Source organism: Nicotiana tabacum, chromosome 9 (genome assembly GCF_000715075.1).
Source record: "Nicotiana tabacum cultivar K326 chromosome 9, ASM71507v2, whole genome shotgun sequence".
NCBI lineage: Eukaryota > Viridiplantae > Streptophyta > Magnoliopsida > Solanales > Solanaceae > Nicotiana > Nicotiana tabacum.
The window spans coordinates 4,451,713-4,523,801 of NC_134088.1; the positions used below are offsets into that span (position 1 = coordinate 4,451,713).

The window sequence follows — 72,089 nt, forward strand, 5'->3', positions numbered from 1 at the left end:
AATTAAGGATAATTCAGTCAAAATATATTTTTGTTCTAGGAGTCAGTATTTTCTTAAGGGGTACATCAAAGATTAAAAAGTCATTTATTATGGACGAGAGAGAATATGTATAAAAAGTAATCAACTCTAAATTTGAGGCCTTCAAATACTTTTTGTTTTCTTGTCAAATATTTTGAAACTAATTCAGTTTGCCATCCTAATACTCATATTATATTTTTGATCGAAGGGAGTAAAAACATTTGAAGTTGACTGTTGATACCACACTCAGTGGCGGAGCTATAATCAGAGAAGGATAGTCGTCGAAAAATTATATTGTATATATAAATCAAATAATATTTTTTTAAACATATTTATTAAATCTTGAACTGTACTATTAATGAAATTCTTGAGTTGAAAATTCGTTCAAATAGGAGAAATTGAGGTGTTGAATTACTTCACATATTACTACTATATAACTAACTTCAGCATCTTTAATATTAGAACATAGGACAATGTTATGTAATAGAATAGTGCGCTGGTTAAAAATAATAAATAGAAATGGAAAAGGTTGGAAAAGAAAGAAATGGGTATGTTTTTCATGCCAAAATCAATTTTTTTTTTTTTTAAAACAAACAATTTTCTTGTCTGTAATTTTAGTTGGTGCTTCTACTCAAATAGGATCACAGACTTCTTTCCTTTTCCTTTGAGTCGTCGAATTATATTCACGAGAGTTTATTTATATAGGAGAAAATGAGTTTTTCCATTATCATTTACAATTTGAACAAAATAAAATAACCTATAAACATTTTATGTGTTTTATTTACAGACCGTATATGTAATTTTTTTAAATCTTTTTTTCTGAAAAATATCATACAACTAAACGAACATTTTTAATGATCATAAAAACGATCTCCCAATTGTGCACATGACTGTTTCGAACAATTGGAAGTGTAATTAATTTTTTATTATTTTTGGTCATGGCTAGAATTGACCTAATATATCAAAGTTATTTATCGTTTAATTAGTTTCTGTCTCGAAATATTTTTCACATAGCAGAGGGAGAAATTCAAAAATAGCCAGATTTACAAGTAATCATTTAAAAATAGCCACAGTTTCAAGAGTAATCGAAATTTAGCCATTTTTTATATAAAGATAAATCTGAACGAAAACACTATTCAAAATCCAGAAAAATACTCTTATATAATATACTGAAATTTCAATATAATATACTAGAACTCCACTATATTATACTGGAATTCCAGTATAATATACCGGTCCAGCATAATATACTAGAGATTGGAGATAGTATATTATACCGGAACTTTCCGCGTGTTGGGATTTCATCATAATATGCTGGAAGTTCATATACAGGTGCACCGATCTCCAGTATATTATGCTGGAACTTTCCGTGTTACAGCAAAATAGTGGCTATTTTTCAATGACTTTGCAAACGCTGACTATTTTTGAATGACTAGTCTCAAAACTGGCTAGGCCGTGCTATTTTTACACAAGCAGTTGGTGAATTTGTCTTGACCCAACTAAGGAGATCATGAGGCCCATGATTGACATTTGGTGGGGCCACCTTGGCTTGCGAACGTCTAATATAAAAAAATGGAATTTTTATATTTCTATACACTATATGAAACTATATTACTCTCCCTACTTAAGTTTTACTATAATTATATTTTATATACCTAATTACCATTTATGTACATTTTAAGGGAATTAGTGATAATAATTAGTGTCCTAAAATTACTCTACATATCTTCCACTCTAGGGCTGTTCAAAACCGATCCGAAACCGAAAATCGATCCGAACCGAAGCCTAATGGCTTACTGGTAACGGCTTAACGGCTTAACGGACGGGGAACGGATTAAATTTTTTTTATTAACGGCTTATCAGTTTGGGGGCGGATTATTCAATTTTCTTAACGGATAATCCGTTAACCCGTTAAGAATATAAATATATATATATTTTTATATAAAACAAACCCATATTAGATATATAAAAAAAAGTTGAACTTGAATAATAAAAAAACAAACCCATGTGGCCATGTATACTAAATTACTAACCCATGTATTCTAACTTCTAAGACTAAAACAGTAAAACTATTAAACTAACGCACTCCTCCTAATTCCTATCCTAATCCAAAGAAACCAGCAGTCCAGGCGTCCAGCAGTCTCATTCTCATTTCTCAACCCTAACGCCTAAGTCCTAACGACAGTCGACAAAAATCAAAATCACAGATCAACTATTAATACTTACTTACTGCATATCAACTGAAGTTTGATATGCAGTAACTAGTGGGGCTTATAGCAAAATTTGGCTAAGCTGAACTTGACCAACTCTGGCAAAGCAAATTGAATGCATCATATTGCCTCTGAATTTTTTTTTTTTTATGGCAATTCATTATTTCTAAGACGAGGAGAATGGGAGATATTTAGTGAATATGTATGTTAGCCGTTAGGCCGATAAACTGTCCGATAAGAGCTAAACCGATATCAATCCGTCCGATATCTTATCGGGTGGCTAACGGATTAATACATTTAAAAGCCGAAAACCGTTAAGCCAAACCGTTAGGAGTAAAAAGCCGCCCAATCCGTCCGATAAACATCCCTATATCCACTCCCTCATGTTTCTCTCTCCACATTCCACCCCCTTCCCCCACTTATCTTGCATCACCCACGATTCCACCATTGACAACTATTAAAAAGCTTTAAAGCTTTGAATTCGAATTTGATTTTTCAAAAAATATTATTTGTTTGAATTGGATGTTGTTGCAAAGAATTGGAAATTCTCTCTATGTCTCTCTCTATCTCTCATTCCCTAATTTCATTAATGTAAAGCAAAGGAAAAGAGAGCATCAATTCTACCATTGACAACCATTAAAAAGTTATGAAGCTTTGAATTCAAATTTGGGTTTTCAAAAATCATTATTTGTTTGGATTGGGTATTGTTGCAAACAATTGGGAATATGATTTGGAGTTTATATCTCAATTTTGAGGGGTTTTGGTGAAGACTAGACTTGATTTTGGCTGAATTTCAGATTGAAACTCGAAGAAGAAGAAGAAGAAGAAGAAGAAGAAGAAGAAGAAGAAGAAGAAGAAGACATGATATACATTATATTTGCGGAATTGTAGTAAAATTGTAGAAAAGTTATATTCTGTTGTTTATATATATTTCTTTTATTTATTTAACTATTATATGAAAGTTGAACAACATTGTATAAAAATTATATTTAAGTTGTATGATATTGTAGTTAGTATATAACTGAGTAGAAATAATGTATGAAAATTGTAGATAAGTTGTATAATATATAATTAGTTGTATGAAATTTATTTTTACTGTGTATAAATCAGATACAAAATATACAAAAGACATATTGTATAAATTTTGTTTAAAATTTGTATTCAAGTTGTATGTTATTATATTTATAGTTAATTGGGTAGAAATAATGTGTGAAAGTTGTAGATGTTTTGGTTGCTCCTTTGGCACTTTTAGAAAATCTGTTGCTATTTCCATGTAATGGACATGTGGGATTACAAGAGGTTTTCGATCTTGCATGCATGTGATATAGGAGAGTACTATATTATGGACAGTATTTCCTTTGAGAGTTATTTCAAGAGAGAAACAAAGTAGCAGGCAAGAAAGATATTGAGATATTAGTTAAATTAATGAAAGAGAAAACAACGGTAAAAGGAAAACTTGATTAGATTTGTAAAAAAATAAAAAGAGAAGGAGAAAGAGAGCTGGCCACTTGCATAGACGTTAGCTTCACTAGAACTTGAACGTCAAATCTACCAATTGTCACTACACCATACACTAGCTTGACTATGTTCCAAGGCCAACTTTGTTGATCACTACTAGAAATTCGGTAATTAGCAATCACAAAAATCGATCAATGTTGGTTGGTTTTGGCAAATTACCGACCAAAACGCGTCCAAACACGCTTGGTCGCTATTTTGGTGGTCATTTTAGTATACCGACCAAGGTTGGTCGCTAATTACCGACCAAGATTGATCGGTCAATTAAAAGGACCAAGGTTGGTCGCAAAAAAAAAACGATCAAAGTTGGTCGGTATTTTAATTATGTAATCAAAAGATTCACCATTTGGGAATCGAACCGGGGTGTGTACTGTGGCAGGATACTATTTTACCACTAGACCATTGGTGCATTTTGTTTTAAGATTGTCTTATTTTTTATTTATACTGTTTAATTGTATTTTTGCACAAAAATAACCGGCCAAAGTTGATCGGTTTATTAAAATGAACAGCCGAATTTACCGACCAAAGTTGGTCGGTTTCTTGAAAAATAAATTTAGCGGGAATCAAAAATAGTTTCCCGCATTTTTGCGCCAAAGAAAACCAACCAAAGTTGATCGGTTTCGTAAAAAAAATTAATATATTTTAAAAAACCAACCAACTTTGGTCAATTTTTGGCTGGTTTTTTGACCGATCAAAGTTGGTCGGTTTTTCTTGATCGGTTTTTGCCGAATATCTAGTAGTGGATCTTGTTTGCAGTCTAATATACAGAGCTTTGTTTAAGAATCACCTTATAAGCAGCATAGATTGCGATAGAATCCTTCCATCATTATTCATCAAGCTTCTAAAATGAATGGAGCAGTAGTTTTGGATTATCGAGAGTGAGTTACTAGATTTTAAGTTTCTTTTGAACTTAGGAATAAACTCACCTGAAAATTAAGAACTAAGAACCAAAGTGCATTTCACTGTAAAAATATAGCACTGTTGCTAAAGGGAACACAAATACGAGATTATGAGTTCAAATTCTATCGATTTCCCAAGTTAGAAACTTCCTATAGGATTGGAATAGTTTGGATCAAGTGGTATCATTTAAAAAGAAAGGGGTAACTAAATCCCTTGATTGAAGGCACAAATAATGGATTTGAGAGCATTTTAAGGTGGATTGTATATATTCTGTAAACAAAACTTGGTTATACCGGGTAATTAACTAAACATGGACATTAAAGATAATAAACTTTCAAATAGTGTATAGGTATGAAAAAATCCCTGAAAATATTAATCTAAATAGTCGTCTATCCAAAAAATAACAAGTATATATATGATCATACAAAATTAATGTATAATCTATTTATATCAACAAGGCTGTTAGTATTTGCTGTTAATATTTTTAACAGAACGACCAAATATGTAACTTTCCCATATAAAAATGCTCAATTAATTGCCATCATCGAGCAATTCGACAACAAACTTCAAAGTGTCACGATCCGGATGTCCCATCCTAGGGAGTCGTGATGACTCTTACTAGTGAAAGCTAGGCAAGCCTACCGTTTGAATAATTTACCTTTTTCCCATTTTTAATTTTTTAACAATTATGAACCAACAATTTATAAACAGCGGAAGAAACAAATAAAACCATTTAAATATTTTCAATACAATTTCTTAAACAAAGACTACCCAGAATTGGTGTCACAACTTCACAGACAGTCTAGGAAAACTACAGACAAGGTCCGAAAAATAAATACAACACTGTTTCTGAATACATAAATGAAACAGGATGAAAGGATAGAGGGAGACGTCAGGGCTTGCGGACGCCTGCAGGACTACCTTGGATCTTCGAAGGGACTGAAGGCAGCAATCCAAAGCTATGGTCCGTATGCTCCAGTACCGGGATCTGCACACAGTGCAGAGTATAGTATCAGCACAATCGACCCCATGTGTTGGTAAGTGCCTAGCCTAACCTCGGTGAAGTAGTTACGAGGCTAGGACCAGACTACCAAATAAACCTGTGCAGTTAAATCATATACAACAGAAAATAAAAGCAGGAACGTACAATTAAGAAGGGGGGGGTCACGACCCAAAATCCCAACTCGGTCATGATGGCGTCTCTCGTGAGGACAAGGCCACCCAATCAACAAAACAGTACATCTCTTTATAATTACTTAGCAGGAATAAGTCTAAATCATGGGCAATATAATCTTAAATGCGAAATAAACGTGATAGAACAAGGAAAACCCTCCCAACTCAGCCCGAAATCGGGGTGTCACAAGTTATGAGCTACTACAGAGTTTACTAATATTTTACAAAGTCTAGAATTATCATAAATAACAAAGATAAGGGAGAAAACGGGGCTGCGGACGTCAACAGCTACCTCGTTACTCCTAGTCACCGCCTGGTCTGGAAAGAATCAGCGCTCAGGAGCGAACTCAGCTCTGCCTGTATCTGCACACATGGTGCAGGGAGTAATGTGAGTACTCCGACCCAGTGAGTAATAAAAATAAATAATGACTGAAAACATGAAATCTCATAACGACACAATATAGCGCTATCCCAAGCAGTAAAATCAGTTTTACAGTAAAATAGTGAGTATCAAATAATTCTTCTTTTAAAACAGTAAAGACAAATAATTTCCACAGAAAGGATAAATCAAAAGCTTGCCCCTCGGGCTCAATATGTAAATCTCAGTATAGTATCAGCCCCTCGGGCTCACTCCCAACTCACCAGCACACAACATCAGCCCCTCGGGCTCACTCCCAACTCACCACACACAAGCAACGGCCTCTCGGGCCTACTCCCAACTCACCTGGGTACCCTGCGCTCACTGGAGGTGTGTATAGACTCCGGAGGGGCTCCTACAGCCCAAGCGCAATATCAATAGGCCTGAAAGCCTTCACACATCACACACGAGGCCTGAAAGCCTCCTCATATAACACTCGAGGCCTGAAAGCCTCCTCACATCACTCAACATATCCTCACGTATGGCCCTCGGCCTCAATCAGTCCAGAAAATAATCATAAGCCTCTTGGACATCAGTAAAACAATAGTACTCAGCTCAACAGCATTATAAATATCATTAAATCTCGAGTTGAGTATAAATGTAGCTGAGTTCACAAAATAATATAATTCAATTGGACTGAGTTCAAATAATATTTCAATTCGTGAGGAAAATAGTGATGTAAATTCACAAAAGATTTCAGATAATTGGCACGAAGCCCAAATATGGCAATAAGCCCAATCATAGTGAAAAACAATAAATCTTTATCAGTTACGCGGTAAAAATATCAACTGGGATGGACCAAGTCACAATCACCAATAGTAAATGACCTCGCGTTCGTCATACAACGCGTGTCTCATCTCAACATAGCAGTATGTTGTGCAATCCGGGGTTTCAAACCCTCAGTGTATCATTTAAAATCATTACTCACCTCGAACCGGTGAAATCTATAGCTTGCGATGCCTTTGTCCCTCAAATCGGCCTCCACGCGCGTCGAATCTAACTAAAATCAGAGCGAATACATTACAATATGCTAAGGGAACAATAACCAATCGAAAATACTCGAAAAATGCTAAAAATCACGAAGTTGGCAAAACCCGAGCCCCGGGCTCACTTCTCGAAAAATTACGAAAGTCACATCACTGGATTCCTCATCTCGCCACGAGTCCGTACATATAAAATTTACCAAAATCGGAGTTCAAATGACCCCTCAAATCTTCAATTCTTATTTTCAAATCCCTAGGTCCAAAATCTCCAATTTATACCTCAAAAACATGTAATCTAGTCGGATTATTCGATGATAATTCAATATTATGGAGTAGAAATAATCACAAGTGACTTACCTCAAGATTTCTCATGATTTCTTGCTCAAAAATCGCCCCAAACCGTGTTATTTCGCAAGAAAATAGGTAAAAAAAACGAGCAGAAACGCAGCAGCTTTTAATAAGCAAATCTGGTCGCTAAAGACCCAAATCTAGTCGCTAAAGGTGCTAATATGGTCGCTAAAAGTGCCACACCAGACCTGATGCACCAGCACTCTTTAATTTCACTAAAAAGGCTCTAACTCCTTCATACGAACTCGAAATTAGACGATTCTTGTTCCTATGAGTCACAAATAATAATACGAACACAACCCTTCAATCGAAACTCAATTCAGAGCTCATTTGCCCAGTACGATATCCATTTCGCTCGTTAAACAATTACTCATGTTTCGCGTCAAAAACCCAATCGCGACTTGATGAAATTAGACCAAAATTTCCAGATCAGTCGTATAATTCATCATCAAAATTCCAGAAGTCTCGGAATCAAATTTGGATCTCTAGAACTAAAAATGAACATTTAGATCATTACATTTATGCTCAAAACGGCAAAAATCTTCTAAAAACTCTTCCAAAATTTGTCTGAGCCTCATGGGGTCCCAACAAAGTATACTAACAAGTCCCATAATATGACACAAACTTAGTTGTTTCTTCGAATCACCAAAAACAACGCAAAAATACTAAATTCACCTCGGATTCAAGCCTATGAACTTTAAAACTTCTAATTTTCACATCCGATGTCGAAACATGTCAAAACTAGTCCGAATGATCTCAAATTTTGCAGACAAGTCCAAAATGACATAACGAAGCTACAAAAATTCTCGGAATTCCATTCCGACCGTCGGATCAAAATGTCACCTATCAACCGGAAATCGCCAAAATACTAACTTCGCCAAAATGAGCTAATTTCTTCACCGGACCTCCAAAATTAATTCCGATTGCCCTCCTAGGCCTTAAATCATCCCCCGAAACTAACCGAATCATCGGAATTCAATTCCGAGCCCTCTAACTCACAAATCAACGTCCGGTTGACTTTTCCAAACTAATTCTTCCTTAAAGAGACTAATTGTCCCATTTCATACCAAACTCGATCCGAATTGACTCAAATTCACCAAGTACACATATTGAAACATGAATAAGCATTTAATGGGGAATACGGGACAAAAATACAGGAAACGATGGTTCGGGTCATTACAGGGGGGAACATGCTGCGGGGAAACATCAAATGATAATAGAAGGACAACGGGTAAATACAAGGAATACTATAACTCAATTATCAACAAGAATCAGAAATCAAACAAGTGCACGGTATCACCCTTTGTGCTTTTACTCTCGTCCTCACCACAAGAATCAATATAATCTACACGGCATCACCCTTCGTGCTTTTACTCTCGTCCTCACCATAAAATCAATATAATCGGCATGGAATTGTACATCGTGTAGCACGGCATCACCCTTCGTGCTTTTACACTCTTCCTCACAAAATCATATACGGCATCACCCTTCGTGTTTTAACACTCTCTCACCAAAACAATGCACGGCATCACCCTTTGTGCTTTAACACTCTTCATCACCCAAAAAAATAGTACAACAATTAAATTCCGGCAAGGGAACAATATAAAAAAAATATCAACATCCCGGTAAGGGAGATCGCATTAAAAGCAATAACATCCCGGCAAGGGAGACAATATAATAATCCTCTTCTCTTTTTTACATTACTTCACAACTCACTACACCTTGATCCAATGCTCTATAAGGTTCAATTACCAATTTTACTTCCACAATTTATTTTACAACTTGAGCCAACACTCTTCAATACTCAATTACCAATATTACTTCCACAAGCTTTGCTCAAATAGAATCATCACATAAGGCATGAACAATACGAACAGAGTCATAATAATCATAATATAAGACTCATGGGCATGCTTGACACCAACGTATAGATACTCCTCAACATGCCTATACACCGTACTCAACAAATAACACATAGCAAATAGGACACAACTCCTAATCCCTCCAGCTAAGGTTAGACCAAACACTTACCTCAAACTTCCACGGCTAACTCAAGTCTCAAACACCGCTTTTCCTTTAGAATTCGCCTCCAAATAACTCGTATCTAGTCGAAATTGATTTAACAATATTAATAAATGCTAAAGAATTCATACCCAATGCTTAATTATAAGTTTTCTATCATTTTCCCCAAAAAGTCAAAAATCGACCCCAGACCTGCTTGGTTGAAACTCGAGGTTCGGATCTAAACCCAATCACCCATTCATCCACGAGCTCGAATATGCAATTAGTTTCAAAATCCGACCCCAAAACGAGGTCTAAATTTCAATTATTCAAAAAGTCCTAACTCTACCCAAATTCCTAATTTCTTCCATAAAAGTTCTTAGTTTTTGCTTTAAAAGTGATGAAAAACAGTAAGGAATTGAAAGAACAATGATTAGCTATGATTTGGGGATGATAATTATTGAAGAAAATCGTTCTTATGGCTATAAATCTCGAAAATATGGTGAAGAAGAAGGTTTGCCCGTTTTTAAAAGAGTATTTATATTAGCTGGGCAACAGACATATGTGTTCACACTCAAAAGCATGCGTTCGCATAGGGTAAGGGAAACTGGGCAGTGCGCTCGCGAGGGGGGTGCGATCGCATAGAGTACTGGTCCTCCCCTCCCCCATGCCTGTTTTAATTATATGCGTTCGCACAGAAGGGAGTGCGTTCGCACAGCTTGCCCAAACGAAGCTTCGCGATCGCACACTGAATGCTACGTTCGCACAATACACAAAATAGGCCCCCCTGAGACTACACTATGCAATCACGAACCTATCTATGCGATCGCATAGCACAAAAACCTAGACACTAGCAAACAGCAAAAATACCAGATTTTCTAAGTCCAAAAACACTCCGACGACTATATGAAACTCACCCAACCCCTCGGGGCTCCAAACCAAACATGTACGCTACCTCAAAAATATCCTACGGACTTACTCGTGCGATCAAATCGCCAAAATAACATCTTAAACAACGAATTTAGCATAGAAATCTAAGAAAAATCTCAAAACTTTCAAAGTTTCAAACTTCACAAATACGGGTCCAAATCACATCAAACGACCTCCGTTTCTTACCAAATTTTACACGCACCACTCAAACATCATATTGAACCTGTACCGGGCTCCGGAACCAAAATACGGGCCTGATACCATAAAGTTCAAATATAATCAAATTTCCAAAAACTCTTATATTTTCAGTAAAATAATTTCTTTCAAAAATTCATTTCTCGGTCTTGGGACCTCGGAATTCGATTCCGAACATATGCCCAAGTCCCATACTACGGACCCTCCGAGACAGCATAGGTCTGGGTCCGTTTACCCAAAATGTTGACCGAAGTCAACTTAAATTCAATTTTAAAGGTTAAATTAATATTTTCATCACATTTCCATATAAAAGCGTTCCGGATATACGCCCGGACTGCGCACGCAAATCGAGGTAAGGAAAAAGGAGGCTTCTAAGGCCTCGAAACACAGAATTTACTCGTAAATCAAGTGATGATCTTTTGGGTCATCACACAAAGGGAAACAACTCCATTCATTTTACATGATTCTGTTCGATTTAAGCATGGACGTTAAGAAAGAAAGAAAAAATAATAGAATTTATGATCTTAAACAAGCTAAGTCATGTCATTTGTATGGTTATAAATCATATTTATTAAGGGTAAATGAACAGCTTAAAATTAAATCATTTTCAAATATTGCGACATGTCATTTTTTCGAAACAAAGAAAAAAAAGGTATTGTCACATATATAACTATACTTTAGCTAATACTAAATGAATGAAGATTTGATGTATCTGTCAAAGGTGTTAGTATGAATAAGAGTGTGGTAATTGAAACTTTAAATTTTTTTTTTAAAGAAAAACTTAAGCAGTTGGAGATGATTAAGAATAATATAACGAATTAATTCAGACTTTTAAATAGTTTGAGAACCTATACTACCTTTTGCCTTAAAATAAGTTCAAATTAGCCAGTCAAAATAATGGGGCTAAGAGATAAAGTATTGACGGTATATATATTAGACACATAGGGGCTAAGAGATAAAGTATTGACGGTATATATATTAGACACATAGCTTTGACAATTTTATTCAAGTACTTTGTACTGAATAAAATGAAAAGACCATAAGTTATAAGAACCAAGACAAAAATGAACGTAAATCACATGATTTTCACTACTAGAAATTAATAGTTGTAGCACATGTGACGCCCAAAGGATGGGCATATTGCTAGACTGGCAAGCTTTTGAATTAGAGGTATATATGACATTTTAGGCAATCTTAGGCATATGGACGCGCGATTTGGACACTATAATGGTATATACCAAGAAACAAATTTTCTAGGTCTGTTAGGTCGAGCAAACAATAGGTGTCATGAGCTTGAATTGTCATTGTATGCTTGGCCTAACAGACCTCACAGATGTGTCCGTCGGGCTACACCTTTATTAAGTCTAGAACGTGTGTATCATATAACCTTGTGTTCTGTCTTACATTTCATTTTTCTTTCATTTTTGGATGTGAAAATTGCCGAAAGTGTTATTATATGTACCTTATTCATGAGCTTACCAACCTAAATGCTTGTCAGTCCTTTTCTTTGATCTGCCCTTATCAGCTGCCCGATCCGTTATGAGAGTCACATCTCCTACTTTTTTTTGGGACCAAGTTCTAAAATTATTACAAAGCTAAAGAATTAGAAATTAAGTAACGAGATATGAATGAGAAACAATATAATATTCATATTTGAAGATAGTTATCAACATCACTAGTGATATATTGTTGTTAGCAAGAACAAACCTAAATGCTTTTGAATTTAGACATTTGCCACAAGCTAACAACTTTTGCAGTAGAATCATATGTATTCATTCATCCTTAATCAGAGGGTCTAGGGTTCGAGCATTAGATATGAAGTTACCTTTGATAGAAAATGCTACATATACTCCCAAATGAGATTTTTCGACACCAATTCAGATTAATAGGATTCCAAAGCAATTAATACCGAATACCAATTAAAAAACCAACCAAAAAAATAAAGAAGTTTGACATTTGCCACTAGAGCAAGGACTCATTGGCTTATTCCTCCTTAAGATCCAGAAATAAAAAGTAAAATCAAGAGATAAATTACCTATCAATTTAATTCCTTTTGGCTCATTTATTACTTTTTTATCCATCTCTTTTGATGTCAATTAGCCTCAACCATTGGTTCCTTTGACAGCATAATTCTACCAAATATATCCTACAACAATATTGAAATATAATCCTCTAAGTTGTAACACCTAAAATAAGATTTGAAATTAGATTAAGGTCTTATTTGTTTTGTTTTTTTTTAAGATTAAAACATCTGAATCTGAATACACATCTGAACATACTAAGATGTGTATTAAGATCTGAATACTAATTAATTAAGACTATTTGATTTTTAACATCTGAATGTATAAAATTTATCTTTATTTAAAAATTAATAAACATAAAATTCAAATAAAATATTAACTAATTTAATATTCTATCAATAAAGTATATAATTTTTTAAAATATGATAGTTGTTGGTGGTGATGGCTAACAGGTGAATACCAACTAGAGGCGGTAATTGGTGGTAGTTTTGGTTGATGATGGTGGTTCATGATAGTAGCTAATAGTGATTGGTAGCGGTGACGATTATGATTGAGGATGGCGGTGGTGGGTGGTGATAGTTAATAATGGCAGGTAGTGATAGTAGTTGTGACTGAGGAAGGTGGTGGGTGGGTGGGTGGGTGGTAGTAGGCTATAATGATGGCCAGTGCCGGCTATGGTTGTTGATGGCGATGGGGTGGTCAGTTGTGGTAGTTGAGGTGGATGACTGTTGATTGTGGGTGAGAATGATGGTGGTCGGAGTGGTGGGTAGGGATGTACAAACCGAACCGGAAAACCGCATCAAATCGAAAAGTCAAACCGAACCGATTAAAAAATCCGACTAGGTTTGGTTTGATTTGGTTTGGTATTGAGTAAAAAAAAAATCTGAACCAAACAGACATATAAATATATAATTTTTATATATACTTTTAAGATTTTATATAGAATTTTCTTTAAAAAAATGTCTAGAATATTTGCGATTCTCTTGCGGGATATAATATTTAATAGTATATGAAGTGCTCCATATTTATTAACCTTAAATAAAGGGTTGTACGATCATTTTCTCATCAAGTATTATTGAAATGAGTCAATCTCTTTGTTCTTCCATATTCATATCATATGTTAAGATCTATTAAATCATTATATCTTTTCGGATGTGAAGTGATTATTATGATTTAGGTATCATATTGATTTTTATGTTTAATTACTAAATTCGGTTAACTTTGAAAGTGTGCATCAACGAAACATTATTGTCGGACGACTAAAAAAATAACTATTATGTGTTACTAAGAAAAATCTCTCATAAGAATATTTTAATAGATAATATATTTGTCAATTTTTTTTATATTTTTACTAAACATATATTTACTTATCAAAAATTTAACAAAGTAAGATTGAAATAATATTTAAGTAACAAAAAACCCGAAAACCCCGAAAAATCCGCCAAAATCGAACCAATCCAAACCGATATAGTTGGTTTGGTTTGGTTTTGATAAAATTCCGAACCAACCCAGTCCATGTACAACCCTAGTGGTGGGGATAGTGAGTGGTGATGGTCGATAATGGTGGCGGCTATGATTGAGGATGATGGTGGCGTGGTGGTGGTGGAGGTGGTGGTGGGGGGTGAGGGTGGTGGTGGCATGATGGTAGTTGACAATGGTAGACTGTGATGGCAGTTAATAATGAGTATGTGATAGCATCTTAATGAAATTAAATCTCAGTTATAGATCTTAATCATACAGACCTATTCAGACTCATTAAGTTATTGTGAAGTAAAAAAAAACAAACACACATAATGATTAAAATTTGAATAATTAAGATTCAGACTTAAAAAACAAATACACTTAATGTCTGAGATCTGAATGGTTAAACTTCAGACATTCATTAAGTGCAAACAAATAAGGTGTAAGCATGAAACTCTTATGTTAAAATTCACACCTATCGTTACATATCTATTTTCTCATTTTCAAAATGCAAATGGAAACTCTTAAGTTAAAATTCCGAGAAACGGAAAAATTATAGGTGTAAGCATGCAAAATTTATTGAATTTAAATTCAATAAAATAATTTGGATTATATTGAAATATATTAGTCCAAATAAATATTGTGGGTTAATATAATTGGATTAATTGCTTAAGTCCAATAAATATTGATTGGGCTAGCCCATTTGGTTGGGTTACAAATGATGAACCCACTTTATTAGGCCCAATATATCATCTTCCTAGAGGCCCAGTTTGGTGTCACGTGTCAAATGACGTGGCACGCCAAGTCAAACGGAAGAGCCAATGGGATCATGCCATGTGTCAAAATAACAAGGCATGCCAAGTCACACTAAAAGGCCAATGAAATCGGGCCATGTGTGCAAGTGACATGTTCTGACCAATCAAATGCGGCTATGTCACACTTCAATTTGATTGGTCGGAAAGAGTTTGTTCTTATCACAACTCCTCCCTTCCACAACTCTAAATAGGGGTTTTCATAACTCAAAAAAGAGACCAGAAGTTATAACAAGAAGCAAGAGAGAGCTCGTGGATCAAACACCACAAATTTCTCTACAAGTTTCAAGTTTCAAGCAATCAAGTTCAAGTTCAAGCACAAGAACGAAGAACAAATCAATGTCAAGTAGAAGCAATCAAGCTAAAGCTCAAGAACAAGATCATTGTTCGTGGCGACAACTACATATTCAAGTTCAAGCTCAAAGGCCCTTGAATTTATTTACTATTGAGAAGAAGAATCAGAGGAATCATAGAGATTGTGCACTCAAATATTTGAAATAAAACACTACGATTGTTACGATATTTTTCGGTCTTGATTTTATTTTCTCGACGCAAATTTATTATCTATAATAGGTCTGACAAAAAAAGGAAAACCCCTACTTACTTAGGGTGTGCCATGTTAATTATGTTACTTAATTGCGTGTTAATTCAAATTCTATTTGGCAGTCAAATTTGCCACTATGCTCGAGTGGAATAATTTGTATTAATAGCGAAATCCCCTGTCTCATTTCTTAAATAATGACCAATGAATTAAATTAGTTCAATTTTTATACACTAATAATAGTAATAATTTTTACATCATCAAGTTAAGTTAAATTACAACAAGAGTTAATTTCTTATAACAAGTACAAGAAGATAACTTGAAAGGAGAATAATAATGTGTTATAGCTAGTCAAATTATACTAGTACGTAATAACATAAATTTTTTTATATTATCAATGTTTATAATTTATTTAATTAAAATAAATAAAGAAAAAGGGGAAGAAATGTTGGTGCTGACATGTAAATGCGTCTTGAAACCAAATTATCTTTATATGAACGTGGCATCAGATTAAACCCTTAAAATCTACTATTTCAAAATAAACCTCTTATCCTCTAAACCAAAGCCAAATTGAACTGTTTTTTTTTTTTCAACTTCTTTCCTAAGACATAATTAAGTAAATAAGAATATGTTCTATCAAATAGCTTAAATATTTAATATAATACGAGAGCTGAAGGAATCCTGAGTTCAAATCTTACAACCACTCATTATAAAAAGAAAGTTTCACGCATACTTGACTCATAAAAAAGAATCAACTCCAATCGAAGAAGTCTATTGTGAAAACATAACTAAGTAAATAAAATTTAACTCTTTCTTACGACTTAAAACTTTTAAATAAAATGATCACACACTCTTCCACACTCCTAAAACCTATGTGGAAAAAATTCACTACTAAAAAAAATAGAAATTGACGACTGATAAAATCTGTAACTAAACAGAAAAATCTTGTTAGCGACGGATTAGCGTCACATTATCTAAAAATGTTGTTAGCTACGAGCTTGTTACACAAATAACCGGTCAAATTCATTATTTACTTTTTTAGCCAGTAAACATAGATTATACACAATTACACACACACACACACACACACACACACACACACACACACACACACACATATATATATATATATATATATATATATATATATATATATATATATATATATATATATATATATATATATATATATATATATATATATATATATATATATGAGGAGTGCAGCTATTTGGGCTAATTAGATTATTGATGAATTTTCTAGCTTATTTCAAGTTTTTTAAGTGATTGGTCAAAAAGTTTGAAGATGATAACAAGATTTTTAACATTTTCTTGAGTAATATAGGTGCTTCTAGTCCACTTAATGACAAAAAATAAAACTCCCAAATGGAAAAAAGAGAAGAAGAATGGAAGAGAAATGAGAGGTCTGAAATTGCCAGCCTTACATTCTTGAGTACAAACAAGAAAATATATGCTAAAAGCTCTTAGGCTATGGGTTGGATTGTGTATTACCTTATCCTATCTCCAACAAAAATAAAATAAAACCCCTTCTTCTTATTTTTTTCCTATTTCTCTCTTTTCCTATATCCTCTTAGTTATACTCTCAAGAACAACAAAGTGAAAAGAAAAAAAAAACAATGAATTTTCATTCATAATATCCTTCTTATCTTGCTTCTTTTTAAGTTCTCTTCTACCAATAAAACCCTTCCATTTGCATTTTCTTGATATATATGAAGATGGATTTTCATTATTCTTATTCTTCCTCATGTGAATATATGGGCATTTGAAATTCTTTATTTATTGCTAGTGTTATTCATTTTATTGAAGAAGAATTCGAACACGCCGCGTTTTACTGGGAAGTTTGAGGAAGAGAAATAATGGCTCCCAAAACAGGAAAAGCTAAGCCACACAAAGCTAAGGGGGAGAAGAAGAAGAAAGAAGAGAAAGGTACCTTATCTTTTTCTTATTATCTTGAATATATTTTCATGGCTTTTTCCCTCTGTCTTTTCCAATTTTTCAAAATTTTAATAAATAACTCAAATAAATTATTGTTTAATAAGTTTCTATATTAGTCATGTTTCTAACTTTTTATGTCTTCTCTTTCTGTTTAAATGTAGTTTGCAGTAAAATTGCAACATTTTTAATATATTTGATGTAGGTGGTTCAATAACAACAATTTTCAATTCAATTACACTTGCACTCCTAATTTATGATTATAATAATTTTTAAACTTTTTCCTCGTGTCCACCACGTTAATTTAAAACATTACTCCAATTCAAGTATTCTAATCACTTCAAAAATTTACCTACCATTGTACCACATACCAACTTTTTATAAGAGTTTAGGTTATACGTACTGATTGTGTAAAAATATGTACAAAAATAAGTTTTTTATTACGAATATTTATAATAAACATTAATTAGTACTACGTAAAAATGATAACTCGATTGTTATTACTTGTTAAATTACATTAATCGTAAAACATCTTTATTTTCTGTGTATGTAATTTAATATCGAAAAGAAATCATTGTTTATGCAAAGAATATAGTAGGAATATTTTTTTATTTTTTTTTAGCATTTTATTTTATAACTTGCCTAATGTTAATTTTTGAATTACAGTTCTGCCTAACGTTATAGAGATAACGGTGGGAACACCTGAAGATTCGCAAGTGTTGCTTAAGGTAAAGTTACAGTTACAGTTACCGTTAATTTTTAACGGTAGTTCGTTGAAGAAACGAAAAGAAAATTAACGGTAGTTAGAAGAAATGATATGGTGCATGTATATGACTTTGGTAAATTTTACAATCGTTGACTTTAGGGAATATCAACGGACAAGATTTTAGATGTGAGAAAGCTCTTAGCCGTCAATGTGGAGACATGTCACGTGACCAATTACTCCATGTCACATGAGGTAACATTTATAATTTATTTCCTTTTTTGTACCCTAAAATTAGATATTTCATGTCATTTTCATCTTCCATTCAAAATGTAATTCATTTTTTGAAAAAAATATACAAAAGACAAAAAAGTTACTTTATCATGTGGGCTCTTAGCCATTTAATTGTAAAAACAAGTTTGCCAGAGTTAAATAAAAAAAATTATTTGTATAATTAGCTTCAATTTATTACAAGTTAAAATTAGAAAAAAATGATATATGTAAAAAGATTATTATGAGATAAGTGGTTAAAATGTAATTGTGCTTATTTAAATCGTAATTTTATTCAAATAAAAGGCATGGTATTTAGTTTACTGTTTTAGGTATCAGTACGACTGCAGTATGACTTTCAACAACTGCTTTAATTAGTATATTTGATCATATTTCAAATGGTTAGTATTTGATTATATTATACTACGTTGCTTATCATACTTTCTAAGTAATCAAAACTTTATTAATGTAAATAATTATATCTGTAATTAAGTTTTACTTAATATGATAAATTTTAAAAATTTAAATGGTTAAACTCTTTTTTATATAGATAAATAGAAAATAATGGTGCCATTTTGGAAAGGGACAGGTGCGAGGAACAAGGCTAAAAGATACAGTGGAGATTGTTTCGCTCAAACCGTGCCACCTCAGCCTGGTCGAAGGTACTATTCTCTATGCTTTCGGTCCCACCTGATATGCAGTACTATATATATATATATATATATATATATATATATATATATGATTTTGACCAGGAAGTCACGGGTTCAAGTCTTAGATAACAACATTTTGCATAAATATAGTATAAAACTACATACAATAAACCTTATGATCTCGTTCTTCCTCACGTATAGCGAGAGCTTAATGCACCGATTTGCCCTTCTTTTTTGTTTGATTTATATACACAATATAATTTGTCGACAAGAGTAGTCGCTTCACCTTAGGAATGTTGCAGCCCCTAATAATCTTTTATGAAAAATAAATGTGAATACTCATATTAGTATATCTAATATAATTAGCTGTCTGACTAGCAAATATATAAGTTGCCCAAAAAATATGCGAGCACTTTTTAACATAATGTAACTTTCTCATTTTATATGACATTTCTTTTTATAAATAGTATGACATTATTCACATTTTATATAATTTCATAAATTTCAAAATATTAAAATCTAATTAAATTTTATTTTAATTTATTGTGCAGAGGACTATACAGAAGAACAATCAGTGGCTCATATTAGAAGACTTCTGGACATAGTGGCCTGCACCACTTCTTTCGGCGGTTCATCTTCCTCACCCAAACCAACCGGTCGAACCGGTTCAACTGAACCCGGTCCAGAAAATGTCGAATCAAAATCAAGCAAGCCCAAAAGCCAGGAACCGAAAAAGGCGGCCGGTTCACCTAAGGCCAAGCCGTCGAAGCCAGATGCCACCGCCGTATGCGGCGGCGTAGACGCCGGCGACTCGGCGGAGAAAGGCGATCCAGCAATGATGTGCCCCCCACCCCGGTTGGGACAGTTTTATGACTTTTTCTCTTTTGCTCATCTCACTCCTCCAATCCAATGTGAGTTGTTTTAATATTTATTTATTTATTATTTTTTTGTAACTAAGTTTACTACTTTTCATTATTGGTTTTATGTTATTTATTTCGTTCCTTTTAGTTTATGTGAGATTTTGACTCTTCACATTGTATAAGATTTTTTTTTTTTTTTTTGAAACTTATAGTCTAAAATATGTGATTTTCTCGGATAAAATAAACAGTTCAAAGTTAAATTATTTTTAAATATAGATATATGTTATTCTTTCTATTTGATTAACAAAATAGTCTTCAACTATTCATTACTGTTCAGAATTTTACTTTTTTATTTTATGAAATTGGTGACAATGTAGACTTAAAGGTTACATCTTCAAGTTATTAAAAAGTTTAGAAGAATACCCTTTCAATTGTTTTTGAAATGGTGTGCAAAGAAATAAATAATTCAGTTTATTGGAGCTGGAAATGCACGGGAAAGAATTTTCAGTGGCATTTCATAGCTGCAATTATCTTTTTTTTTTTTCTTTTAAATGATGGCGGTGTCCGAGCCAACTTGCAAGCTGCAAACATCTTGTTTAGTGCTAAAAATTTGTCATAAAGATTTTTTCCTTAACTGGTAATTGTTGTTTGATTTTGCAGATATTAGGAGATCAAGTCGGCCATTCCTCGAGGATAAAACAGAAGATGATTTTTTCCAAATAGATGTGAGCTTTCTTTCTTTTAAATATAATGTGGCGACATCCTCTCTGCCCTCCCAGGGTAGGGGTAAAGTCTGCATACACATTACCCTCCCCAGACCCCACTTGTGGGAACTCGCTGGGTTTTTTGTTGTTGTTGTTGTGGCGAAGTTTGCAAATATTGAGGGGTTCTCGAAATTTTAGAACTCTATCAATGTTTTGAATAATGGTTCTTGAAATACATTACAGGTCCGGATTTGTAGTGGCAAGCCAACAACCATTGTTGCTTCTCGGACAGGTTTCTATCCTGCTGGAAAACGCGCTCTTTTGAGTCACTCTTTGGTTGGATTATTGCAACAATTAAGTCGAGTTTTTGATGCTGTGAGTAAGAATTATTTTGTTAAAACTTTTATTGTCTATCGAACCATAAAGATTCGGTATGTAGTGGCCAGTGACGGAGACAGAATTTTTACCAAGGGGGTCAAAATATAAAGAAGTAAACCCACGCAGAAGCCAAAGGGAGTCAATACATAGTATATATATATATAAAAAGGAATTTTTTACCTAGCTACATAGTGTAACCTTAAATACATGTGGCTCCGCTGCTGATAGTGGCATTGACTATATATGCCAATTCGTCGTTAACTATTTGCTTGTTCCAGGCATACAAGGCTCTCATGAAAGCTTTCACCGAGCACAATAAGGTTAGTGACATTTGAGATTATCTTGGTTTCAAGAATGTTAAAAACAATGATTGCTCAGGAATGGCTACCTTTACTTACAGTTTGGGAACCTTCCTTATGGTTTTCGAGCAAACACATGGGTTGTCCCTCCTTTTGTTGCCGACAATCCGGCTACTTTTCCTCCACTTCCAATGGAAGATGAGAATTGGGGAGGAAATGGAGGTGGACAAGGAAGAGATGGTAAGCATGATCATAGGCCATGGGCGAAGGAATTTGCTATTCTTGCAGCAATGCCTTGTAAAACGGCAGAAGAAAGGCAAATACGAGATAGGAAAGCGTTTCTACTTCACAGTCTATTCGTCGATGTGTCAGTTCTCAAAGCTGTTGCTGCCATAAAGCATCTAGCGGACAACAGCCAAAATGGAACAAATCATTCTAGTTCATACGAGGAAAGAATTGGAGATCTTCTAATCAGTGTGACAAAAGACATTTCAGATGCAAGCAAGAAATTGGACAACAAAAATGACGGGAATCAGGTGCTGAGCATGTCCGCGGAGGAGCTTGCGAAGAGAAATTTGTTAAAAGGCATAACTGCAGATGAGAGTGCTACAGTTCATGTCAGTTTGAATATAAATATGATAATTTGTCATTTATCTGCAAGTAGATTTTGTTTATCTTATGATGTTGTTTTTGTTTGTAGGATACTTCTACCTTGGGTGTAGTGGTGGTTAGACACTGCGGCTACACAGCTATCATAAAAGTTGCAGCTGAGGTGAACTGGGGTCCTAATCCCATTCCTCAGGACATTGAAATAGATGACCAGGCGGAGGGAGGTGCCAATGCATTAAACGTTAACAGGTCAGTAGAGTTAACCAGAATCAGATACCAATAAGATTAGATTGATTAGATTAGATCGATTGATTAGATGATTGGATTGAGGGAAAACTACATAGTATAGCCACTTCCAAACATAATAGCCGGCAAAATGTGGATTTTTTGTATATTAATGTATAATATGCGTACAGTTTACATATTTTAGACATGTTTATACATATTGTATATTTGGCTAGCGGATGTAATTATTTTTGGCTGATTGGCCAAATGTGTAACTTGCCCGAAGATTAAGTATGTACCTTAGTCAATTGTTTTTGATTTTCATGAAATATTCTACTAACTGTATTCTTCATCTTGGGGCAGCTTGAGAATGCTATTGCACAAGTCATCAACACCTCAGTCATCTAGCCAAGTACATAAATTACATGGTGCAGATGTCGAAGACGTTGTGGCTGCTAAGCCTTTAGTAAGACAGGTGCTCAGTGAAAGCTTGCACAAGTTACAGGAAGAAGAAAGCAAACAAGTGAAATCTATTAGATGGGAGTTGGGTGCATGTTGGGTGCAACATTTGCAAAATCAGGCCTCCACGAAAGCTGAAGCAAAAAAAACCAATGAAGCTAAAGTAGAGCCGGCGGTAAAGGGTCTCGGGAAACATGGTGGCCTACTGAAGGATATTAAGAAGAAATCAGATGACAAGAGTTCAGGAAAGGAAGTTTCTTCAAGTGAAACTAACAAGAAGGAAATAGAGAAACAAGACGTGGAAACACAGATTCTTTGGAAAAAGGTGCTACCTGAAGCAGCATATTTGCGCCTAAAAGAATCAGAAGCTGGTCTTCACCTTAAGGTGTGTTGCAATTTTTGTTGTTACAAGTAACTTTTGCAAGAGGTGATCGTATCCAGTTCTTAAACCAAGTTCTGGTTCTGTTTATTTTGTCAGTCACCTGATGAGTTGATTGATATGGCACATAAATACTATGCTGATACTGCCCTTCCAAAACTGGTTAGTGTGCCTCTATATACTTTGCATGTCTATCCTGCTTCGAAATTGAACTAACGCTTGCTGGTTGCAATATTTGAACTTCTGAAAGGTTGCTGATTTCGGGTCGCTGGAGCTTTCACCTGTCGATGGAAGGACACTGACAGATTTCATGCACACCAGGGGTTTGCAAATGTGCTCCTTGGGGCGCGTGGTAATTGCTTCAGGCCCCTACATTTAGCGCAATAAATCTATGAATGAATGTCATTTCCAACTTTATTAGTGCAGTCCCCAGCCCCTAATTTTTCCTATATTCTATAGTAAGGCTAGTACAACAAACAACAACAAACATACCCAGTATTATCTCACACCGTGGGGTCTGGGGAGGATATAGATTTCTATTAACTACAACTTAGGAGTTCTCTAAATCTATGTTGCTCGGACTCTCCGAAAATGTCGCCGGGTGCGCGTAGGATCCTCCAAAAGTAGTGTATTTTTGGAAGATCCGACACGGGGGTGGCAGCATTTGAAGAGTTCGCCCAACATAGCTGTAAATCGGACACTTATTCTTGCATTGACAAATAAGTATTGAATTAGACTAGAAAGGACCCTAGATAAATATTAGGATCTAATATTAGTGGAGCAACAGTACTACGCATTATTCCCAGCTAGTTGATATCACCTATATGGATCATTATATTTTGTCTTTCTCTAAGTTCGCGGATTTGATTGGTCTTTTGAGACAACTTCCCTCCATATGATTAACCTTCCTCATAACAGCAATAGCAATACTTTAAAACTCTCTCGTTAGCAGAGTCAGAAACTCTGACCTGTCTAGCTTTTATCCTTTTGGAGAGTCTTCTGTGAATAAGAGTTGGCTTCAAGAGAGATTTAATCAAGTTTTCCTCGAAAAAGAGATACTATTACCAAGTTTCTTTACTCCATGTTTCAGCTTAAATTCTTTTCTATTGGCTTTTTTAAATCCGTAGATAGGCTCTTTGAGATTCCTGTTCTATAGAATATTGAACAGTGACAGAGGAGTTGAGGGAAGGGAAAGTGGGGACTGTTATGCTCTTTGATGTCTTCTTGGTAGAAATATTCCTTCCAACCTCTAAGTTTTATTTTAATTTCTAGGGTTGATATTTAGCATTACTTTCTTTTACTAACTTTTTTGCTTCTGATGTTAGGTGGAACTTGCAGACAAGCTTCCTCATGTGCAATCTCTTTGTATTCACGAGATGGTCGTTAGAGCTTACAAACACATACTGCAGGCTGTTGTGGCAGCAGTTGATAATATTGCTAATGTGGCTGCATCAATAGCTTCTTGTTTAAATGTATTGCTCGGGACGCCATCTGCAGAAAATGGTGATTCAGATGATGACTTGAAATGGAAATGGATTGAAACTTTTCTTTCGAAGAGGTTTGGGTGGCAGTGGAAGGATGAAAGTCGGCAGGACCTTAGAAAATTTGCCATTCTTCGAGGTCTTTGCCATAAGGTATACAAATTCGAATGCTAAGAAATCGGTGTCCTGTCTTTAGTAAGTCTTACTCTCCTCATCCGTACTAACAAATGCTATTACAGGTAGGACTTGAGCTTGTTCCCAAAGATTATGATGTGGACTCTCCATTTCCTTTCAAGAAGTCGGATATCATAAGCATGGTCCCCGTGTACAAGGTATGCACTAGTTTCCAATTTTTAGATGTAGAATATGAATTATTAGGAGGACTTCAAGAAGTTTTAACAATGGTATATGTTTCCTTAACAGCATGTTGCGTGCTCGTCAGCGGATGGGCGTACGCTGCTGGAATCATCAAAAACTTCCCTCGACAAAGGCAAGCTGGAGGATGCTGTAAACTATGGAACTAAGGTAACACTCGTTGTGGTTGAGTGGCACGTCTTGATATCATTCAACCTCAAGGTCTTGAACTGAGATTGTTTTTAATTGTGAAGGCACTCTCAAAACTCGTGTCTGTCTGTGGTCCTTACCATCGAATGACAGCTGGTGCATACAGTCTCTTAGCGGTGGTACTCTACCACACCGGAGATTTTAATCAGGTATTAGTTCATAATTAGATTCTCAAATGGCTTCAGAAGCAAAGTGTTCTATAATTAGTCGGTAGAATTCTTTAGAAGCAGAGTGTTCCATTTCAGGAAAAAACTGTAATAGAAATTCAGCGTGCCGCATTATCTGACCATATTTATTTTGCTGGATAGAACAGCAATTTTCTTATACTAGTTTCCTTTAACATGTAGGAATCATGATTTTCTCTCTTATATCTGTAATGTTTCCTCATATCAGGCTACCATTTATCAACAAAAAGCATTGGATATTAATGAAAGAGAACTTGGACTTGACCACCCAGATACAATGAAGAGTTATGGAGATTTGGCAGTTTTCTACTACCGACTTCAACACACAGAGTTGGCATTAAAGTATGTGGACTCTATCTCCCACCACGGAAAACTCTGGTGTTCAAAGTCGTGAATTTTTTTTTTTACAACTAGGACATTGCATCATCTTGTATGAGAACACATCGTTATGTTTAATGACAAAAACTGATACCTGTTTTTCTCTATTCAGGTATGTCAATCGTGCCCTCTATCTTTTGCATCTTACTTGTGGACCTTCACATCCAAATACCGCTGCGACATATATAAACGTAGCAATGATGGAAGAAGGTCTCGGAAATGTCCATGTTGCACTTAGGTATCTTCACGAGGCTCTTAAGTGTAACCAGAGACTTCTTGGAGCGGACCACATTCAAGTAATTTCTCTCTCTTTTCTATCTATCTCCCTCTGTCCCAATTTATGACATTCTTTCCTTTTCATTCAGTCACACAAAAAAAAAGAATAACACATTTCTCTATATTTAGTAACAATGGTGACTAGTAATAATATCTAGTCACACAAATTTCTATGGTTTGTTTTGGACCACAAGCTTCAAAGTCATTCTTTTATTTCTTAAACTCAGTGCCCAGTCAAACACATGAATTGGGAGGGAGGGAATATGTTTGAGTGTCTAGAAAATCAGCCTGTTGGCGTCTTAAATTATTTAACCGAAATGTTTGTTTCCTCCAGACTGCTGCCAGCTATCATGCAATTGCAATTGCTCTTTCTTTAATGGAAGCATATTCCTTGAGCGTTCAGCATGAACAAACTACGCTTCAGATACTACAATCTAAACTTGGACCTGATGATTTACGTACTCAGGTAAAAAGTTAGTTTGTAAGTCTGGTCATTCAGTTTGTTCCCGATGATGATCCTCGTGTCAATCTTATTCAGAATTTTCTGCAGGATGCTGCTGCATGGCTTGAGTATTTCGAGTCCAAAGCTCTCGAGCAGCAAGAAGCTGCACGAAATGGTACCCCAAAGCCCGATGCCTCTATCTCTAGCAAAGGCCATCTAAGGTAATATTCTTTTTTCCTATTCCATACTTCCATTATTTTTCTAGTTACTCTTGGGAAGAACCAGAATAAAGAAATGTGTGACATCTTATATATGCTAATCAAAAATTGTTTTCCTCATTGATATACGTAGTGTCTCGGACTTGTTGGATTACATAGCTCCAGATGCAGAGATGAAGGCTAGAGAAGCCCAAAAGAAGCAAGCTCGCGCAAAGGTTTGAGTTTTGACTTCTGTCGTTTGCATTTCCTAATATACACAACCATTTTCTTTGTAGTTTACATAACTGAAGTATCCTGTCCACATTTCCTCATTTATTGTACAGGTTAAAGGCAAAGCAGGGCAAAATGGGGGAATAGCTACGGATGAATTTGAGAAGGATGAACTTCTTTCTCCAAATAGTCCTGTTGTGGAGAACTCCAGTGATAAAGAGAACAAGTCTGAAATAGACAACAAACAGGAACTACAGATTGTAGACTCCACACCTAAGCAATCTGATCACATTTTGGTAGAACAGACACTAGTGGAGAAAAATGATGACGTGATACAAGAGGATACGTCTGAGGAAGGATGGCAAGAGGCTTTACCCAAAGGCCGTTCAATGATGGGGCGTAAGCTTTCTAGTTCTAGGAGACCTAACCTTGCAAAACTTAACACCAACTTTGCGAATGCTTCCCATTTACCAAGAGCTCGAGGTAAAGCCACTAATTTTACATCTCCAAGATCGAGTCCAAATGAATCTGCAACATCGTCTACGCCATCTCCTGCTTCAAAGAAGTTTGTTAAAAGTGCTGGTTTCAGCCCTAAGGTAAACAGTGCTTCTTCACCAGCTGCTTCTAATCCCAAATCGGCACCCATCAGCCCTGCTCCAACAGAACAAATTGTCAAAACCAATTCGATTGTCAGCTCAATCAGCGTTCAGGCAGCTGGAAAATTATTCTCTTACAAAGAAGTTGCTTTAGCTCCACCCGGTACAATTGTAAAAGCAGTGGCAGAGCAATTGCCAAAGGACAATAGTTCAGAACAAAACAAGGAGACTGTGGCAACAGATTCAACGCTGCCGACAACAGCGAGAAACAGTGATGGAGAGCAGGCTCAGAAAGTCAGTGAAGAGAAGCAACATAATGATTCTGGTGGACAAACCAATCAAGAAGTCAATGACCCTCAACAAAGTAAAGAAGGACTTATATCAGCCAAATCTTCGGAGGGTACAAAAACTGACACTTCTGGAGAGAAGGAAGGAGATGTCGTCACAGCTTCAGAAGTAAAGACTGCTGCTAAAAACAAAGGAGTAGACTCAGCAAATAGCTCTGTCACGGGGATCCAAAATGATGATTCTTCCACTGATGCAAATGTAACTCCCAAAGTCGATATGCCAGAAAGCAAAGCTGATAAAATCCCCGACACCTCTTCTGATTTTGAACCTGCTGCTGATTCGGCAACAGAGAAGGATGCTAGTCTTACAAATGCAGAAGCTGCAGTGGAAGAGAGAAATGATGATGAACCTACCGAAAATGCTAGTACTGTGCCTACTGAATCAGATAAGCAAGGTGATTCTGAGACTGCAAAAGAAACAGCCAAGAAACTTTCGGCCGCTGCACCTCCATTTAATCCATCGACTGTTCCAGTTTTTGGCACTATCCCAGCAGCAGGTTTCAAGGAGCATGGAGGAATATTACCCCCTCCTGTGAATATCCCTCCTCTGCTTACTGTGAATCCTGTTCGTAGATCACCACATCAGTCAGCAACAGCAAGAGTTCCGTATGGCCCACGCTTGTCAGGTGGCTATGGTAGGTCTGGAAATCGAGTTCCACGAAACAAGCCTGTTTTTCTCAATGGTGAACATAATGGAGATGCGAGTCATTTCACTACTCTTCGAATCATGAACCCACATGCAGCCGAGTTTGTCCCTGGTCAACCATGGGTTCCAAATGGCTTTCCGGTCGCTCCAAATGGTTACATGGCTTCCTCAAATGGTATGCCTGTTTCACCAAATGGATATGCCATATCACCAAATAGCATACCAGTGTCGCCAGATGGTTCTCCAGCATCTTTGAACGACATGCCAACAACTCAAAATGACCTTCCAGTTTCTCCGGTTGAGGCAGGAGAATCCCCTTCAGCTGTAATTGTGGAAGGTGCTGCTGAAAACCACGAGATGGCAGAGGCTGATGGGACCGACGTGGAACCCTCCAGTAGTTTGGTAACAGCCGACACAGGAAGTCAGCAGATCACACAGGATCAGGAAGAAGATGGGGCAAAACTGCAATCTGACATGCCTAAAGATGTTGACAAATCACAATGTGAAAATGGAGAAAAGTCTGGAGATACAGCTGCACCATCTGATGAGATTACTGCTTCAAAAGAAACATGCAACACTGTTTCCCCTGAGGAGAAAGCAACCAAGCGTTGGGGAGATTATAGTGATGGTGAAAATGAGGTTGTTGAGGTAGCAAGTTGAAGAGTTACTACATTTGTGTTAAGAGCAGTGACCTGATCTTGGTCTATTAGTTTTGTCTCTTTACTTTACAGCAGACTGGGGAACCCCCTTAAGGACAGGAATTGAATTGAGAGTTACTTCCTGCTTAGGACACACGGTGAAGTTCAAAGTCCGGTAATGCGTCGACTTCCTGGTACAGTTTGAGTTGGTTGAAGCAAGCTTGGTGGAATTTTTTATTAGCTCAACCATAGGTTGCTGCACGGAGATTTATATCGAATCCTAAAGGAACTGAGTCTTTCCATGTATGTGTTAAGTTCCATTTTTCTCTTCAATTTTGTGGGCTCGAACAGAAGAAGCAAAAGATTTGCAACTGTTTCGAGTTTGTCAGGTGATACACTTGAGATAAACAATGGTGCGTTAGAAGCAAATCCTCTTCTAAAATTGAGTTCAAGGTTGTTTGTTTTCTCCTCACATACTTTTGCAATAACCAGGTTTGAATGCTGATTACCATCCTCTAATAAGTGATGCTTTATAGTTTAGTCTATAACTTTTTGTATAGTAAAGACAGCTTCATGGATTTTGTAATTTATCTTACCATCCTCCTTGAGTGCAACTCTTTGGCTTCTCGAAATCTACTCTTGACTTGCTTTTCTGAGCTTTGCATATGCCTTTTAGTTATTACTTTCACAAATATTTTACCTGATCTAATTTATACTATTTATTAAATCCATAATATATAAAAATAAGGCCATTGTTGCATAATAGAGCCATTCTGGAGGTAATATCTAATTGTTGCTAGGAATTATTTGACAATCACTTGTTTAGATAATCAAGTATGAATTTCATAATCCAATACAGTCCTTGAGTTAGTAACTTTTTTCCCCTCCATGGTGTTTGAGAAGATAAAACAGGGGAGCCCGGTGCACTAAGCTCCTGCTATGCACGGGGTCTGTGGAAGGACCGGACCACAAGGGTCTATTGTACGCAGCCTTTTCCTGCATTTCTGCAAGAGGTTGTTTCCACAACTCGAACTCGTGACCTCATGGTCACATGGCAGCAACTTTACCTATTACGCCAAGGCTCCCCTTCAAAGAGAGGAGTTTGAGAAGATAATAGGCAATAAATATGTAAACTTGAATATCATCTCATGAATGTCAGCATTTCAAGAGAGTCATTGGCATACTGGATAATTGAAGGTTCCAACAACATTACAAGGTACAAAAATTAAATTATATACAAATGCTGGAGTATGTGCATTAAAACCAACAAGAATGGTATTCTTCCTAAAATCCTAGTCATGTTAGAACATTGTTGAAGCTCAAATGCCCTTTTGTAGCCATGTCTATTACTGCATACCTGCATTGTAGGGTGGCCATCCTCGACGCCAATCCATAATAAGAAGGGAAGCGACACAATGTGCTAAGGCTGCTGCAACGACGAATACATGGAAGATTTGATGGCTGTGTCCCACTAGGTCAAATGCACCAGGTTTGCATCTTTCCGGAAACCTTGTCATGTAAAATACTGCTCCAGTAGCATATAAAAGTCCCATGACTATCTCATATCCTAGAGCTACAAGTACTTGTGGATGATTAAAATGGAGGAAAAGGGCATGTGTAGCTGGAATCAGACCTGAGAAACCCATAGCAAGAAAGAGAGTAGCCCTAAATGATCTGAAACGACCGGAGAAAAGAGCGGGGGAAAGAAGGGTGATAATGACAAGTATGCCAAATATAGTAATGGTGGATAGGTAAAAGAGACACCAATATGGTTGAGAGCAGAAGATATAGTAAATGGGGCAAAAGAAAGAGCAGACTATCATAATAGAAATACCAGCATAATCTAGACGCCAAAAGAAGAGGCTAAATCTAAGTGAGTGACAAGCAAATAAGTGGGAGACAGTGCTGCAGATTAAGCAACTCATTGCTCCTCCTAAGAAAACAAACCAAGGCCATATGGCAACTTCATAGCCATCTCCACTTACATCTAAAATTGATTTTGAGATATGCTTGGCATAAGAATCCTGCAGTCAAATATCAAACTAGTTGATGTCTTGTTCTTGTATTGCAATCTTCACATAAGCAAAACAAACTTAGTGGTCAAATACTAACACATCAATTAGCACCCTCCCCTTCCACTAAACTATGAAAGATAAAAATCTTAGGCTTCACTCAATCAAAAGACTTTTTTAGTCCCGAGACAGATTTAGGGCGAGTTCCTGGAGTTAAACTAAACTCATTGCTTTCTGCTCGAACTATGTATGCATATACAAACTAAATTTATAATATGTAATCACACTTATTATGAACCTAGTGAATCTAGATCATGGCTTCGCCTCTACTTAAGAAGCCAAGCTATTACGTTGCTAAAGTCATCAAAGCACAATTCTCACAATATCACTAGCTTAAATGACATTATTAGTTCGTTTAGCAACAAAAAAAATGTTAATTAGGGATGTCAAATTTGGCTCTAGCCCAAATTTTAGCCCATCTTGACCCAACTCATCTTAGCCGAAGTAACTTTTGGGCGGGTCAAATTGACTCAACCCACTTTGACCCGCTCAAAATCGGGCCCAACCCCGCACATTTGACACCCCTAATGTTAATACTTCCATTGGATTACGTTACTTTTTCATCTTTATGTATAGGGGTGTCAAAATGGTTAAAAGAAAACAGGTAACCACCCATATTATCCACTAAAATATGGGTTGGATAATGAACTATTTAAAAACGGATCAAATATGGATAAGAACCATATTATCCATTTAGAAAATAGATAACCAATGGATAACTAATGGGTCTAACTTTTATATTTGTAAAGTCTCAAATTGGGAGTTCCTCAAGTTAGAAAAACTAAGAGCCCGTTTGGATGGGCTTGTTTTAAGTGACTTTTAAGCCAAAATAGCTTTTAAGCCATAAGTTAGGAATTCTAACTTTTGGCTTTTGACTTGTTTTTGTCATTTTAGCTTAAAAACAAGTGCTTAAAAGCACTTTTTTACTTTATCCAAACACTACAAAATGGCTTAAAAGCTATTTTGAATTAAAAGCACTTAAAACAAGCCAATCCAAACTGACTCTAAGAATTCTCCCAAAAAGTGATCATATGCAAGAATTCATGGATTTTACCAATATTATCCGCCGGTTAACCCGTTTTTTATCTATATTAAATAGGGGTCGGGTCGGATAATTTATCTGTTTTTTTTCATTACTTGTTTTCGACCCAACCATATCCGATCCAACCCGCCCGTTTGTCATTGCTATACATGTACAATGGGGTTGTCCCCTGCTGCCCGACATTGGTTACTAGGGGCTGTAATTGACATAAATAGTTTCTTTAGGAAATTTATACAATTAAGGAGTTGATTGAAGGACTTATCTCTTCTTCTATTGCTACTTCCGGCCATGTCTTGTAGTCGACCGAATAGCTACCTTAAATTTAGCAAAATCACTAATAAACTCCATCTATATTTTTAAGCTAATTACTCCACAGTCCAACATAGCATGTATTCAATGTAGTCCATTTTATTTGTCGAGGTTACTTCAAATAACTAGTCTAAAATATTTGTCATTTTAGAAAATCAAGATGTAATCAATTATTATCTCTCACTTTGTCCTTAGTATTAATTGTTCTTAAAAGTAAAAAACATTGATTACATAGCATAAAAATCTAAACTTGAAAAGTAAATAAGGGCATAGTAGTAAAAAAGTCTTCTCATTACTTCCTCTCGTCCACAATAAGTAACAATTTTACCTTTGGCATACTCATTAAGGAAATTCGAACTCCTAGAGAGAAAAAATATTCACTAAATTAATTGTTATCTTGACACATTAGAATATATAAATAAGGGTAAATTTTGAAAAAATAAAATTAATTCCTTCTTGATTATGTAAATGAATACTTATTTTGGATCAAAATAAAAAAATAAAATGATCATTTATTGTAGACCGGAGGAAGTAATAATTTTTTAAGGGAGGGATAAAAGAGAAACATAATAACTAAAATGGACTGAAAGCTTCATCTTGCAACACGTGGATATAAATAATTTTTCAATTTTTCCGCCACTATTCGGGGAAGACCCTTATAGAAAACCAGAAAAGAACAATAAAGCACCAAAAGGAAAAATATAGGGCCATTAGCAAACCATGCATGTGAGATACAGCTAGAAGAAGTCCTAAAAATCTCTAGCTGTAAACACTTCAGAATTGCAAATTTGTCAAATAAAATACTCCTACTAAAGGAAATTAATATATAAAATTAAGGACAAAAGGAAATTAGTAATAAAAAATTAATTTAGATACCTATATTTAATATTTCTACTGAAAATCCTATAATAAAACGTTGGACCTACAACACTCCTAACTTTTCGCTGACCGCTGTACCTCTCACGTCTGACACTGTCTCTAATCTCTGGAAAACAAAATACCCTACTAACACCCTGTTTGGCTAAGCTTTTTTTTTTTATCAAAAGTACTTCTTCTTTTTTTGTCAAAATTACTTTTGGCCAAAAATTGAGGTGTTTGGTCAAGCTTTTAGAAGGAAAAAAAGTGCTTTTGAGGAGAAGCAGAAACAGTTTTGGTAAAGCAAGTAGCTTCTCTCCAAAAGCACTTTTTTAAGAAGCACTTTTGAGAAAAATACACTTAGAAGCAGTTTTTTAAAGTTTGGCCAAACACTAATTGCTGCTCAGAAGTGTTTTTCAAACTAATTAGCCAAACACAAACTGCTTCTCACCAAAAGTACTTTTGAGAAAAACAATTTTTTAAAAAAAAAAAACACTTCTCAAAATAAGCTGATTTTTGCAGCTTGGCCAAACAAGCTATAAGATGAAATAGTGTGGTCGTAGTGTGTATACGTAGACCTTTTACCCCTGCCTCGATGGAGTAAAGAGGGTGTTTTCTAAAGACACTTTGCTCAAGAAGAAGAAAAAAGACAATATTAGTATCACCAACAGAAATTATAAGAAAAATAACATCACGAAAACCAGAAAATAGATGCAAAGCAAAAGTGATGGCCATTACATAGACCCGGCACTATAAAAAACTACGTAAACAGGTTTTCTTTGACCATGTTTCCCACTAAGATGAAACATTTACACAAATAAATTATTCACTTATTAATTAGGTCATTACAGGTAAATCTTTTAGTAAATATCACCTATTATCATTAGTTAAGGATTTTACTGATAGTTTAAGAAATTTTTTACTATGTAACTTTAATCAATATTCCCCGGACCCTCCCTTAGGTATATTGTTGCTCTTATAATTTTAATCAAAATATATAATATACATAATGACTTTTAAGTTTTTAATTTTATACTTAATGACAAGTTTTTATAATTACAGAAATATCATAGAGATCACAAAGTATTAAAAAATTCATTCCTTTCTCAAATTTAGTAATATAATCAAACAATGACACACCTTAAAGATGATCGGCAAACTCACCGGAAAAGAATCAGCGGATCCATTTTTCTTCATTGTCATCCACTGTCCGTCACCCGTCGGTCTGTTTATCATTATTTAACCATTTTAAACAGCTGAAATTACAAATCTAGCACAAAACAGTCTGCAAATTACTTCAATCGAACCTGAAAATGCCGGAAAATATATTTTCCACCGTCGTCTTCTCCGTCAAGCTCATCGCCGTTAACGTTACAAATATCACAAAACCTCCCAAATGCCTAACAAAAATTTAAATAAAAAAAAAAGGAAAAGAAGAATACTCAACGAAATTCAAATTAAATGCAAATGCAACAAATTCAAATTCAAATTTTTGAATTTATTTTTAAATCTTACGTCCAAATATTGAGAGTTTCATTGTGCCATGAAAATACGCTGAGAGCAATGTCCTTAAGAGGCCATTCACAACGATAATAATCTCTGATAAATTCATTATCTTGAAGATATTCAGGTAATGCCTCGTATTTCACCAATTTTCTTCGATCTAATTTTTGACCATTTTTTGTTACGTTATTGATTCGATCTCCTGAGTCAACTCGTTCGCCATTGCTGAGTTTAGAGATCTTCTTTCCTCCTCTTCGTTTCATGTTAGCTCAATTTCTCCGACGTCGTCGATCTCAGTTTCCGGCGAATTTTCGCCGGAAAACGTTGAATGAATGCGTTTGAGAAAATGCTAATATATCTAACTGTTACCAATGATGTGGAGCTAGTTGAAAGTTGACAGATGCACATAAATATTTATAGTAGTAAACGACGTGCGGCCTTTAATTATTATTTTAATTATAGTTTTTTTTTATAAATCTTTTAATTAATTTTTGGATTAGTTGAATTGTTCTTTTGATTTTCCAGGGTGTTTTTGACTAATAGAAGAGAGACACATGTAAATGAGATTGATTTTGTTGGAGTAAAATTTACCATTATAGGTCTTAATTCACCACAACATAAAAGAAGAATATAAACATAAAAGAAAAATTTAAACAAATAGTGACTTAATTACTACTTTAATCAGATTAGTGCTTATTAAGATATCTATCTATAATTATCACATAAAAGACCTAATTGTCTAAATATATTTTACAAATTTAGTGCATAAAACTTAATGACAACTAACATGTTATAATGCATGGGTTTAAGTTCTAATCACATATAAACAAAATGAATTTATGTTTTATGTACTGATGATGTTAAAAATATCTTACAACATAAAGATTACTTATAAAATACTTACATGTAAATCTTTATGTTAAATATTAATTGATAACATGATGAAAATAATAATTGATTTGCTATAAGCCTATAATAAGTTAAACTTTACTAATCGTGTAAGTACCTTTTATATACTCCTAGTTTATATAACTTAATTTTAACAAAATTTTATTTCCTAATATAGTAGATATTTGCAGTGATTTAATTATAAGTTAGTGAAATTAATGAAACTACTTACCAAATTTACACTTTGTCTATGAATATATCAAGTAAATAGGTGATTTTGTTCCATATTAATATTTTCACAGTGTATCTTTCAATTTATTAAACTAGAATCTAGAATTCAATAATGAACATAGTTTATTTGCATATTATCATTTTCAATTATATGAATCATGAATGTTTATGACAGGATAAATATTTGGAGATAGTCTTGACCAATCTTCTAAAATTAACTTATTTTAAAATATATTTTCTTAAAAGTACTTTTAAAAAATATACGTTTGGTGAAAAGCAGTTTGCGTTTGGATAATCAATTTGAGAAACACTCTTGAGCAACAAGTAAAGTTTGGCCAAATTTTTCTAAGTGTATTTTATCAAAAGTGCTTTTTAAAAAATATTTTTTGAATAAAAGCTACATTTATTCAACTTCTCAAAAAACAGCTTCTGCTTTTACTCAAAACGTATCTTTCAAAAATTTTATAATAAAGAAAAAAAGTCTAATTGCAAGAACACACTTAAACAACTTCCATGTAAAATTTTATGTTTCTTTTTGTGAGTACCCATATTGTTGTTGAGTAGTAAATAAAAATTAAATAATTAAAAATAGTAGTAGTAAACAAGAATGAAATTTCAAAGTTGAGGGAAGGTGAGAAATGGAGAATGAGTGATGGGTTCATTTTTTATTCTTCGGTAAAATGCCTGTGGTAAAATTTTAAAAAAAATATTTATTTTCTTGAGTAATTTTGAGTTTGACTATTAATTGAGTTTTCCTATTTACATTTTTTTTAAATTAAAAAAAAAAAGTACTTTGCTGGCTTTTGCCTAGAATTGGTTGGCGAATAATCCAAATAAGTCCTTTGCTGGCTATTACTTAAGTAAAGATGCCTTAGAGCATCATGCGAAGTAATACATCTCGAAATATATAATAAAGTAAATACTTTAAAAAATCTAATTAGAGTTAAAACAGAATCGTACCTATTAATAAAACGTTAAAAGACCAAATATACTCATGTACTATGAAAAAAATTTAAATATACTCTTCGTTATATTTTGGATTCAAATATACCGCTGCCATAATATTATTGATTTAAATATACTTCTCTTATGTTAAGTTTGTCCAAGGTGGACATCCAGTCTAGGTGACACTGGTATTTGATGAGGTGGATGTAACATGGTATGCCACCTCAGTGCCCCTAATTAATATATAAAAGACAAAAATTTGTATACAATATTTTGATGGTAATGATGGCAATAGTGGTGGAATGGAAGAAAAATTTAGTGGAGGAAAAAAAATAAAAGGGAGGGATAAAATAGGTTATGAGTACTGAGGTGGCAAGTTATGTGGCATCCAGCTCATCAAATGTTAGTGTCACGTAAGATTGGATGTCCATTTTGGACAAACTTAATGGTAAAGGGGTATATTTGAACCAATAATATAACGACAGGGATATATTTGGACCCAAAGTATAATGAGAGATACATTTAAACCTTTTCTGATAGTACAGGGATATATTTGGCCCTTTTCTGTAAATAAAAATATCTTCTTTTTTAAGTAGAACTTGCTCTAAAATCTTTTAATCGTTTTGTTACGATCCTATGGAAGTATTTTCAAAAACATTGGGAGAATATTTTATTATTAGGGGAGACGTTTATTTATTTATCTCCAAATTTCAAAGAGAAGCAAAACAAGGATCACTCCAAAGATTTTTAAAGCAATAAATTTGTCTCTTAAAAGCAACAACTATAATTAATCAATTAGCTTAACCTTGCATTAAGGCCACGTGGCCAATCTTAGAAGTGAAAATTTTTATATGTACACCACACAAACAAATTGGTTAGGGTAAAAGTTAAATATATAGAAATAAACGTAGAGGAAAAGGAAAATTAAAGGAATATAAACATAAAGTTAACTCACCGGAAAAGAAATTAAAATATAACACAAAAAATAATTTGAAGTATTTTGATTCTTTTGTCAATGATTTTTATTTTTATTTTATTTAAGCCATTAACCTCCGACACTGTGTCTTTGGTTATGAGAGATTTGGCTGGACCCCTACCATGTCAAAATATATATATATACAAAGCCAGAGGGAGACATGAACCTTACATCCAAGGCTCCAACTCAAAAGATTGACTAGTTCAATCTTAAAAAAGGAAGAGATAGGGGTGTTCAAAACGAACCGGAAAACCGCACCAAACCGAAAAACCAAATCAAACTGATTAAAAAATCTGATTAAGTTTGGTTTGACTTGGTTTGGTATTGAGTAAAATAACCCGAACCAAACCGACATGTAAATATATAAATTTTATTTATATTTTTAAGACTTTATAATGAATTTTCTTTAGAAAATGTAGAAATATTTGGGATTCTCTCATGTATTAACCTTGAAAACGAAAATTAACAAAAAATTATTGTTAGACGACTAAGAAAATAACTATCATGTGTTACAAAAAAAATTCTCCCATTAGAATATTTTAATAGATCATATGTTTGTAAATTTTTTCCATATTTACTAAACATACTTATCAAAACTTTATTTATAATTTTAACAAAGTAAAGTTGAAATAATATTCATGTAACAAAAAAACTCGAAAACCCGACAAAACCGATATAGTTGATTTGGTTTGGTTTTGATAAAAAACCGAACCAACCCGGTCCATGTACACCCCTAGGAAGAGATACATCCTTGTCATATCTTCTTTTAATATTAGGAAGTTGCCATCTATCTAGTTGAAATGGTCTTTTCGCCTCTTTACAACAAGAACAAGAACAACAACAACAATGGGGTCTGGGGAGGGTAGTGTGTACGCAGACCTTACCCCTACCCTGGGGTAAAGAGGTTGTTTCCAAATAGAAACCTGGCATCCTTCCCTCCAAGAACTTCTCACCTTGCTTTTGGGGAGACTCGAACTCACAACCTCTTGATTAGAAGTGGAGGTTGCTTACCATCAGAGCAACCCCTCTTATCGCCTCTTTACGTAATTGGTTAAAAGAGGTACGAGAAAATACTATTTCCACTTGACGATGCTAACTTAGCTAAGTAGTCAGCCACTTGATTGGCTTTCCTGAAACAACGAAGAATTTGTACATCCACCATTTCAATCATTTGAGCAATGTCTTTAATCATCTTTCTCAGCTTTAAATTGTTGGTGTCTCCATTTCTAATCATGTTGGTGAAGATTAGAGAATCCATGTCCAAGTCATATCGGTTGAACCCATTCTGATTGCACCATCTCAAGCTTCGTTGTTAGAGCAACATTGAGTTTTGACGGAGTAAGTTATGATTAACTCTCCTGTACTATTTTTTTTAACTGTGTCATCAATTCCTGCTTTACTATTCTCAATCAAGAAACTACCATCTATATTGATTTTGACTCTATTGTCAATGATTGTAAGACATTAATAAAGGGTTTTCAATTAGTTCCTGTATTTTTAGTTAGAAAATCGGCGAATCAAGTTACTCACGTTTTAGCTACGGCTTGTTCGATGGAATGGGGTCGGTCCCACCCAAGGGCGGACCCAAGTGGTGAGAAGTGGGTTCAATTGAACCGCTTCGTTAAAAAATAATACTGTGTATATGTATAAATTATGGCTAAAGCAAGATAAATTTTGTATAAAAATTATTTTTGAACTCACTTATACGGCTTATACCGCTTATGTTAGTTATGGACTTCTTCGACTGAACCCGCTGGCACAAAATCCTGGGTCCGCCACTGGTCCCACCATCTTTTATTTCTGATGTACTCGCACGGAGTTTAAGAAAAAAAGGCTTTTAAAACTTATTACTTTAAAAGTTTAAGGGGTAAAAGTTTTGTGGGGCCATAATATTTGTATAGTTATAAAAGTTTCTCATTAATAGTAAAATGAGTAAAATAAAGAGTTTAAAGTTAAATTATTTCCAAATTTAGAAATGTGTCATTTATTTTGGAACGGATAAAAAAGGAAAGCACCTCATCACGACGGAGTAATTGAGAAGACACCTTTTCCAAAATAACAAAAAAAAAAACATAGTTAACAATAGATCAAGAAAAAAGATTTACGCCTTTGTGGCCAGTGGTGGAGTCATATTAGCCGAGGGTGGTCAATTGATTTATTTTTTTTGTCAGAAAATTATATTATATATAAGTGATTTTTTTTCCTTTTTATGGTATATGTCGAATAAACGATGTTCATAAAATGTTTTAGGTCATAAATTTGACCGTTAGCTATGACATTTTAATTTTTTTTTTTTTTTTTTTTTTTGAATTCCCTAGTTTCAAATCCTGCTGCATCCGCTCCTATTTGTAGCACAAGTTGATTAGGTTCTAGAGAAAAGAAAAAAGATATTGTTGAGAGTAAAATTATACATCTAATTTTTAATACCAAATCCAGAAACTTTAAAACATGTCTATCTATGGGATGAGGTGCCTAATATAATCTCTCATTTAAGGCAATCACATGTTATATGTAATAAAATTGTTAGTAAGATGTTTAGCCTACTCAATTTTTTGGCCATAAATGCCCATCCAATCACATGAATATCATATAGTTGATAGGAACAAAAGCTAAAAAAAGACAACAATGGCTTTTCAATTGAATAGTGGTAATTAGATTCATGAGATGAATATATAAACATATTGTTTTATAGAGGAAGATCTTATTTAGTTATATATTTGTAAATTTTTGGCGCGGCGATGTTGGATGACACCTCTTGTAGAAGGGTGCTTTCGCCACGGGACATTCCCACCACCCGATAGAGGCAGAGCTACAATATTTGGCGCAACGATGTTGGATGACACCTACAACCTCTTGTAGAAGGGTGATTCTGCTTCCGCCACAGGACATTCCCACCACCCAATGGGGGCGGAGCCACAATTTGCGGCGCAACGATGTTGGATGACACCTACAATCTCTTGTAGAAGGGTGCTTCTGTCACGGGACATGCCCACAGAGGGGCGGAGCCACAATTTTTTGCGCAACAATGTTGGATGACACCTCTTGTAAAAGGGTTCTTCTACCATGGGATATTCTCACCACCAAATAGGGCGGAGCTATAATTTTTGGCGCAACAATGGCTTTTACTGTTTAGATAGGTAAAAGTTATCTTTTTAAATATATATATTATGTATTGAATTTCCATGACTTGTTTGTATATTTACTTCTTAAAATTTTGACACTCTTTAATGAAAATTCTAACTTCGTTGCTGCATAAAAGAAGCTTTTTCTATAGTAGTAGTAAAAGTGGCTAAAAATTGCTTAAACATACCTACCAGGTACTTCTATGTTAAAAAAAGAATCAACAGTGAGTTTCAAGAGATTCCAAAAAAGAAAGCAAATTAAATTCAAGACTGAGGAAATAGAATAAATTAATTAGAAATATCTGCAAGATTCCTAAGTCAAGCAATTAAAAAGAAGATAGACAAAGGAAAAATCAAGAAATAGTTGATGTAATCTAGACATCAGAGCAAAATCTCTGGGATATAGTTCTTTATTAGTTTAGATTTTTAAAGCTCAACAACCAATTGAACAGGTAGGTAGAGTTGGCAAGTCCTAAGGATCTAAATTAATAAAAGCAAAATGTAAAGAAAAAAAATGTACCATCTACCATTCAAATTTTCTCATCTGCACTTCTCAATGTTTTTGAAAATACAATAGTGTAACGCTCATCTAACATATATAAATTCAATAGTATAATAATCAAATTTACTAATATCAGCATTCAACATAGTGTAACGCTCATATCTATTTTCATCTCTTCTTTTCCTTGAGCCAATAAGCGGATCTTCAGGGAATTAACTATTGTTCATGTTCATATTTTCCTGAAATTGTTTCAGTTGGTAAGTGAAGGGGAGCTTTGGAGCAACGTAAAGTTGTTTTCGTTAGATCTATAGGTCATGGATTCAATCCGTGGAAGCAAGCCATTAATACTTGTATTAGGATAGGCTGTCTACATACACCTTTTGAGATGCGGCTCTTTCTCGAACCCTACGTGAATGCAGATATCTTGTGCACCGAGCTGCCTTTTTTTGTTTCAGTTGGTAAATATTGTGAGAATAGCAACAGGTAAAGTGAGAGCTAAACGAATTTATCAAAATCTGGAGATTTTGGGTTCAGAATTTTTGCTGCCTAAGTTACTAATCATGTAGAATTTCAGAGGCTTGTAAATTAAGTTACTATTCATGCAAATAGTAGCATGCCAAATCTCACTCTATTCAAGAATGAGCATTATATATATGCAGTTATACCTTGATTCATTTTCTTTTTTTGATGACTGAGAAAACTCCAAGGGCCAGTGTTGCACAACTCAAAGCTTGGTGGATCGCGTCCCTACCCTTCCCCACTTAGATACCAGGCTTTTCTTTGCGGCAGCGTTCGAACCCATGACGTGCGCATACTGTATACCTTGACCCATTGCCTGTACGTCCATTTATAGTTTCAGTGCATTAAAAGAAAATCAAGATATAGCATTCATGCAATCACTAAATGGACAAAGCTACATATATATAAATGTAAAAAATGAACAGAATCAGCTAAATTATACTAAAGAAATCACATCAAATGAAATGGTGCATCATTAGCAGTTTGCATGGAACTTCTGGTTGCAACCAAGACTGGTAAATAACAATGCCTTCATTGCAAATTCGATAACCTAGAGAAAGATATTCAAATTAAAAGAAAAGTGGATGGAGAAAGGGGGTTATATATAGAGATCTTGATCAAACGAAATAGTAGTCACCTTAAATCAGCTCATTGACATGGCTGTTGCAATGTGTTGCAATGTTTTGTGAGAATAACTAGCAAACCAACAGATATAGCGTCTGAATGTAAAAACATGTATAATTACAAACAGACATGTTCATCTTGGATTATAAAAAGCCAGTTTTGAAAGCGGAAAAGAGGGATATATTAAATACAGTCAAACCTCTCTATAACAGCCTCAACCTCTCTATAACAACCTCGTTTGTTGCGACATTCTTTGGCTACTATAGTAAGTGTTGTTATAGAGAAAAAAAACTTAGATGTTATAGTAAATTGCTCTTATAGAGGACCATTCAGTCGATTCTTAAAGCATTTTGGTTACCCTGCTCAAGAAACACTGCATAATTTCTCACGTCGGTTAGATACTTTGTGTTCTTAGTGAATGCTCAGAATCTTACATAGCTTGTATATGATGCAATCAGACCCTTGTGGTTCGGCCCTTCCCAGGACCCCGCACATAGCGGGAGCTGAGTGCTCTGGGCTGCCCTACTGTGTTCTCAGGGCATATTCATAGAACTCTTCTTGCAACTAGTTTAATGGTAGGAGCAAGTTCTCTTTGGCATGAAGTTTTCACGTTTATACCAACAAAGCGCTAAGCTGAAATTTAATAAAACTTAAAACAAACGACAAAGAAAACATAAAGCTAAGCTCAAATCCACTAGAAATATAGTCGGGAAAACTATACAGTTGCTTCTCAGGTATGTCCCCTTTTCTTTTCTTTTTGTATTTTCCCAACGAGGACATAATTTTCACTGCTGTTAAAGTCGACGCGCTGTACAAATGAATTTCCCTTATCCAAAAATTGTTGCATAACTAGACAGACAGGACTCCATATGGGGTTTATGTTATTGTTTACAACTTTTGTCTTGCAAATTGGAACAGAACCTCCAGTTTCAACAATCCTAGATATTCTCAAGAAATGATCACTTTTTTGAAAATAAATCCTTGTTTTCCAGGTTGGTACATCACAATGTCATCTCTAGAGAAGGGGCCTAGACATGGAATCGGAAGCGGATAAATGGAGGTTGCAGCAGACTTAGTGTACAAAAACAACAATTACGCCTCAATCCCAAACAAGTTGGGTTGGCTGTATGAATCCTCACTTCTTTCTTTATTAAGTTCAACTCATATCATCGTCAAAATACTTAAGACGTGATCTGTATATATGAAATTTAATGTGTAACGGCTACTAGTACTGTTGCTTTCGTAGAGGAGCTTACAAATTCTCCCAACATCTGTAACTGAGCCTTAAGTTTCATCAAACTGAGTACTAGTATCTGATACAGAGCAGACTTAGGATCCACATCACATACTCATAAGCGTTCCATACCCGGTGATGGAGCTAGAAATTTATATAAGGGATTCAATAAAATACTACAATGTTTCAACCCCTTTACCACTACACTATAAATTTACCTCATGTCGAAGAGATTCAACAGCTTATATATTACAAGAGGAATTCTATATTTACCCATTTTGCATATTTTAAGCCCCTCCCCCATTTGACATGATAACAACAACAACAACCCAGTATAATTCCACAAGTAGGGTCTGGGGAGGGTAGGATGTACGCAACCTTACCCCTCCCCATTTGACATGGCAGATACTAAAATTGCACTGTATATATAATGACTTCCTCTTGCCCATTTCTAAGTAATTAGCCTAAATTTATGTAAGCAAGAACAATTATAAACAGAAGTCCTCCTTTACTTTAATTTCCAACACCATATAAAACACTTTATTCTGTTTAAATAAGAGTAGTAAATAATATGCTCACAACAGTGTCTTACCCAATTTCTTGACATCTATGTTGACAAATCATCTAAAAGAAAAAAAGACCTTTGCAAATTGACCCATACATCTAAGTCCACAATTGCACCCCAAAAGAGAAATTCACACCAAAGCTTAATCGACAATTATATGATAAAGCAAGAAGCTTTTTGTGATTGTAGTGTTTTGATGCATCATTAAACCCCAAGAGACCAGCTCATAGATTAACTATGTAGCAAAATATGTTGCACTGCTATATGTTGAGTTAATGAGACAACTTATGCTAATGAATTGAGAAGATGAAAAGGCCACTATAGCATCACATATGGAAGATAACAAGTCATCAAAGATCAATATCTGAGCAGAAAAAATATTTCTGCATTGAGTATCTTAGCTACAACTCATATCTTTGACTAGATAGCATTTCAGCTTCACATTCACATAGTGACATAACTGATTCAGTAGAGTGGGCCGCAATAAGGGCCCGATGTCATTGTGTAATAAGACATGGCTTGATGGTATGTTAACGATGGTTCACTATAGAAACAAGAGGTTAGAAGTTCAGGGACATGAGAACAACAACAACAACCCAGTATAATCCCACTTAGTGGGTCTGGGGAGGATAGTGTGTATGCAGACCTTACCCCTACCCAGGGGTAAAGAGCCTGTTTTCAAATAGACCCCCGGCATCCTTCCCTCCAAGAACTCCCCACCTTGCTCTTGGGGACTCGAACTCACAACCTCTTGGTTTGAAGTGGAGGTTGCTTACCATCAGAGCAACCCCTCTTGTCTCAGGGACATGAGAATGAAACAAAAAACAAGGAGACTCAACCGTCTCTCAAAAAGAGATGCAGCTATGTTTGAAAGGACAATTATCTCGATTGCAAACGTATCTGAGCGGATTAAACATATGGAAGAATAACCAATATTATATTCATTGTTTATAAGCACAAAGAATATGTGGTCATGTAAGAGTGTATTACCTTAGGGATTCCGACAATTCGTTTGGAACTCCAGAGAGTGTGGAAACACCGCTTTATCCTCCTCCAACTTAAATACACTCTGTCACCTTGATTTTTCCGTCTCTCTGTATATTGTGAGTGCTGTAATTCCAATTCTATTTCATCACTCTTTTTCTACATAAAACTATTATGTAAATGAAAGAGCACACGATAGAAAGGAAAAATCCCATTTTTTTTCTCGTTCAACTTAAATTTCTAAGTCCGAAATCGCATACTGAACAATTAGCTTATTCACGATTCACTCTGAAACCTAAAAATTTCACAATACTCCAACCAATATAGTTAAAGCAAGAAGCTTTTTAACAATCCACAGAGACAAAGAGGGACAATAGATTAAAGAAAACGATGAAGAAAGAAACAGACCTCAGATTCCAACAAAACCCAGAACAAAAATGTGGAAAAAAAAAATTTGGACCATTTCTCGATTTGTGCGTGTCATCCTTGCGCAGGGGCCATGCTAATCTTCTCTGTATCGTTCCAATTTTATCGGATGTCCCCGAAGGGACGAAACCAGATGCTCCTGTGTCAGTATATAAACAGGCAAAAGTTTCTTCTGTTGGCGATGTGGTAAGAACCAGGTGGTTATCTGAAAAAGCCCACTTGAGAAAATGAGCCGGCCCTTTTCACTTTGCTGAATGGGTCCATTTCTTCTTGGGTTTTACATATGTGTGCATCTAGATAGCCACTTCGTACAGAGCCCTATTTAAAACATAGCCAAACGTATGCCTTGTATTAAAATTATACGAGGTACAAGTCTACAAATCCCTCAATAAGTCTATAATAGAGCCACGTGTCCACCTACCAAATCAAATGGTTCAGATTGCAAACCTTTTTTCCTGCACTGTCACCTTGATTTTCCAGTCTTTTTTATATATTGTGAAAGCTGTAATTCCAATACCATTACTCACTCTCATCACTCTTTTTCTCCATAAAAATATTATGTAAAGGAAAGAGCACATGATAAGGAAAAAAAAGGGGATGATAATATTTATCATTCCATATATATGTTTTTCCTGTTTTTTTTTCTTCTCTGTTTTTTGCTTTTGAATTTTATAACAGACCTTTTCCTTCCAGAAAATAGTTTTGCTTCTTTAAGGATCTGTTTTTTTAGCTTTATGTGCATGTTAATAAAGTAAATATTATCATTAAGTTTTATACCTATAAATTATCATGTCATGAGAACTTAACATAATAGTATGTTGTAATACAATTATTATTATTATTTTCCTTTTCTTCACCTCATTCTTTCTTTTCTAGGTCTCCAATTTTCATAAGTAATACTTCTTATGTTCAATTTTATCATTTTATAAACCATGTCATGACATAATGTTTAATACCATAGTTTTAAAAATCTTTTTTTTTTTTTAAATTTTTTATTCCCAATTAAATACAACACGGATAGAGTAAGACTAGGGTTATTAGGGGGTAAAAGACGGAACTGGACGGAACGGGAGAAGGGGGATTGGAACGGGATGGAACAGAGGAAGTGAGGGACTAGGACATGTCGGATTATCTGGGGGACAAGGGGGATAGGATGAGTGTCCCGGCCCGGCCCATATCGATCCCCGCACCTACCTCTATCCCATTCTCTCCTGCCAACATGAAATCGAGCCGAACCGATAGCGGGACCCGATCGGGCTGGTTCGAGATCGGGATAGCTCGGTCCACCTGCCAACTTTAAGTAAGACCAATTGAAGGGCAGCTCGACACACTAAGCTTCCGCTATGTGCGGGGTCCGAGGAAAGACCGAACAATAAGAGTCTATTGTACTATTTTTACGGCTCGAAATCATGATATTTAAGTAAGAGTGATTTAAAAAAAAAAAAAAGAAAAAGAAAAAGGAATCCATCTATCTTTTTCATTGAGAAGGTTTTCATTTTTCTTTTTCCTTCAATTCAAATAGTAATGCAGCAAAAAACACACCAAAACCTCTCTCCCTCCTTTTAACTCACAGTCCACTCTCAGTTAAAACCCTCAAAGCAAAAACCCTCACTCAACAATGGCAGTAATCACCTCTTCTTCTTCTTCTCAACAACTCCAGGTCCATCGTTTCCCTCAAAACAACTACATTGATTCCCTCGGTTTTCTCCCGCAACTCTCCTCTTTTCACCGTCACATCCTCCTCGCCACTTTCAACTCCGACTCCTCTAACTCATCACTCCAACTCCTTAATTTAACACAAAAAACTTCAAATTCAGACTCAAACTCACCAGAAATTACACTTCAGTCCTCACTTACAACACCATCAAGAATCAGCTCATTAAAAACCTCACAAAACCCCAATAAACCCCTAATTGCGGCATCTACATTTTCTGGGGATTTGTTGGTTTATAAAGCTGATTTGGTTAATGGGTCGTTGGATTTTCTCAATTCGGTAAAAGGGTTTCATTCGGGTCGGGTTGCGGGTATTGATGTGAGTGAAAATGGGTCAGAGTTTGTGAGTGTTGGGGAGGATGGGAGGATTAATCTGGTGAGTTTTGTTAATGGGGGGTTGAGTTCTAAGAGAGTTTTTGATGGGAATGGGCTGGTTTCATACGGGGCAGTTAAATGGGCTTCTCCTGTGGAGTTTGTGAGTGGTGGATTGGGATTTGGTCTTCAATGGTGGGATCAACGACGACCCGGTGGACCCGTTTCGCAGTTTAAAGGGAACTGGTAATTGAACTTTTTGTTAATTGTTAATCGTTTCTTGTAATAGGCGATACATACTAGTTGAGAATATGTTTTAGACATTAGCACTTTTATTGTAGGTCTTATGCTTTCTAAGAGTGGTTTAACCTTTCAGAGATTTATACCTTATATACGGAACTTAAGGGCAGCCCGGTGCACAAAGCATCGTGCGTTGGGTTTGGGGAAAGGTCGCACATAAGGGGGTGGGATATAGGCAGCCCATCCTTATGCAAGAATCAGTGGCTGATTCCACAGCTCAAACCCGTGACTTATAGGGCCCGGATACACCTTGACCGTTGCTCCAAGGCTCAATATACAGAACTTCTAATACTTATTATTTGTGGCATAAGATGATTTAAATGGAGTAACGTGGTCAGTGAGGATTCATGTGGCTGATCCTAACTTGTTTAGGACGGAGGCATAGTAGGAATAATTGTTGTTGCTATTTATGTTTTGTAATAGAGCATAATGGAAGAAAAAGATTTATATAGACGATACATGTTAGTTGAGAATATGTTTTAGATGTTAGTACATTTAATGTTGGTTTTATGCATTCTATGAGTGGTTTAACCTTTCAGAGATTTATGCATTTAGAAAATATACGGAACTTCTAATCTTTTTTATTTGTATTTGCATAATATTGGCATGAGATGATTTATATGAAGTAACGTGGTAAGTGAGGACTCATAGCCGGCATAAACTTGTTTGGAATTGAGTCGTATTAGTTGTTGTTGCTATTCATGTTTTGTCTATTTTGATCTCTGAGTTCTGTCCAAGTTTTTTGTTGGTGTAGTTAATGTATATCGATGGTGTATATTTTTGGTTCATTTTTGCATTTCTTTGATTGCTTTTGTTAGACTTCTTACTTGAGGAATAATTGATAGTAACAAGTAGCTGAAATTGATGTGAAGACAAGACACTGACTTCTTACAATGGCACCTCTGCTGTAACCTATAGGTCTAAATCTTAGTTAAGGTAAATAAGTGTGAGCCTGTCTGGAATATAGAAGTTGAGCCAGTATATACTTCACAGATGATATGTGTCAGCATACTAGTTTTTCCTGTGCTATTGTGTTGGAATTGACCCATCGAAAGGAAAAAAATCAAGGAGGAGAAAAATGTAATCTTGGAACCTTTCTCATAGCATGAACTTGCAGTTAGGGCTCGTCTCGTACCGTAAAATGTCAAAATTAGAAAGTGACATGTTTATTCTCATCCTGCAATCCGAATTGAGGACGGGTTTTGGGGTGGACAAGTTGATTAGGCCGAATAATTCCATATGTCCCTTAGTTATAGCATGAAGACTTTTTTTTTTGTGATTCTATAGTCTACATCCTTTAACTGGCCAAGAGTGTTGTTCTGTATTGTTGTAAGTCCTTTTTCTGAAAGTTTATTTACATTGCAGGACTCATGGATCAACTTCTGGCATTGTACATTCAATTGATATTCATCCATCAAGAAAGCATACTTGTCTTGTAAGCTGATATTCCTGCCTTACCTTGAACTCTTGATCGACAACGCTTGTCACCTCTCGTTCCTCAACCTTTTTTTTCCTTTTTGATAACGGTGCTATTTGAGTCAACTTGTGTGCACCTGGTCTAGTCCACCAGGTAACTGTTACCGGCGGAGGTACCAGGAAATCTACTCTTCAAGATTTAGGCAAATGGGAAAAATTTACCTCGATTGCCTTTCCTGTGGCCGAGGTCGTCATCTCAGCTCTTTGACCACTAAGGTCACCCCTCATTCACTACCTTAACAAGCTAGTAGGAGGTGAACTTATGGCTAGAGTTGAACAGAAGTATGAGAAGTGATAATTTAGAGAAGAAAGCTTGTGAGTTGTGACTACCTTGGCTTTCAGTTGCTGATAAAAATGAAACATTGTGCCACTTCAATGTGGTTAAAACATGTAAAGATATTATCAATTACCATTTCTAGAGGAGTGAGGGAATCATTAGTTGCATCGGTGACAAGGAGTTCAGTGCCGTTTGACGTCATAACTAGACTAGAATAATTTCACATCGAGAAACTACAGCTAAATAGCATAACTATACAAATGTCTCAAATGAATATGTTATTTTATTTAACCCATGATAGATCTGAGGGCCTGCCCTTGGAAAACTTCTTAAATTAAAGTTCTTTTCCAAGAAATCAACAGAAGTCCAAAATTCAAAGGACCAATTAAATGAAGTTTCATTTCTTTCTTCTTATATTTCTTCATCTTTTTTGGAGGTTGGGAAGGTATAGTGGGGAGGGGAGTGAATGAAGTTGCAACCAGAGAGTGGCCTGGAAAATTTTAGAAGCAAAAGAACCATGTAACTAGTAATAAGGTCATTTTCTGCGTTATGACTGAGAATGCCTGGATGTTTTCTTGTTCGGCTTGCAAGGTTGTTTCAAGTTTCACGTCTCTAATTCTATTTTGTTTGAAGGCAGGAGGTTCTTCTGGTACTGTGTTTGCATGGGATCTTCGCTGGCAACAGCAGCCTATAATACTTGCTGGCGTGGGAACCAGTGATCTTTCTGCTCTTTCACCATCGGAAAGTGATGTTTGGGAGGTCCACTATGACAACTATACTACTTCATCCAACTACCGCAACATCTCAGAATCACGTGTTCTTCCTGCCATGATTTGCTCAGAAGATGGCATTCTTGCCGTAATTGAACAAGGTATAGTGCGTTCAGACTTCTTCTGCATGTTATTTCGTATGTATTATTTCTGATGGTCTGAGACTGATCTGGTTCTTCTTCATTTGCACAGGTGAAGAACCCGTTGAGCTTCTTGCTGAACCTTGTGCCATCAACAGCTTTGACATTGATCGACAAAACCCATCAGTAAGTGAAACCTTATCTGACAACTTTGATGTGCTAATGTTCTTTAAGAGAATCATTTCGTCTCTGTGTTTTAGTTGACATTTCATTTTCTTAGCAACCTGTTAATGTTATGCATACATTTATAACATCAAGAACGCTACGTTGCAGGACATTGTTTGTAGTTTGGAGTGGGAATCGATAGCCATCTTGACAAGGTCTTAACTGCTGCTTATGAAGCTGAGAACTTTGAAAGACTACTGCCTGTGAAGCTGAGAACTTTAGCTATATGGCGACGAGTTATCTTTGTTTTGTTATATGGTTAAGCACTTATTGGAAACAGCCTCTCTACCTGCATTAGGTAGGGGTAAGGTCTGCGTACAGACCACCCTCCCCAGACCCCACATGTTGGGATCAAACTGGGTTTGTTGTTGTTCTTGTTAAGCACTTCAGTGTTGGTCTTCTGTCAATTATGAGAAAGTGTTGCTGTAAAGGAAAAATGCTGGCAAATGGACCCATAAGTCTTGAATTAAGGAAATGAATCGTTTTCTTCTTCTCGTAAGTTTGAAATTAAGAAAATGACCTTTGTCAACCAAGAAGGAGGTTGATTAGCGACCATAATTAAGAAACAATCAAGAAGTAGGTTGAATCTCTATCGACCAAAAAAGAGGTTGATTAGCGACCATAATTGAGAAACAATTAAAGGAGGAGGTTGATTATTGACAATAGAAATAATCGATAAAGAATAAAATAGATAAAATCGATTACTAGTTAAGTTAATCATAACTAATCAAAACAGGGAAAGAAAAAGACCACTTCTTTTTTTATTTATTTTTTATTTTTTATTTTTTAAATCTAGTTAAAGGGTCATCCATCCAATAAAAAATAACTGTAGGTTATTTTACCCAAGTAAAAATTGCATGGAGCGCTCTATTTGATCGTCCCTTTTTAACTTATACCCATTTTGTTTTTTCGTTTGCATTCGTATCCATTTTTTTGTTAAAAGCATTTTAAAAAGATGATTTTGCGCTTTTTTAATAAAAGACTATTGTCAAATCTATAGACTGCAGCACAAAACTTCAGCATGTTTTGATATGAAGTTTTAGCAAATGAACTAATAACTTTAGCATGCATTAGGAAAAATTCATTAGAAAATTACATACTGCAGGACAAAAACTTAAACATGTTTAGACTGAAGTTTTAGCAAATGAACTAAAGAACTTCAGCTTGTTTAGACTGAAGTTTCGGATAAAAATCAGGACAAAACTATAGACTGTGTTATAAAACTTTAGTATGTTTTAGTATGAAATTTTAGCAAATGAACTAAATAACTTTAGCATGCATTAGCAAAAACTCTTTAGAAAATACATACGGCAAGACAAAAAACTTAAGCATGTTTAGTCTAAAGTTCTAGCAAATGAACTAAATAACTTCAGCATGTTTAGTCTGAAGTTTTAGCAAATGAACTAAATAATTTCAGCATGTTTAGACTAAAGTTTTAGCAAATGAACTAAATAATTTCAGCATGTTTAGACTGAAGTTTCGGATAAAACTCATAAAATTGTAGACTGCAGGATAAATAACTTCAGTATAGCTTTAATGTGAAACAACTTCATGCTGTATTAGCATGAAGTTTTAGCTTCAACATGAAACAACTTCATGCTAATTTGAATTTTTAGCTTCAACATGAAACAACTTCATGCAAGTGTGATTTTGAAGATAAATCTGGACAAGTTTCTCATTTTTTGATAAAGCTACTGAGAGGAGAGGAAGAGATCTTTTTTCACGAATGAGGTTGCAGATCACGCGATTAATATATGATGTTAGGGGTGTAATTGTCATATTATTACGGATTTTTTGTCAGCTGGCTACCAAATTAATAATATTTAAAAATAGGTTACAGGTTAAAAGGTGACACAAATATAGGATACTGCTGCAAATTCTCCTTTACCTAATTGAAGACTTAAAGTATGTCTTTTAATCAATTAAGAAGAATTAACTTAAATAGCCAACCACCCAATCATTAAAATAAAAAATAGTCGGTGAATGTATAGCATACATATAATTCATATGTTATGTATAACAATATAAAATCTATGTATGTCGGCTAGGGGAACTAAACAGTAAATCAAATCGGCTATTTGTGTAAATCTTTAATTAATGGACCATACACCGGGCGAACGACACAAATAGCCACTAAAAGCAGTGGCTTTTATTTTAAAGCCATTGTTTTCAATGTATTTAGACTTTAGTCACTCCTTTAAAAAACTTATACCTGACTGGACGAAAATACCCTTCTGGTATAACTTATACCTACGCTATCAACACAAGCAGCAGTTACACAAAGAGAAGAAGCGAGCAGCAGCAGCAGTTACCACAGTGGCGATCAACTGAGGACGAACCACCATTTCTCTTCCCGATTTCAAAAATTCAGCATTCTAATCCAAAAAATGACATAGATAAACAGTAAGTTGTAATTTCATGTGTTTCTATCAATTTTTATTTCGCTATAGTTATACTTTTTTAGATCTGTATTGATTTGATTATATACTAGATAAGAATTTGATTTTTTTGAATTTCTGGATTGATAAATTTATAGGCATCGCCTCCTATGATAATTCTGTATTCCGGACATAGTGTCTTCATTTTAGAAATTGAATTCAAAAAAATAAGAACACTATGTCCTTAACTTTGATTCTACTGGCCTCATTTTGCAAATTGAATAAAAAAACTTAAGGATAAAATGTCCTTCACTTTGTTGCTGTTCTTCTGTATACAAAGTCCTGTAGCTTGAGTTTCAAATTGTATGTTCTAATTTCCGGTTCAAATGTTAAGGACTGACAATCCTTAACTTTTAAATATATGTTTAAATGTTAAGGACTAACAATCCTTAACTTTTAATTCCATGTTTAAATGTTAAAGGACAGGCAGTCCTTAGCTTTTAATTTCTGGTTCAAAAGTTAAGGACTGACAGTCCTTAACTTTTAATTCCATGTTTAAATGTTAAGGTCTGGCAGTCCTTAACTTTAATTACATGTTTAAATGTTAAAGGACAGGCAGTCCTTAGCTTTTAATTTCTGGTTCAAAAGTTAAGGACTGGCAGTCCTTAACATTTAAACATGGAATTAAATGTTAAGGACTGACAGTCCTTAACTTTTAATTCCATGTTTAAATGTTAAGGATTGGTGTCACACCTCCTTTTTCGCCCGCGCCGCCACGAAGGGGCGCGGAAGGGAGTTTTTTCCAATTAAAGGACAATCGAAACGAGATTTGTTTATTTAATTCAGAGTCGCCACTTGGGAGATTTATGGTGTCCCAAGTCACCGGTCGAATCCCGAATCGAGGAAAAGATTGACTCTGTTTAACAGTCCGCGAACCAGAAATCCGGATAAGGAATTCTGTTAACCCGGGAGAAGGTGTTAGGCATTCCCGAGTTCCGTGGTTCTAGCACGGTCGCTCAACTGTTATATTCGGCTTATTTATCTGATTTTTAATAATTAAGAACTTATATGCAAATTTTAAATTTGAACCGCTTTTATCAATTTTATTATCATTGTTATTATTTTACGGAGAATTGCAACGTTGTGAAAACGTATCTCGAACCACGTCACAGTCAATGTACCCGTGGTTATCGACACATTTTGACTCCGTTGAGATTTGGATTTAGGTCACATAAATGCACACCCGAGTTTAAGAAGGTAAGATTAATTAAGGCGCGTCCTAAAGAGACTATCGTATCGTTATTTTGGGAAGAGGCCGTGAAAATTCACTAGACGGCCAACTCCAAAGTCTATCCGGTTATTGAATCCTTTTATTGAGGGCCCCGCAATTTGTGATTTACTGTGGCGAGGCACGTCTCCTTTATTTTAAGGATATCCTAAAGTGACTACATTTCTATTTAAATTAGTCTCTTAAATAAAGAGAGAAAATAAAAATTCTAATTAATTACGAGCTTAAGAAAAATAAGAAAACGTAACCTACTAATTGCTAGATTAAGACAAATATTAATGGAAAGGAATTTTACTAAAAAAAAGAAAAAATTCGAAATTGTAAATAAACTACGAAATTCGACAACTAATATTCAAAAGAAATCAATTATAGCTAGATTAAAGCTCGCATTGTTATATAAAAAAACTATTGGGAATTAATTATTCACAACCATTTGAAACTAGATTTAACCATAATTACTAAAGCTTATTAGAAAGTTTATTAAACTTAAACGTTGACTCATCTTGCTCAAACTCGCACCTAATGGATTAATGTTCTTAGCCTTGCTACGTTGAATCACACATTAAAAGCATCAAGCCTGCTGATTCTATGACATTATTGGCCTATTATATTTGCCTAATATTTGCGGATCTTCGTTACTAATAAGATTCAAAGATTAAAAAAAAGAAAACCTCAAATTGCTTCTATTCCAATATTTGCAAATTCAAATCTAGATTTTACTAACCTTTCCCCCCCAAATTAAATCGATTTCCCATATTGACTATTTACCAATTTGATTTGAATGTGATTTCAAACTAAAAATTTAACAAAGGCGAAACTAATACTTATGGTGTTCATATCGACACTCATCCAATAGTTCCGCAATTTAACGCTTCACATTATACATATTTCTACCATTCATATAACATGAAACACATAATGAATATCTAACTAAAAAATACGAATATTCTATAATTAGAAGCATAAATCTTCTGGCCATTTCATTTCAGCTTCAATGCATATGTCAAAATGATTCAGAGTAGTGTACCTGGTATTTGAATACAAGGAAAGGAAGAATAGGATCAGCAGCAGTAGGAACAACGCAACAACAACAAACAACCAGTAGCAGTAATGCAATAGTCCAGAAACAGAGTTTGAAAACCGGTGGAGCAGTAACCCAAAAACCAACCAGACTTAGGGAAAAAAAACCAAGCGAGGACCTAGAAATTTCAATAACTCTCAAAGGAAGGACAAAATGAACCCAAAAAAAAAACAGAAGAGGCAATGTGATAATTCTAATTTTCTGTTCTTTAAGACTCGAAGTAGAACACTTTCAAACTACTGACTCTCTATGATTTCTGAAAAAATCAGTCCTTTTCTCTCAATCCTCAACTCTCAAGATTAAAAGTCTGTTTTTATCTCCTCTTTAGTTCTGAAATTTCTATCTCCAAATTCAGTCCCCTTTTAAGTGTCAAATGAGTCCTCTTTTATACCCAAAGCAAGACTCCTCCTTTTCTTTTTACCTATTTCCTTTTTACTTTTTAAACTATTATTACTACCCCTTTTTACCTCTTTTACTCTTCAGCTCAATATTCTTCTACTATGTGTATCTTTTACTTTTATTATTACCTATACTATTTCTGATTTTTAATTAAGTAAAAGCAGTCAACACGGACCCCACGGTTCCCCCCTTTTTCAGTGGTCAAAGAAGACCTCGTTATTAACCCCCCTCCTTTTTACTTTACATCATTATCTCTTGTTCCCCACTACCACTTAAATAAATATATTAGATTCTCACTACCATATGTCTTGTTCCCCACTATAATATTTTACTATTATTAGAGCTTAGTGGACATAGCACTTAAATTAAATAAATCTGCAATTGGTTAATTCATGTATTACCCCTAAAACTACTGTTACTGCCCTGATTCAAAAAATTTATTCAAACTTCAAAAAATATCTAAGAACTAAAATCAAATTACCAGCTATAACCAATTCACCTAATCAATTAACCAAAATATAGCAGCTATAACCAATTCTTAATCAAATTCAATCAACAAATTCAAACTAAATGATGAACAACAAAGAACAACTGAAATTATTTTGATTGGACAATATTTTTAAACAACAAACCTAACTTCAGATTCAACAACAACAAACAAGTATATTCAAATCACTGAGTTCAAATTCAAATTAAACTTAAACGGAATAAATAAACAGATTCAAATCACTAAACTCAATAATCAATTGAACCTCAAACTAAATCTAACAATATTGCAACCAAGATGAAGGATTCAAGTTATCAAACTAATACACTTCTATATTAAAACTAAATTCTTTTAAATGAATAAAAACAAACTGAAGAAATAATCAAGAAACGATAAACCACGAACAAAAAAGAAACAAACATACACTGATTTTGGATCAGAGAATATCAAGCAAAATACGGACAGAAATGAAACTTAAACCAACTAACCGGATCGGAATAACGACGAACTCAAACAGAAACCAATCTGCCCGAAAACTTTGAAACCAAAACAACTCGAATCTGCCCAGAAATTTTGTATATTTTCCGGTTGATTTTAGGCGACGAAACTGGATGACGAAGACGACCACGAACCGGATGACGAAGACGACCACGAGTTCGCCGGACTGCTGCTGGTGTGAGGATCAGATGTGTCGAAGAGGCAGAAACTGGATGAAACAGCAGCAACAACGCGGGCAGCAGGTTGGGCGACGGAGACGGGAGGTTGACGACGAGGAGATGAAGCAGCTGGTGAAGCTTCACGCAACAGTGGCGGTGCTGGGCAGTCCGTTGATGGCTGGAGGCTGTCGTGGTCATTGGGCTGCTTCACGTAGCAGAAACGATGGCAGATTTGGGTGGTGTATTGGTGGCGCTGTGTGTGTTGTTCACGGCTGGAAGACGAAGTAGGAGGGGGGTCGTTCATGGCTGGTCATTCAGCCGAGGAAGATGGACGATGGGGCAGCTGCTGTGTCCATGGCGACGTGAAGACGAAGCAGAAGAAGGTGAAAGGGTCGCCATTGACGGGCTCGAGCTCGACTAGAGTTGTCGAAGACGAAGAAGATGAAGGATGGTCGTGGGGCTGCTCGTGCGTGTGTGTGTGTTGAAGGAGAAGAGGCGGGGGGAAGGGGCAGCCATGGTTGAGCTCGAGCTCGGCTGGAGAAGGTGAAGGGGGGGTGGTTTTGGAGAAGAAGAAGAAGAAGAGAGGGGGAGGGGCGGGTAGCGTTAGGTTTTCTTTTTTAGGGTTTTTTTTTTCAAAACAAATGTCCAAATGGAAGAAAGGGTGGGGGGTGTTTGCTTGGGGTTATGGGGCGGACCGGGTCGGGTCGACCCGGTAGGAATTTATTTGGTTTGGGCCATGGTTGATTTAAATTAGAAGGTGACCCAATCCGATTTTCTTCCTCTTTTATTGCTTCTTTTCTTTTACTTTCTAAAACTAAATTCTAAATTAAGTTGCAAACTAAATTAACTTATTAAAAGTACTAATTAATTCCTAGCAACAATTATCATATAAAATGAAATGACAATTAAAATACAATCACACAATTTGGACATTAAAGGCTAAAAATGCAAAAGATGCCTATTTTTGTAATTTTTATTCTTGTAAAACAAACTTAATTACTCATAATTGTAGAATTAAATCCTAAATGCAAATGCGACATATTTTTGTATTTTTTATTATTTTAACAAATAAACATGCATGGATAAATACAAATAATTATCAAAAATGCCACGAAATCCTCAAAATTGCACACAAAGGAAAATTGTTTTATTTTGAATTTTTGGGAGTAATTCTCATATAGGGCAAAAATCACGTGCTTACAGCTGCCCCTCTTTGTCCGAAGACACGAAGAGTTTTCGTGCAAAGATAAAGTGAGCGATTTTTGCTCATCCGAGTACTCCGTGTGAAGCATTTTTTTTTGAAAAAGATTTTAACCGAACCTTTGCTTCAAAGGTTTCCTACATATCCCTGGCTAGAAGGGAATCAGGTTAATGTAGTTTGGGAAGTTTTGGTAGCATGGAACTGCAATGTTACTGCTGTTGCATGTTGTTATTACTGCTTGCCGACCACCTTATTACACCATGCTGAAAGAAAACAAGAAGCTAGACTAAACTATAGTCTATGAATTAAAAAATCTTATCTAGATCTTCAACCATGCTCTTGTGTCTCTTGTTGCTTTGATGTCTCGGTGACTCCTCTGGTATTTCTTGTCTTGTATTTTCCCTTGACTGCCGACCTCGAACTGCTTATTTCCTTTTCGGGAGCTTTGGATTATTTTTCCATCGAGTGTTGGACTTCCTTCCTCTGCTGGGGATTCTTGTTGTTTCCTGCTGGGGATTTCGGTTGTATTCTTCTGCTTTACTGACTTGAAATGTATTCCTCTATTATATGGGTGGGCTCCCAACTTCAAAACTTGAGATGTAACGACTGAAATGTATTCCTCTGTTATATGGGCGGGCTCCCAGCTTCAAAACTTTGAAATTTAAAGACTGAAATGTATTCCTCTGTTATATGGGCGGGCTCCCAACTTCAAAACTTTGAAATTTAAAGGCTGAAATGTATTCCTCTGTTATATGGGCGGGCTCCCAACTTCAAAACAACATTGAAAATAAAGCGCCATTTTGTTCTTCAGGGGGGCTCCTGACCTCAACAACAACTTCGAAAATAAATCGCCATTTTTTTCTTCAGGCGGGCAAGATTTCAACAACTTCGAAAAATAAATCGCCATTCCTTTCTTCAGGAGGGCGAGATTTCAACAACTTCGAAAAATAAATCGTCATTCTGTTCTTCAGGGGGGCTCCTGACCTCAACAACTTTGAAAATAAATCGTCATTCCTTTCTTCAGGCGGGCGAGATTTCAACAACTTCGAAAAATAAATCGTCATTCTGTTCTTCAGGGGGCTCCTGACCTCAACAACTTTGAAAATAAATCATCATTCTATTCTTCAGGGGGGCTCCTGAAATTTCAACAACTTCGAAAAATAAATCGCCATTCCTTTCTTCAGGAGGGCGAGATTTCAACAACTTCGAAAAATAAATCGTCATTCTGTTCTTCAGGGGGGCTCCTGACCTCAACAACTTTGAAAATAAATCGTCATTCCTTTCTTCAGGCGGGCGAGATTTCAACAACTTCGAAAAATAAATCGCCATTCTGTTCTTCAGGGGGCTCCTGACCTCGACAACAACTTTAAAAATAAATCGTCATTCTGTTCTTCAGGGGGGCTCCTAACCTTAACAACTTTGAAAATAAATTGCCATTCCTTTCTTCACGCGGGCGAGATTTCAACAACTTCGAAAAATTCATCGCCATTCTGTTCTTGAGGGGGGCTCTTGACCTCAACAACTTTGAAAATAAATCGTCATTCTGTTCTTCGGGGGGGCTCCTGACCTCAACAACAACTTTAAAAATAAATCGCCATTCTGTTCTTCAGGGGGGCTCATGACCTCAACAACTTTGAAAATAAATTGCCATTCCTTTCTTCAGGCGGGCGAGATTTCAACAACTTCGAAAAATAAATCGCCATTTTGTTCTTCAGGGGGGCTCCTGACCTTAACAACTTTAAAAATAAATCGCCATTCTGTTCTTCAGGGGGGCTCCTGACCTCAACAACATTTTCCTTCTAACTTGAATTATCTTTCTTCAAAACTACTTACCTTAAAATTTGTACTGTCTTCTCTGTGGACTGCTGGGGATAACACTGCAAACCGCTGAGTAACACTGCTGGGGATAACACTGCTGAGGATAACTCTGCTGAGTAAAATATGTTATCTTACTCCTTCCAAGACTACTTCCTTTAAGTAGGATGTTTCATTCTTCTGCAAACTATTTCCTTTTGCAAAACTGATCTTTCTCTTTTTTTCTAAACTCTTCTTTTTTTTTAAAAAAAATAAATCTTTCTTTAGTTTTTTTTTTTTTTCTCTTTTCTTTGTTTTGTTATTATTATTATTATTATTATTATTATTATTATTATTATTATTTTGTTTTGTTATCTTCTTCCTTCGAAGACTACCTCCCTTAAAACTCATTTTGCCTTCTCCCGAAAAACTGCTGGGGATACCGCTTTTCACCAAACTTGTGTTATACTTCCCGAAAATTTTCGAAATGAACGAAAATTTTCTGCCCCAGTTTGACAATCTTTCTTGTGGCGCATCTTTCCGTCATCGGTAGCATTCCCTGTCCCTGCTTCAAATCAAAGAAAATTTGGTCAGTTTAGAACGTGGTGGTTGGTTGTGATACTCCTGCTGGGGATGCCATCAACCATTCTCCATCTATGCGTTGTCTGTCCATCTTGAAGCTTGGGATGATATCTTTCGACCTTCTTGACTATTCCTTATTCTCAAACCTCTTGACCATTTTCCTAGTCTCCTTATCTGACCTCATGTATTTTCATGACAACTGATTTCACTTGCAGATCTTGCATGTTCATTGATTAACCACTTTCTTTGTTTATTCGTGTCACTGAAAACAACCTTTTCTGTTGGGGATATCCCTCTTCTTTTGTGGCATAGCTCGGAAACTGGCATTTCCTCGATCTTTTAGTCTCATATGAATTTTTCAAATCATGCCCATTGCTCTCCACGTTGTTCTTTCTTGATTTGTCCACGGGCCTTGGCCTTGAGGTCTATAACCTTTTGATTTCGGCGAGGATATCCCTCTTGACACTCGTTCATCCTTTTGTCAATTCCCTCTTGCTGGGGGATATTTTTCTTGACACTGGCCTCACGCTTGTTCCTTGCTGAATATACCACTTGGATATACTAGTCAGATCTCGTCTTGCATAATTGGAAAGCGGATGGCAGATTTTGAAGCCATTTCTCACTTGTTCTGACCAAACAGACTCTACTGGGGAATTTTTTCTAGGGAAGGAGAAAGATAAAAAGGAACAGAATAAAAGACAAAGGAAAGAGATGACTCTCTAATGAGGAAAATATAAAATAAAAACCTATCAAATACGGATACCAACTCTAATGGTCATGACATGCACACATGGACTATCCTCCGTCGTTAATCGCTTTTCACAACTTTCATCTGGTTATTTCCATCTGATTCTCAATCTTTATTCGACTTGTAGTGCCCGAAGGGTTTTCACTGTCAAACATCTCTCATTTTGGTTTTTCTCTCAGCTTTCATCGCCTTATGTTGCCCGTGAAGATTTTCACCGATAAGACTCTCTCATTTGTATCACTTTCCAGCTGGGGATTGGGGTGTTACCACTAGACTCTCTCATATTTCTTTTCTGTCGGGATCAGAGTCTTTTCTGCTGGAGATTAGAGTGTTCACCGGTAAGACTCTCTCATTTGTCTAACTTGACATTTTTTGAAGACTGATCAGAAGGTCTTTCTTTGGACTGTAATGTAGGATTTTGGATAGGCTAAAAAAGGGGTTTTAAAGGCTCAAAACAAATCGATTTGAGTTCAAAATTTACAACCTTCGGAACCAGATTTCTTTACATCAAGCACAACTTCTGCCCTAGTTTCTTGCCTAGGGATTTTTATTTTTGTTACACTATGCTACACTATGCACACTATGCACACTATGCACACTATGACCGAGCCGTGAGGCGCCTACGTATCCTCTTTGAGGAATCAGGTCAAACGTAGTTCCCAATTCCTTTTTTTTCATTTACCTATTATTTTCTTTTCTTTTCTTTCTTTTTCTCATTTCTTGTTTTTTTGTTGTTTTTGTTGCTTTCTTTTTCCTTTTTTCTTCTTCTTTTTTTTCCACATTTGTGTTTCCAACCTTTGCTACTGATTCTGAACGAGGGGTATGAAAGAAAATGAATAAGTCTCAAAAGGGGTAACGAAGGATAAAGTGTTTAGGTAGCAGAACAAAATGCCTTCGTCATTTCAGTCTTCAAAACATGCCAAGTGCAAACAACACAATTAAACAAAGATTTGTAGCCTCTTCCGATGGTGTTGGACTTGACAATTATATTCACACATTTGCTTTTTCATTTATCATCTCTAAAGCACCGTTAGACAACACTCTCACTCTCGACCCTCATGTCAACTTGGCGAATCCTGCCTTTAATGGTTTTCTTTATGTTTTACTTGCCCCAGTTCCACATGACTCGAGCTCCGAATAATCTCAAACCGTCCTTATTTCCTTTAAATGTTCTGATCACCTCTCAATGGTTTTATGATTAACTTTTAAGATTAGGCCCAAACCGTGTGCGCATGTCATGTCACTAGAATCGGCGTTGATCAAAATGATAAAAGAACTAAACAAAAAGATGACTGGAAATAATAAAAGACCGGATTTGGCATTAGACTAACGGTGAAATGGTTTGATAATAAAATAAACAAAAACAAACCAGAATAAAATCCCGAAACAAACCTGGACAAAACTAAACAAACCGCTATGACAAAAATGGAAAGATAAGAAAGTTCGACACAAGACAATATCCGGATTACAACCCTAAGAATAATCCTGACAACAAGATAAGCCACCAATAGCTTCTTTCTTGCTAACCAAGGAACAAAGCGTCCTCCCACTTATCAAACCTGGAATCTTAGCCACTAAGCTTCGCATCGATATTGCTAAGACCACCATCTGCTTCAACATCTTCAGCTTTAGTCAATATCCCATGCTCTTTATTACTGTTATCGATCGTAATCACTCCTTTGTGAATCATTCTTTCTATTTCCCTTTTCAACGAACGACAACTCTCAATGCTATGCCCTGGGACATTGGAGTGGTATGTGCATCGTGCAGTAGGATCAAATATTCTTGCACGTGGATCTGGAGTATATCCAGGGAGCGGCTCAATCAGGCCAGCATGCTTTAGCCTTTCAAACAGACTTGCATAAGATTCTCCGATCGGGGTGAGAGCCTTTTCTCGTTTCAGCAACCTCTCGTTCCTAAATGCTTGATTGGACCGGAAACCTGATCCAGAGGGCTTTAGGTAGGCTTGTAAGGATGGATAGGCATTTTGTGGAGCTGGGTATTTGGAAAGCGAAGCATGTCTTTGGGAGTTTCGTGGAGAGAAGTGGCGGTTGGGAGGGGAGTAGCGTTGACGAGTGATGGAGGTACTCGGGTGGCTGGGAAAGCTATCATAAGTGGGTTGAGATGGAGAGTATGAGGGATCATCCGTTATGGTGTTGGGTGCTTGGGTAAGGACAGAGTTCAAGAAGCTAGGCGGTGGCGGGGGTGGTGCTTTCCCAGTCATCCATGCCTGATACATGTCTGCCACATGATGTCTCAACATTTTTACCTCTTCTACCAACCCATAGTCCTGTTCAACCAACCGCTTTCGGGCATCGGTACCAACCCACTTAGCTCTGTTGTTCTCTGCCATTGCCTTTTGCCTTTGTGTTGCAGGGAAGCGTTACTTTCAGAACCACAACCAACCACCTTTCTAAAGATTGAAAAGGGAACAAAAATGAGAGCAACCAGTTAGCGTTAGGGTTTTTCACAGATAGGAAAAACACACATTGAGGATGCAATGCAACTAGGCCGTTAACCCTTTCTATCATGCATTTGCTTCAGTTACGTGCGTCATGTCCCCGCATGAATCAGACCTTGCGTAGTTCAGACACATAAAAGGTAAACAACAATAAAACATTTTTGGAATCACTTAAAGACGAACAACAGACTCGAAAGTCAAACGGCCCACATTCTCTAAAAAGAAATACAAACTCAAGCAAAATAAAATGACAGATTCCTTCCCCTATATGCCGATTTTGACCAAACGGCTGTTTTTGCAAACGTGGCCCCTTCCCAATTTCAAATGAATTTTGAGGCCAGAAAGATTATTTTATGACACTTCACAAACTTGTCCGTTCTTTTACAAAAATAGCCTTTTGCCAACTGAAAGATACTCTAAGGCTATCTCGGCAAGAACGGTTTAAGACACCGCCGAAGCTGGCTCGGCTTGAAAAATCTAAACGGTATTCTTGACCACTGACTCTTTTTCTTATTATTTTTCAAATTAAAATAAAAGACCGGGTTTTGCCAACGCGGCCTTTCAGCACCTCGGGGACGAAGATTTTAAGGCTGCTTTAGCTAACCGACCAAAATCCTAAAAACATGACCAAAGGTGGCCGTTTATGCAAAGTCAGCCTTCCGGCGTCCTTTTTGGAAACATTCGGCTATTTTTGACAAAAACATCATTACCCAACTCTATGAAAAAATTAAAATTTTTGACATTTTTTGGCTATTTTTGCAAAAAGGGAGGTTGGACCCGATGAGGGCTGCCTATGTATCTCACATCCTGTGAGAATCAAACCGGCGTAGTTTGGGCCATGACAATAAACTAATTCTGACAACAAAACTTGTTTAAACAAATTACACTAAAAAACATTTTTTTTTCACAAAATTTTGGCAGAGTTTGCCGGTAATTCAGAATTATCTTTCTACACTGCTATTTTTTTTCTTTTTCACAATTTTTTAAAAATTCCCGATTTCAGAAGTCGGTCAGCATGCAGATCTGAAGCAAATAAATGTGCAAAACAAACAGGATGCAGCAGGATGGTCTTTTTTTCATTTCAGGTTGCTTGTACTAGACGGATCCAACCCCTATGTTGAGTCCCCTAAGTCAAATGCAACATGATGCAAATAAACGTTCCTACTAGGGATCCAGCATGAAGTCAAGTTATTCTAGGTTCAACCTGGGTATATGTTCTAGACAGTGTACCCGAGCGGACAACTCGAGTTGAGGAAGGAGCTCCTTTCCGGGAACCAAAAGGCCAGCCGACTTAGAAACTTTCCGAGCCTCTTTTATTTCAGGGTATGACACTAACAGAATAGGGAGTCTCAACCAGTAAGCACATCCCCGTAGGTGAGAAGAGAAGGTTTCGACACAGTTTATATGTACAGTTCAAATAATATCAAAGCGGTAAAAAGCATCATTTTGCACATTTAAGCTCAATCACACGATAAAGCCAAATACAACAATTATTCTAAGCTCGAATTTCTAACCCTGAACCAGTGGTTCTGGGTCTGATCCCCAGCAGAGTCGCCAGAGCTGTCACACCTCCTTTTTTGCCCGCGCCGCCACGAAGGGGCACAGAAGGGAGTTTTTTTCAATTAAAGGACAATCGAAACGGGATTTGTTTATTTAATTCAGAGTCGCCACTTGGGAGATTTATGGTGTCCCAAGCCACCGGTCGAATCCCGAATCGAGGAAAAGATTGACTCTGTTTAACAGTCCGCGAACCAAAAATCCGGATAAGAAATTCTGTTAACCCGGGCGAAGGTGTTAGGCATTCCCGAGTTCCGTGGTTCTAGCACGGTCGCTCAACTGTTATATTCAGCTTATTTATCTGATTTTTAATAATTAAGAACTTATATGCAAATTTTAAATTTGAACCGCTTTTATCAATTGTATTATCATTGTTATTATTTTACGGAGAATTGCAACGTTGTGAAAACGTATCTCGAACCACGTCACAGTCAATGTACCCGTGGTTATCGACACATTTCGACTCCGTTGAGATTTGGATTTAGGTCACATAAATGCACACCCGAGTTTAGGAAGGTAAGATTAATTAAGGCGCGTCCTAAAGAAACTATCGTATCGTTATTTTGGGAAGAGGCCGTAAAAATTCACTAGACGGCCAACTCCAAAGTCTATCCGGTTATTGAATCCTTTTATTGAGGGCCCCGCAATTTGTGATTTACTGTGGCGAGGCACGTCTCCTTTATTTTAAGGATATCCTAAAGTGACTACATTTCTATTTAAATTAGTCTCTTAAATAAAGAGAGAGAAAAAAAATCCTAATTAATTACGAACTTAAAAAATAAGAAAACGTAACATACTAATTGCTAGATTAAGACAAATATTAATGGAAAGGAATTTTACTAAAAAAAAGAAAAATTTGAAATTGTAAATAAACTACGAAATTCGACAACTAATATTCAAAAGAAATCAATTATAGCTAGATTAAAGCTTGCATTGTTATAAAAAAAAACTATTGGAATTAATTATTCACAACCATTTGAAACTAGATTTAACCATAATTACTAAAGCTTATTAGAAAGTTTATTAAACTTAAACGTTGACTCATCTTGCTCAAACTCGCACCTAATGGATTAATGTTCTTAGCCTTGCTACGTTGAATCACACATTAAAAGCATCAAGCCTGCTGATTCTATGACATTATTGGCCTATTATTGCTACCTATTTCCTTTTTACTTTTTAAACTATTATTACTACCCCTTTTTACCTCTTTTACTCTTCAGCTCAATATTCTTCTACTATGTGTACCTTTTAACTTTTATTATTACCTATACTATTTTTGATTTTTAATTAAGTAAAAACAGTCAACACGGACCCCACGGTTCCCCCCCTTTTTCAGTGGTCAAAGAAGACCTCGTTATTAACCCCCCTCCTTTTTACTTTACATCATTATGTCTTGTTCCCCACTACCACTTAAATAAATATATTAGATTCCCACTACCATATGTGTTGTTCCTCACTATAATATTTTACTATTATTAGAGCTTAGTGGACAAAGCACTTAAATTAAATAAATCTGCAATTGGTTAATTCCCGTATTACCCTTAAAACTACTGTTACTGCCCTGATTCAAAAAATTTGTTCAAACTTCAAAAATTATCTCAGAACTAAAATCAAATTACCAGCTATAACCAATTCACCTAATCAATTAACCAAAATATAGCAGCTATAACCAATTCTTAATCAAATTCAATCAACAAATTCAAACTAAATGATGAACAACAAAGAAACAACTGAAATTATTTTGATTGGACAATATTTTTAAACAACAAACCTAACTTCAGATTCAACAACAACAAACAAGTATATTCAAATCACTGAGTTCAAATTCAAATTAAACTTAAACGGAATAAATAAACAGATTCAAATCACTAAACTCAATAATCAATTGAACCTCAAACTAAATCTAACAATATTGCAACCAAGATGAAGGATTCAAGTTATCAAACTAACACACTTCTATATTAAAACTAAATTCTTTTAAATGAATAAAAACAAACTGAAGAAATAATCAAGAAACGATAAACCACGAACAAGAAAGAAACAAACATACACTGATTTCGGATCCGAGAATATCAAGCAAAATACGGACAGAAATGAAACTTAAACCAACTAACCGGATCGGAACAACGACGAACTCAAACAGAAACCAATCTGCTCGGAAACTTTGAAACCAAAACAACTCGAATCTGCCCGGAAATTTTGTATATTTTCCGGTTGATTTTAGAAGACGAAACTGGATGACGAAGACGACCACGAACCGGATGACGAAGATGACAACGAGTTCGCCGGACTGCTGCTGGCGTGAGGAGCAGATGTGTCGAAAGGGCAGAAACTGGACGAAGCAGCAGCAACAACGCGGGCAGCAGGCTGGGCGACGGAGACGGGAGGTTGACGATGGGGAGATGAAGCAGCTGGTGAAGTTGCACATAACAGTGGCGTCGCTGGGCAGTCCGTCGATGGCTGGAGGCTGTCGTGGTCGTTGGGCTGCTTCACGTAGCAAAAACGATGGCGGATTTGGGTGGTGTATTGGTGGCGCTGTGTGTGTTGTTCACAGCTGGAAGACGAAGCAGGAGGGGGGTCGTTCATGGCTGGTCGTTCAGCTGAGGAAGATGGACGATGGGGCAGCTGCTGTGTCCATGACGACGTGAAGACCAAGTAGAAGAAGGTGAAAGGGTCGCCATTGACGGGCTCGAGCTCGACTAGAGTTGTCGAAGACGAAAAAGATGAAGGATGGTCGTGGGGCTGCTCGTGCGTGTGTGTGTGTTGAAGGAGAAGAGGCGGGGGGAAGGGGCAGCCATGGTTGAGCTCGAGCTCGGCTGGAGAAGGTGAAGGGGGGGTGGTTTTGGAGAAGAAGAAGAAGAGAGGGGGAGGGGCGGGTAGCGTTAGGTTTTCTTTTTTAGGGTTTTTTTTTTCAAAACAAATGTCCAAATGGAAGAAAGGGTGGGGGGTGTTTGCTTGGGGTTATGGGGCGGACCGGGTCGGGTCGACCCGGTAGGAGTTTATTTGGTTTGGGCCATGGTTGATTTAAATTAGAAGGTGGCCCAATCCGATTTTCTTCCTCTTTTATTGCTTCTTTTCTTTTACTTTCTAAAACTAAAATTCTAAATTAAGTTACAAACTAAATTAACTTATTAAAAATACTAATTAATTCCTAGCAACAATTATCATATAAAATGAAATGACAATTAAAATACAATCACAAAATTTGGACATTAAAGGCTAAAAATGCAAAAGATGCCTATTTTTGTAATTTTTATTCTTGTAAAACAAACTTAATTACTCATAATTGTAGAATTAAATCCTAAATGCAAATGCGACATATTTTTGTATTTTTTATTATTTTAACAAATAAACATGCATGGATAAATACAAATAATTATCAAAAATGCCACGAAATCCTCAAAATTGCACATAAAGGAAAATTGTTTTATTTTGAATTTTTGGGAGTAATTCTCATATAGGGCAAAAATCACGTGCTTACAACTGGCAGTCCTTAACTTTAATTACATGTTTAAATGTTAAAGGATAGGCAGTCCTTAGCTTTTAATTTCTGGTTCAAAAGTTAAGGACTGACAGTCCTTAACTTTTAATTCCATGTTTAAATGTTAAGGACTGGCAGTCCTTAACTCTAATTACATGTTTAAATGTTAAAGGACAGACAATCCTTAGCTTTTAATTTCTGGTTCAAAAGTTAAGGACTGACAGTCCTTAACTTTTAATTCCATGTTTAAATGTTAAGGACTAGCAGTCCTTAACTTTTAATTCCATGTTTAAATGTTAAGGACTGACAGTCCTTAACTTTAATTACATGTTTAAATGTTAAAGGACAGAGAGTCCTTAGCTTTTAATTTCTGGTTCAAAAGTTAAGGACTGACAGTCCTTAACTTTTAATTCCATGTTTAAAACTTAAGGACTAGCAGTCCTTAACTTTAATTATATGTTTAAATGTTAAAGGACAGGCAATCCTTAGCTTTTAATTTCTGGTTCAAAAGTTAAGGACATGCAGTCCTTAAGTTTTAATTTCTGGTTCGAAAGTTAAGGACAGACAGTCCTTAACTTTTAATTCCATGTTTAAATGTTAAGGACGGACAGTCCTTATCTTGGTCTTGCACTTACAGTACACATGTTCTTAATTCTACAAGGATTGCTTTATAACGTATGTCCTTTGTTTCCCATTCTCTTGACTTGTAGGATGGAAACAATATGCATAATAGTTGCTTTTAATGGTAGATGGACTGAAGACTATAAATATCTTGATCATCAAACAAAGCTTTTCCTAGCACCTGAGTCAATTCAGTTTGAAGATTTCGTTAAACAGATTTTTGAGCTTATTGAATTGGATAGAGAAAAGTTTGAAATAGTGATATGGTTTGATATCAACCTTGGAACAAGCAAAGGAATGCTTGTATCCAAAGATTTAGATCTTCACACATGTATAGAGTTGCTAAAAACTCATTCACTCTTCAAGAGTTGTCGTTTCATAGTTGATATTTCGGAAAGAGTTTTTGCATCAACAAGCAATGAACATGCCAACACAAAAACTCAACATGACAATCAAGAGCGATGCCAACAGATAGTTGAAGTAGATATGGTTGAAGCTCAACCATTAAATGAAGAGGTGCATCAAACATTTGATTCTATTCAAGTAGAAGGACAAAGCATTATAGAGATTGACAACGAACAAGCTTTGGGTATTCAAGTCTTAGAGAGTGCACCGGTAATCGAAGTAGTTGCTGACAAAACCTGCACTCAAATAACTAGACGAAGATCAAATTTGAAACAAAAAGAATCCCCAACTATGATATTAAGAGAAAATACTTCTTTGGATAAAATAAAAGTCGGATCAGTATTTGACAAGAAGAAGAGCATAATTAACTGTTTTTCCAATATAGCAATCAAAGGACATTTTGAATTCAAAGTTGTTAGATCAAGCTCAACAAGATATTCGTTGGCATGCAATGATGATAGGTGTCATTGGTGTGTGCGTGCTTTCAGAATTAAAGACTCAACATTATTCAAGATAGTAAAGCTTGAGAAAAAGCATGACTGCTCTGTTAACACTAGGAAAGCAGATCAAAGGCATGCTACTTCAAAGTTGATTAGTGGTTACATTATCGATAATCTTCGGGACCCAAGATTTGAAGTTACACCAGCTTTTGTCATGGCAGAGATGCAAAAATTGCATGGACTAGACATTGGATATCACAAGGCGTGGCATGCTATTCAACATGCTTCTACTTTAATAAGAGGAAGTCCCGAAGAAAATTATGAATTATTGTGTTCATACTTGTATATGATGACAAGTAAGAACCCGGGAACTTATACTAACATAAAGATAGACGACAACAACAGGTAAACAACTTAGGACATGTTGTCTTTAGCCTTGTTAACTTTTGAGTTGTAACCAGAAGTTGAGGACTGTCTATCCTTAAGTTTTGAACTTGTAATTAAAAGTTAAGGACTTCAAGTCCTTAAGTTTTGAACTTTGAAATAAAAGTTAAGGACAACATGTCCTTAACTTTATAACTTGTAACGTTAAGGACTGACTGTCCTAAACTTCAGGTATTTTAACCTTGTTTTATATTGTATTTTCAGGTTTCTTTATATGTTTTACGCATATGGATCATCGATAGCTGGTTGGAATCATTGTAGACCAGTGATTGCTGTTGATGCAACTTTTTTGAAGTCAAAATATCGTGGTGTTTTAATGATTTTAGTTTCAAAAGATGCAAATAACCAAATTTTCCCATTAGCCTTCGGAATAGCAGAATCTGAAAACAACAATTCCTATGAGTGGTACTTTAGTCAGCTTCGCAATGCAATTGGGAGCCGTGAGAATTTGATTTTTTTATCAGACAGGCATCAAGCTATTGCAAATGGCATTGTAAAGGTATATCCTGAAAGCCATCATGGGATTTGCATCTATCATTTGGAGCAGAACCTAAAGCGAAGAAAGGTGAAAAGTGAGGTCATAAAACTTTTCCAAAGTGCTGCAAGAGTATACAGGCGTAAAGAATTTGACATATACATGTCAGATATTGCAAATGTAGATAAAAAAACTTATGACTACTTGATGGAAGAACCACCGGAAAGATGGGCACGTTCTTTTAGTCCACGACGAAGATATGACATGCTCACAACAAACATAGTTGAGTCGATGAATTCAGTGCTATTAGAAGCAAGGGAGCTGCCTATACTAAGAATGATGGATTTCATTCAAGTGAAGCTACAACATTGGTTTTATGAAAGAAGAAATAAAGCAGAAGGAACATTTTATGATGTTTCTTGTTGGGTAGAGGAGGAATTGAAGAAAAGAATAGATTTATCATTTACTTTGAACGTAAGTATTATGTTTTATGTTTATATTATGATTTTAACATTTTTTAACATAATGTACTCACTTATAATTTTTCAACATTGAAGGTCTTCCCTGTTGATTCATGGCGTTCTAGAGTTGAAGAAGAAGGAATAACTTTCTTGGTGGACTTAAACAAAAGAACATGTGATT

General features: G+C 35.7%; 3 protein-coding genes, 1 long non-coding RNA gene and 1 other non-coding gene across 11 annotated transcripts; 2 read left to right on the forward strand and 3 right to left on the reverse strand.

Moving 5' to 3' along the window:
- Nucleotides 1-16,759: 16,759 nt before the first annotated feature.
- On the forward strand, nt 16,760-29,631 carry LOC107793365 (protein REDUCED CHLOROPLAST COVERAGE 2). 3 transcript variants are annotated; one of them, XM_075221372.1, is made up of 23 exons: nt 16,760-17,473; nt 18,146-18,207; nt 18,345-18,437; nt 19,042-19,114; nt 19,657-20,016; nt 20,626-20,690; nt 20,913-21,044; nt 21,326-21,367; nt 21,448-21,963; nt 22,047-22,204; nt 22,544-23,024; nt 23,118-23,180; nt 23,269-23,370; nt 24,344-24,652; nt 24,739-24,831; nt 24,923-25,024; nt 25,108-25,212; nt 25,457-25,590; nt 25,739-25,922; nt 26,237-26,368; nt 26,453-26,565; nt 26,696-26,777; nt 26,886-29,631. In XM_075221372.1, the coding sequence occupies exons 1-23, from the start codon at nt 17,404-17,406 to the stop codon at nt 29,019-29,021; spliced, it is 5,607 nt and encodes a 1,868-aa protein (XP_075077473.1). In that variant the 5' UTR covers nt 16,760-17,403; the 3' UTR covers nt 29,022-29,631. The 3 variants fall into 3 exon arrangements, with proteins under 3 accessions (XP_075077473.1, XP_075077472.1, XP_075077474.1); XM_075221371.1 differs by having other exon boundaries at nt 16,930-17,473; nt 26,441-26,565; XM_075221373.1 differs by lacking the exon at nt 20,626-20,690 and having other exon boundaries at nt 17,124-17,473; nt 19,657-20,054; nt 20,868-21,044.
- Nucleotides 29,632-30,113: 482 nt separating this feature from the next.
- Nucleotides 30,114-35,163, reverse strand: LOC107793363 (heptahelical transmembrane protein 2-like). Of its 4 annotated transcripts, none has more exons than XM_016615697.2 (5): nt 34,793-35,163; nt 34,585-34,677; nt 34,442-34,502; nt 30,985-31,023; nt 30,502-30,632 (listed from the first exon to the last, which is right to left on the reverse strand). In XM_016615697.2, the coding sequence occupies exons 1-5, from the start codon at nt 35,041-35,043 to the stop codon at nt 30,627-30,629; spliced, it is 450 nt and encodes a 149-aa protein (XP_016471183.1). In that variant the 5' UTR covers nt 35,044-35,163; the 3' UTR covers nt 30,502-30,626. The 4 variants fall into 4 exon arrangements, with proteins under 4 accessions (XP_016471181.1, XP_016471180.1, XP_016471183.1 ...); XM_016615696.2 differs by having other exon boundaries at nt 34,418-34,502; XM_016615695.2 differs by having other exon boundaries at nt 30,114-31,023.
- Nucleotides 35,164-41,444: 6,281 nt separating this feature from the next.
- On the reverse strand, nt 41,445-45,961 carry LOC107793362 (uncharacterized). Of its 2 annotated transcripts, XR_001649707.2 has the most exons (4): nt 45,779-45,961; nt 45,377-45,496; nt 42,110-42,279; nt 41,445-41,884 (listed from the first exon to the last, which is right to left on the reverse strand). It is a non-coding gene; the product is annotated as an uncharacterized LOC107793362 (long non-coding RNA). The 2 variants fall into 2 exon arrangements; XR_001649706.2 differs by having other exon boundaries at nt 41,445-42,279; nt 45,779-45,956.
- LOC142164541 (U6 spliceosomal RNA) lies at nt 45,819-45,921 on the reverse strand. Its single transcript, XR_012695299.1, has one exon. It is a non-coding gene; the product is annotated as a U6 spliceosomal RNA (small nuclear RNA).
- A 1,348-nt stretch (nt 45,962-47,309) lies between the features above and the next one.
- On the forward strand, nt 47,310-51,443 carry LOC107793361 (nuclear pore complex protein NUP43). The gene is made up of 5 exons (XM_016615693.2): nt 47,310-48,067; nt 49,487-49,556; nt 50,508-50,745; nt 50,837-50,910; nt 51,058-51,443. Exons 1-5 carry the CDS (start codon nt 47,415-47,417, stop codon nt 51,109-51,111), a joined length of 1,089 nt encoding a protein of 362 aa, XP_016471179.1. The 5' UTR covers nt 47,310-47,414; the 3' UTR covers nt 51,112-51,443.
- Nucleotides 51,444-72,089: the final 20,646 nt, after the last annotated feature.

Coding starts and splice junctions, on each gene's coding strand:
- LOC107793365 (XM_075221371.1), top strand. CDS start 17,404: ATGGCTCCCAAAACAGGAAAAGCTAAGCCACACAAAGCTAAGGGGGAG. Junction 19,115..19,656: donor CCACCTCAGCCTGGTCGAAG/GTACTATTCTCT, acceptor TTTATTGTGCAG/AGGACTATACAGAAGAACAA. Junction 25,591..25,738: donor CACACAGAGTTGGCATTAAA/GTATGTGGACTC, acceptor TTCTCTATTCAG/GTATGTCAATCGTGCCCTCT.
- LOC107793361 (XM_016615693.2), top strand. CDS start 47,415: ATGGCAGTAATCACCTCTTCTTCTTCTTCTCAACAACTCCAGGTCCAT. Junction 49,557..50,507: donor CAAGAAAGCATACTTGTCTT/GTAAGCTGATAT, acceptor TTTTGTTTGAAG/GCAGGAGGTTCTTCTGGTAC. Junction 50,746..50,836: donor TCTTGCCGTAATTGAACAAG/GTATAGTGCGTT, acceptor TCATTTGCACAG/GTGAAGAACCCGTTGAGCTT.
- LOC107793363 (XM_016615694.2), bottom strand. CDS start 35,043: ATGAAACGAAGAGGAGGAAAGAAGATCTCTAAACTCAGCAATGGCGAA. Junction 34,503..34,584: donor ATATTTTCCGGCATTTTCAG/GTTCGATTGAAG, acceptor AATGATAAACAG/ACCGACGGGTGACGGACAGT. Junction 31,024..34,417: donor GTTTGCCGATCATCTTTAAG/GTGTGTCATTGT, acceptor ATTTGACTGCAG/GATTCTTATGCCAAGCATAT.